Here is a 72089-nt window from a genome sequence, read left to right on the forward strand (position 1 = left end):
GTGCCCTAACCTGTTAGTTTATGGTTTACAAAATATTTAGATGGTAATTTTGATTGGGTCTTTGCTGGATTGGATTTTCGATCCCAAGGTAGCTAATGCGCCAGGAAACCTATTTACGCCTTGTTTTGGTGTTCGAAATCCACTTCCAGGTCGCAAGTTAGTCTCTTGATCAAGGTCCTATATGGCAGGATCGTTAATTCTTTGATTGTTGTGCTCCCATCGAGCTGACCGATTACCAATTTAGAATCCCTTGTCACCCTGATCTTCTTAGCACTGGAGTCTCTCGCCTTGATCAAAACAAGGACCAAGGCTTCGTATTCATCTATGTTACAGGAACATGGGAACTAGAATTTGAACGAATAGGTGAAGGAAGGGGAAATCCATCATATGGATGGCCAAACCATGCTGGATGGCTAGGCAAAATTTCAAAAATTTTCTTTTTACCATTCCGGGAATCGTATTCCCAGTTTTAGAAAAACTGCATTTTTCTAGGATTGTTCTTGCACCGAAACTAGACCAGATTTGAAACCAAAAGATAGGAAAAATATACTGAAGGGATGAGAGATCTATCATATGGATGGTCGAACCCTACAGGTAGGTTGGGCGAAATTTTAAAAATTTCTCTCTCTCCCATATGGCAATCACATTCACTGTTTTAGAAAACAATATTTTCAAGGATCAATCTTGAACCCTAAACCAGACCAGATCTGAAATCAAAAGGTAGGAGAGGGATATACCTGATACAGAGTAGTAGTAACTCCCAATGAAGGTGTTCACGCCCAAGGAGATCACCAAAGACTGCTCCCACTGAATATGACACAACGTAGGGTGGAGCAGAATCATCCGGGTGGTTCTTCAACAAAAACCTGATTCTTCACCAAGAATCTGATGGAGGGCAAGTGAGCACGACTTCGGATCAGTTTTTCTCCCAAAAACTGATATCAAGAACCTTTCTTGATCACTCCTACAGGTGGAGATCAAACTGCCAATGGCGGCAATAGAAGGAGAAGGCAAGAGCAGAAGATGGCGTCAGTTTAACTGTATGTTGTCTTCTCTCTTGTATCAGTAATCTGATGGATGAATTGGGGTTCACCCTCCTCCTCTATTTATAGCCTTAAAGAGAAGTTCTCATAATCTGATTAGGAGTTTCCTAATCCAAATCTTGTATTTGGATCTGGACTCTCTTTAAGAGATAAAGATAACACTTATCTTATCTGCAGATAAAGATCAGCCCTCCTAATCTAATTAGGAGTTTCCATATCTAAATCTCTATTTGGATCTGGACTCTCTGAGTGGATAGGGATAATCCCTTATCCTATCTGCTGATCTAAATCCCAGAACCGCCCCTCTTTAATTAATCATATTAAACCAGTTCGAATTGGGCTTTAGGCCCATTAAGTCCATGTGCTCACTTATCCTCCAAATTGCTGCCCAGTTGGATATCCTTGTATGGTGTGGGACTCAAACATTGATCTACACATCAACCACATGGGTTCCCCAGCCTCTGTTACAAGGCCTGGCCGAATTCACTGTAGGTAACAGTGAACCCCTAAGCCCATCACCATGGGCTCTTAACGAGACCAACATTTACATTAAATGGTCCTTGGGTGAAGCCACCTTAACCCAAGGACTGTGGGCAGATGCAAGATTAGCCCATCAGGTATTACCCTCAATGGTCTTACACTTGACCTCTCAGCCCATAATGATCAAACACTGCCCGACAAGAGAGGACCTCTCCCTCGGCTACAAAGAACAGTGTTGCACTCTCTACTCACATGGATCCCGTGAATTAAAACCTTTCAAAAACATTTTGAAACCATTATATATATATATTATATATATATATATATATATATATATGTATGTATATAAGTATGTATGTATATATCAATATAAATATATTTTGCAAAACAAATTTCAACGGTTGAAATCAACTGTCGACAGTTTTGGTTTTCATCAGAAAGAGTGCATCCCTGATCATTCACTTTGTCCGACAAAGGGGTTGATCCTGTCACTATGATCACCCACTCAGATGAATTCTCGGACTGTCCCAACATACCTAGGTTTTAACCCCTTCTAAGGATCTCACTGATTGGCATATCAAAGACAGCCCAATCCGACACCTAGTGCAGTATCATAATCAAGTCTAGGGGTCAGGTGTAACATTCCAGTTTTTCCCATCTATCTCTAAGGTCCAGGGCAATACTAGAATTGTGGTCCAGTTCAGGGTTTCAAGAAAACTCACACTACTTGTACCTCAGGTCTCACCCTGGCAGCTGAGACAAGCCACTCCAACCAACTTGGCAGCACATCAGTGTCAGCCTTGGCAGGATAAATCTCCCTAGATCTATCCAACAGCTATGAAAATTCTAAACTAACACGAGTCTCATATGTGTCCAGTTTAAGGGTATTACACGGAAACACACCATAATAACATGAATCAAATATGTACTTTATTCATTTACATTAAACGTCATAAGGTACATCATTCTGATTGGAGCTAAGGGCGTACTCTGTCTAGCATATACCTGATACATAATCCACAAATGTAGCTCCCAAAGTGGTAGTTCACACACAAAGAGAGTTCCAAAACCAGCTTCCACTAAAGATGGTGCAGTTTGAATTGAAGTTGGTTCAACAACATAGTTTTCAGCAAAACTATAATCCAACACCTTGGATCGATCAAGGGAGGTGAGCACATATTTTCTCTGTACTTTTCTTGCAAAAATCAGAGAGGGAACTGATCAGTCCAAGAAGTGGAGCATTTCATTTCCTCCCTATTTATAAACCTTAAGCAGCACCACTCCTAATCTGATTAAGAGGTTCCTAATCCAAATCTTTATTGGTAGAAAGATGGTTCAGCCCAGGGTTAGAATTTATTGGCACAGAGTACTATTGGGATAGGTGCCAGCTTGGAATTGATGCCAATTCACGGGCAGGCGTTGGTGCATAGAGTGTGGGTTGTTGCCATTTTGAATGTTTAAAGCTCTGCAATGGAAATCAGAAATCTGCATTGGGTCTGTCCGTACTTCTCTGATCTTTATTTGGATTTGGACTCTCTAAGTGGATAAGATTTATTGATGCGTATTGCTTACACTAGCAAGTACACTAGCCAATCAAGTAATAAAGTGATGAGTAGAGTATTGTTCCCACAAGGATTTATCCAACAATTACTGGTGATAAATCAGTCAATTGTTATCTGATAAATCGAATTATTAACCTAATCAAAATCTTAAATCCTAACTAGTAAACTATCCTAATCAGTTTGGATCAAACCACATTCATGCATAGAGAAGACAAGTTGTATGTGAACACTAACTGATTCAGTCCAACAATCAATTCACTAAGGTATTCAATTGAGTTGGAATTCAGCCATGGTTTGGTGAAACCCTAATGGCATGAGCAGCCTCTCTCGAGCACAACTCATCCTATCCATGGGTGACAATTCTTATATCTCTATCAAGAATTTAATCCACATGGATGCATTAAGAACAATAAATTCAAAGGGCATCAATTCAGATTTGAATGAACACCAACTGAATCACACAAATTATCTCTAAGATGTATTGAATTCGGTTCTTGATTAGCATATCAGATTACCTAAATTCTTTCTCAAGCAATTCAGACAATCCAAGAATCAAGAATAATTCGGCCAAGATTATTCTAGCAAATAAAACCCTAACCAAGAAACATCAAGAATGAATCCAATCAATCGAATAACCCTAGAGAACTAATTACATATCAAAAACATTATCAAACATGGTTCAAATTCTAGCAAGAAAGAGAAATTAATTGACAAAATTGCATGAAACCCTAGCTGAATTCGGTTACCAATTGTGTAGAACCAAAGAAGAAGACAACCTAGAATTTTTGCTTCAATCTTCGATTTTTGGATGTGATTCTCCTCCAATTCACATTCAGCAACCTTCTTCTTCCTCTAGATCTTCTCTTTTCTCCTTTCTCGCACCTCTCTTCTCTCCTTTCTCCTTTTGGGGGTTCGAACCCTTTTCTCCCCTTTCTCTTCTCCTTTTATACTTTTCTCTTCAGCCCTCTCAACTCTAAAAGGTCCGCCTTTAGGACCCCTTAGGCTGCAATTGGGCCTCCCACTTGGTGGGCTGAAAGGTCTCCCTTGGAGAGCTTCGACTGGGCTCTTTCCTTGGGTTCCCCCATGGAGTGTAGCATGGGTTGTTGCTTCTTTATGGGCCGAAAGTGCCCTCCTGATGATTCTCGATTGGTCTGTCTTCTAGATGGGTCGAATTGCTTCCATTTTGCCCTCTCAACATGGTTTCATGCTATCTTCCCCCTAATCTGGTCCACACTCTTGAATTCCTGAAATCATTCTCAATTAGGGTAAGAAATCATGAAAATTAAGCAAGTGGCTCACGTCCCTAAGTCATATGATTGCTTAAACTATCATGTGACCACTTGATTAATCTAATTAATTATGGGTTTTAGGCTCATTAAGCAAATGGCTCATGTCCCTAAGTAGTTGTTGGCTTATTTGGTTCACTTTGTATGGCGTGGGACCCCAACAATGACCCTACATAAGCCCATATGGGTTCGGCCCAGCCTCTATGAAAAAGCCTAGCCAAATTCACTGTTAAATAAAGTGAATCCCTGAGTCCATCAGTATGGGCTCTTAATGGGCCCAACATTTACATTAAATGATCCTTGAGTCCAGCCAATCAGCCATCCTATGAAGGCCCAATGACAATGGACTTAAGTAGGATACAGCCAATCTGATCCACACTACTTTTCTTATAAATTTGCAAACTTGAAAAACATAGCTCCATTACTGAAACTAGACCAGCATTCAAGTGTGAAGTAGATCATTAATGGAAAAGAGAGCTAGCTAGATCAGCAATAGAGTTTATTACACACTACTCTGAACTAAAATGAGCAGAAGTAAACATATCTAAACTTTACTATAAACAGGTCTGAAATCAGTGTTGAATTTAGGATCTTTAGGCTGCTCTTCAGGTTCTAACATTATAAAATCAGATCTGAAATCTTAGCTTTTGAGAATAGTCACTTACAAAAATTCCAAACCTAATATCAATAAGTAGGTCTAAAATATGTTGCAATTAGGTCTGAAATAAGTCTGATCCCAAGAGCTTAAGACTTCTCTTTCAATTCCCAACTTATATGTCTTGTATGCCTCAATTAATTGCAAAGACCTAAAATCAGATCTGCAAACATACCTACTAAGAACAGCCACCTTTGGATCTGAGTTTAGACTTGAAATTACAGTAGCCACTGATACTGAAATCAGTGGTCATTGTGAATTTTTATAGCAGCTGAAATCAAATACACAGTTGTTTATTCAATCATATACAGCAACTACCAGATGCTAGGTCAGTGGATCTAAAAAAAAATGCTACACTCAAGGATACATCAATTAGGGCTAGGATCAGATTTGTTATACTGTAGGGCTGATATAAGATCTGATCTGAAATCTTAAAATATATGAAGAGGACCTAAAATAAACTGTAACCAGACCTGAGTTAGGCTTGGTTTAAGGGTTTTAAGCTCTGCAATTGAAGTCCAAACCTGTATAGCTCATATATATCAAATAATTTCTAAGACCTGAAATCAGGTCTGCAATGTCTGATATTGTTAGCAGCTGCAATTCAGATATGATGTCAGCAGTTTTACAGAACAAAACTCAGTCCACAGATATTTCAGATCATACTCTGTATCAGATCTCATACCAGTCCATATCAATCCATATTAGTCCATATCAGTCCATATTTGTGTAGCTCATATATTAAGTAATTGTAGAAACCTGATGTGGCTCATTGTGACACAAGCAAGTGCAATAGCCGTTCAAGTAGTAAAGAGGTGAATAGAGTATCGTTCCCACGAGGATATATGAAACTCAGTCCACTAGGATCTGAATTCCAAGTCTCTCTCTCAAGCACTCTAGAAATTCCAAGCATTAAATCAAATCGGCCAATCTGAGAATTGAAGGTTTGAATCCTTTCTCAAGCAATTCAGATTTTACAAATCTCAGATCTGAGATTTCAGATCTGAGTTTGTGAGAGATAAAATCGGCCAATCTGATCTAGAATCCACACTCTATTCATGAAACAATAAGAAGAGATCTGGTCTACTCGAATGATAAAGAAATTTGATTACACAATCTGAAATTTTACAACATTGATTACAACAAGAAAGAATGAGGAAGAGAAAATTACATAGATAGAAGCTGAATTCGAATTCAAGAAAATAAAAACTAAGTAGAAATAGAACAAAGGATCTCTCAATCAAATTTTCCCCAAATTCGAACTCACCTTCTTCTCTTCTTCCTTGCTTGAATCTCTTCAGCCCTTCTCCTTCTTGCGCCTAGCTCCTTCTTCTCTCTTCTTCTCTTCAAGGAATTCGAACCCCAAGGGAATGGAGAGCCTTGAATTTGGGCAAATGAACACCTCTTCCCCCTCTAGAGACCTCCTTATATAGGCTTTCAAGGAAGCTCTAGCCTCTTCTTGAAGCTTCTAGAATTGGGTGCATTACACCCTTCTTGAACCTTCTAGAGTGCTCCCTCCTTCTCTTCAAGAATCCTCTAGAATTTGTCGCCCCTAGCTCCCTTTGGGCTGCTATTTGGGCCGCAACTTAGCTTAATTTTGAACATATTTTGGGTTGCACTCTAGGCTGTTCTTGAGCTGAAATGGGCCTTTTCTTTGCTGGGCTGAATTTTTCTTCTTGCTAGGCTCTTTCTTTGGGTTTTCCCAAAGAGTGTAGCTTGCACTACTAGGGTCGAATGATACTCCTTTGCTCTTATGGCTGGGTCAGGCTGAATTTGATTAAAATTGGGCTTTCTTTTCTTGCTTTTTGCCTTCCTTTTCTTGAGTTGGTTGCCCCTGAAATCTTTCTTGCAATCAATCTAAAATACGGTGAAATTCAATTAAATTGGCATAAAACTCCTTGCAAAAACCTCATAAATTATAGGTAAATTATTGTTAGACAGTTTTGTATGCCCTTAGCTTCAATCAGAATGATGTACTTTATGAGTTTATTGTAAATGAATAAAGATACATATTTGATTCATGTTCCCTTGGTATGTTTCTATGAAATACCCTTAAACTGGACACATAATGAGACTCGTGTTAGTTTAGAATGTTCACAGCCAGTGGGTCGGTCTGGGGAGACCTATCCTGACAAGGCTGACACTGTGGTGCTACCAAGTCGGTTGGGGTGGCCTGTCTCAGCTACCAGGGTGAGACCCTAGGCACATACAGTGTAAGATTACTTGAATCTTTGAACTGGACCAGTTTTCCAGTATTGAACTAGACCTTGGAGATTGATGGGCAAAACTGGAAAGTTACACCCGACCCCTAGACTCGATTATGATACTGCACTAGGTGTCGGATCGGGATGTCTTTGATGTACCAATCAGTGAGATCCTTAGCGGGGGTCAAAACCTGGGTATGTTGGGACAATCCGAGAATTCATCTGAGTGGGTGATCATAGTGACAGGATCAGCCCCTTTGTCGGACAAAGGTAATGATCGGGGATGCACTCTCACTGATGGAAACCAAGACTGCCGGCAACCGATTTCAACCGTTGAGATTTTGTTTTGCAAAGTATATTTTATATGAGATATAAAAGTATATATATATTATGGTTTCCAAAATGTTTGCAAAAGGTTTTAATTCCCGGGATCCATATAAGTGGAGAGTGCAACACTGTTCCTTGCAGCCGAGGGAGAGGTCCTCTCTTGTCGGGCAGTGTATGATCATTATGGGCTGAGAGGTTAAGTGTAAGACCATTGAGGATAATACCTGATGGGCTAATCTTGCATCTGCCCACAGTCCCTGGGTGTTACAAGGTGGTTTGGCCCAGGGACCACTTAGGGTAAGTGTTGGGCCCATAGAGCCCATTCGATGGGTTTCAGGGGGTGCATTGTCTTTAACAGTGTATTCGGCCAAACCTTGTAACAAAGGCTGGGCCAAACCCATGTGGCTGATGTGTAGATCAATGCTTGGGTCCCACGCCATACAAGGAAGCCCAACTGGGCAGCAGTTAGGAAGGTTAAGTGAGCACATAAGCTTAATGGGCCTAAACCCCATTTCGAACTGGGTTGTTTATTTAGTTAATAAAGGGGCGAATTCTGAAGTGGATCAGCTAATAGGATTGGGCTTAGACCCTATCCACTTAGAGAGTCCAAGATCTAAATGAGATTTAGATCTGGAAACCTCCTAATTAGATTAGGAGATGGCTGGTCTGATCTGCAGATAAGATAAGGATTATCCCTTATCACTTAAAGGGACTTCTAACCCAAATATGATTTGGATTAGCAACTCCTAATCTGATTAGGAGCTGATCCCTTTAAGATTACAAAAGAAGAAGGGGGCGGCAGCTTTTAGAAATACACAGACAACAGATTTCCTCTAGTGCAAAAAATCAAGAAGAGAGAATTCTGCTCCCTGCGAATACTCTCTTGCCGCCTCCCTGTTCTTGCTGCCCTGTTTGCCAGTTCGATCTCCAGTTGTGGGAGAAGTCAAGATTGGATCTTGACATCGGTTCTTTGAGAAAGGATTGAAAGGAAGCTATGCTCACGTACCATCTTGTTGATCCTTGCGAAGGACAAAGTTCTTAGAGAAGAACACTGCTGATTCTGCTCCACCTGTACTGCGCCATATTCAGTGGGAGCAGTCTTTGGTTCCTTCCTTGGGAGTGAACACCTTCATTGGGAGATACTACTTCTCCGTATCAGGTATAATTCTCTCCTGCTCCTTTTGGTTTAGATCTGATTCAGTTTAAGGTTCAAGAATGATCCTTGAAAATATGATTTTCTAAATAGGGAATGTGATTCCCAGTTGAAGGGAGAGAAAAATTTTTGAAATTCGCAATCTTTGGGCGTCCATGGGATGGATCTCTCATCCCTTCAATTATGTGCTCATTAAACATCCTATTGCCTCTGAATTCGATGTGATGCATATTTTGAATTCCCAGCCAATCTTTGGATGGTGACATGGTTGAGGCCTTAGCCAGAGTATTTTTCAACTGTTCAAAAACTCTCTGGTGCTCCTCTGTCCATTTGAACTCTACAGACTTTTTAACCAACTTCATTAATGGAGTTGTCGCATGTGCAAGACCGGGGATAAACCTCCTAAGGTATGAGACTTTCCCTAAAAAGGAATTCAACTAGGATTCATTACCTGGAGTCGGGAGGTCTAGGACTGCTTTTACTTTTCTTTTGTCTGGATGAATTCCAGTCTGGTCCACCTTGTATCCTAGAAACTTCCCTGACTGTACTCCAAATGCACACTTCAAGGGGTTTAGTCTCAGGTTGAAAGCTCTACACCGACTGAACACTTTTCTTAATATAGTAGGGTGATCTTCTTGTTTCTTCACCTTAACCACTATGTCGTCCACATAACACTCAATCTCCTTGTGCATCATGTCATGGAAGACATTTGTCATTGCCCTCTAATATGTGGCCCCAGCATTCTTCAAGCCGAAGGGCATCATCTTGTAATAGAAGTTCCCAATCAATGTTTTAAAGGCTGTATGGGGCGTGCCCGTGGGGTCCATGAAAATTTGATTGTACACACTGTAGGCGTCTAAGAAGGAGAAAAGCTGATTACCCATCGTTGAATCTATTAGGACCTCTATATTTAGCAAGGGAAATTCATCCTTGGAACAGGCTCTATTCAAGTCCCTAAAGTCGACACAACACCTGCAATGAGGCCGTAGGAGGTTAGTTTTAGGTTGTATCCTAAGTCTTCGATTAAAGGCTGTATGGGGCGTGCCCGTGGGGTCCATGAAAATTTGATTGTACACACTGTAGGCGTCTAAGAAGGAGAAAAGCTGATTACCCATCGTTGAATCTATTAGGACCTCTATATTTAGCAAGGGAAATTCATCCTTGGAACAGGCTCTATTCAAGTCCCTAAAGTCGACACAACACCTGCAATGAGGCCGTAGGAGGTTAGTTTTAGGTTGTATCCTAAGTCTTCGATTAAACAACTAAATGTAAGGCGCTAACCTAAGTTGTCCGTTTTTCTTCTTGATCGGCACTATGTTAGCTAGCCACTAGGGATGTGCTATGGGTTTGATGAACCCTACTTTTAGGAGTCGCTCAACTTCCTCTTTAATCTTCAATGCTATTTCTAGTTTAAAGACCCTCTATGGCTGCTTCACAAGTTTGAACTTTGGATCTATACATAAAGAGTGCCTAGTAAGGGCCAAGTCTAGGCTTGGCATCTGGTCGTACGACCAAGCGAAGACGTCTTGGAATTCTATGAAAATACACAAAGATCAGTCCATTCTTCAAAACATGTTTTAGTATCTTGCGATATGAAAAGGTTCTTACCTTTAAGTAATGCAATCAACTTCTCCTTTTCCTTGGGTTCTAGTTTGGCCAATATGTACAATGGCCTTTTCTCTGTTCCTTTTGCGGCCATATCTATCTCCTCTAAGGGTTCTTCCATCGTATCGATGAAATCTGTCATGCACTTTGGAGGTGCTTGAACTTCAACGCAATATTCTAAGGTCCCCTCCCTTTATTCCTGTCATTGTGAGTGTCGCTTAACATTTTTTTTTGTTTTCATCATTAATCATGAATTTAGTGCATTTCACTGTCATACCTCTAGTGTTTGTGATACTTTTTCAGATTGTGATGCATCATTTTGCAATGAAACTACAACAATGTCCTTTTGTGGGAATGGCTCGGTGAAGTAATTCTAGTCGAGGCATTACTTAAAGTTTTGTTAGGAGAAATTTACGATTGCCTTACTCATGTTATCTGAAGATAGCTTGTCCATAGAAAAGTATGTATATATGCTTTGGAAGCAACTTAATGACAACATTTGCGATAAAGTTACACATATCATGTTTTGGAATAGCATGAAGTAAATCATAACTTAGAATTACCGTAGACTCATACCTCAGGAATGACTTTCTTGGTTGTTGATGGTCCGCCGTCTTCACAATTTGCGACAAAGGTGTAGTAACTCTTCCCGTCATTAGCAGTCACCCATACACACCTAGTCCTCTTATTCTTTTCCATTGCCGCTGAAGGCTCACCTCGTGCACAAGGTCTGGTAGTTGCAACCCTTCTACGTTGGCTATCCTTGTTTCCCCTTCATATGCCAACTCCATGTAGTAGACAGTTGTATGCCCTTAGCTCCAATCAGAATGATGTACATTATGAATTTATTGTAAATGAATAAAGTACATATTTGATTCATGTTCCATGTAGTAGACACTTATGAGACTCGTGATAGTTTAGAATGTTCACAGTCGTTGGATAAGTCTGGGAAGATTTATCCTGCCAAGGCTGACACTGGTGTGCTACCAAATGTTGGGGTGGCCTGTCTCAGCCACCAGGGTGAGACCCAAGGCATATGCAGTGTAGGATTAATTGAATCTTTGAACCGGACCAAATTTTCAGTATTGCCCTGGACCTTGGAGATTGATGGGCAAAACTGGAAAGTTACACCTGACCCCTAGACTCGATTATGATACTACACTAGGTCTCAGATCGGGTTGTCTTCGATATGTCAATCAATGAGATCCTTAGCGGGGGTCAAAACCTGGGTATGTTGGAACAGTCTGAGAATTCATCTGAGTGGGTGATCATAGTGACAGGATCAGCCCCTTTGTCGGACAAAGGTAATGATCGAGGATGCACTCTCTCTGATGGAAACCAAGATTGTCGGCAGCCAATTTCAATCGTTGAGATTTGTTTTGCAAAATATATTTTATATGAGATATAAAAGTATATATATTATGGTTTCCAAACGTTTGCAAAAGGTTTTAATTCTCGGGATCCATGTGAGCAGAGAGTGCAGCACTGTTCCTTACAGCCGAGGGAGAGGTCCTCTCTTGTCGGGCAGTGTTTGATCATTATGGGCTGAGAGGTTAAGTGTAAGACCATTGAGGGTAATACCTGATGGGCTAATCTTGCATCTGCCCACAGTCCCTGGGTGTTACAAGGTTGCTTGGCCTAGGGACCACTTAGGGTAAGTGTCGGGCCCATAGAGCCCATGTAATGGGTTTCAGGGGGTGCACTGTCCATAACAGTGTATTCGGCCAGGCCTTGTAACAAAGGCTGGGCTGAACCCATGTGGCTGATGTATAGATCAATGTTTGGGTCCCATGCCATATAAGGAAGCCCAACTGGGCAGCAGTTAGGAAGGCTAAGTGAGCACACAACCTTATTGGGCCTAAAGCCCATTTCGAACTGGGCTGATTTGATCAGTTAAATAAGGGGCGAATTCTGAGATTGGATTAGCATATAGGATTGGGTCTTAACCCTATCCACTCAGAGAGTCCAGATCTAAATGAGATTCAGATCTGGAAACCTCCTAATGAGATTAGGAGAAGGCTGATCCAATCTACAAGTAAGATAAGGGTTCACCCTTATCACTTAAAGGGAATACTAATCCAAATATGATTTGGATCAACAACTCCTAATGGGATTAGGAGCTGATCCCTTTAAGCTTATAAACGGAGGAGGGGGTGGCAGCCTTTAGAAGACACATATTCACATCTTCTTCAGAGCTGAAATCACAGAAGAAAGAATCTAGCAACCTGCGAAATTATTTCTTGCCGCCTCCTTCCTGTCGCCACCTCACCTGCCAGTTCGATCTCCAGTTCAGTAGGAGAAATCAAGATTCGATCTTGATATCAGTTTCTTGTGAAGGGACTGATAGGAAGCTGTGCTCACGTGTCGTCCTGTTGATTCTTGCGAAGGATCAGGTTCTTGGGAAGAACACTGCTGACTCTGCTCCATCCTGCACATATTCATCTTTAGTGGGAGCAGTTTTTGGTTCCTTCCTTGGGCGTGAACACCTCCATTGGGAAATATTAGTTTTCTGTATCAGGTATATCCCTCTCCTTCTGCTTTGGTTCAGATCTGGTTCGATTCTTGGTTCAAGATTGATCATTGAAAAATATGATTTTTCTAAAATGGGGAATACGATTCCCAATAGGATGGAGAGAAAATTTTGAAATTTGCCCATTCTATTCCGCAAGATTCAGGCGTCCATACGATGGATATCTCATTCCTTCAATCGCAATATTCTAAGGTCCCCTCCGTTTATTCCTATTATTGTGAGTGTCGCTTAACATTTTTTTTTTGTTTTCATCATTAATCATGAATTTAGTGCATTTCACTGTCATACCTCTAGTGTTTGTGATACTTTTTCGGATTGTGATGCATCATTTTGCAATGAAACTACAGCAATGTCCTTTTGTGGGAATGGCTCGGTGAAGTAATTATAGTTGAAGCATTACTTAAAGTTTTGTTAGGAGAAATTTACGATTGCCTTACTCATGTTATCTGAAGATAGCTTGTCCATAGAAAAGTATGTATATATGCTTTGGAAGCAACTTAATGACAACATTTGCGATAAATTTACACATATCATGTTTTGGAATAGCATGAAGTAAACCATAACTTAGAATTACCGTATACTCATACCTTAGGAATGACTTTCTTGGCTGTCGATGGTCCACCGTCTTCACAATCTGCGACAATGGTGTAGTAACTCTTCCCGTCATTAGTAGTCACCCATACACACTTAGTCCTCTTAGTCTTTTCCATTGCCGCTGAAGGCTCACCTCGTGCACAAGGTCTGGTAGTTGCAACCCTTCTACCTTGGTTATCCTCGTTACCCTTCATCTACCAGCTCCATGTAGTAGATCGCATCTTGTAGGTGAGCCTCCGATCTATCGAAAGGGACTTTAGTGGCAGGGATTCTTATCACACATCCATTGTGCTTAGCCTTTATGCATTGGTGATATGTTGACAAGACCAAGGCTAGGCTGTGTATCAGAGGTCGTCCTAGGATGATGTGGTAGGAGGTCCTCCCTGAGATGACCTGGAACTCCTACACAATGGAAAATGGTCTGATCACTACTAGTAGTTTGATGGATCCTTCTGTGACGGACGCATTCCTATTAAAGTTGGTTACCTCCTTAGGTAAGACTTTGACTGTCTCCTATTGTATGTTCATTAGTTTCAATGTGTGGACAAAGATCAAGTTGACAAAACTCCCACGGTTGGCCATGGACTTTCTCATCTCAAAACCCCCCACCCTCGCTGAAACATACAAGGGTCGATTATGGTGGGGGTCCGTAGCCAACATGTATTCCAACGTGAATTCTACACTGGTTTGATTGGATTGGTAAGGTTCCAATGGTCTCCTAAAGACTTCCACTAGTGCTCTAATGGCTAGTTTCCTCGTCGAGGTGCTCACTCCTTGCTTGCTAAAGAAGTGTTGGAACTTCGAGCTTGTTCAAGTCTCTCTATCAGCATGTCAGGCTGATATTGGCCCGGTGCCCCTATTACGCTGATGCTTCCCCCTTGGACATGAGTTGGCAAGGGATCGGTTTCTACCTACGCGGGGTCCCTCTTCACGAACTTGTCTAGCTTTACCTTCTATATAAACAATCTCCTCAAAGAAAAGCAATCCATCAGGTCATGATGTGGCGAGTGGTGATAGTTGCACCACCTTCCGCCGTGCCTATCTTTCTCTAGGTCTACTCCTGCTAGTGGTGGCGACAGATTAATCACCCTATCTTCAACCAGCTTATTCATTATCATTATCACTTCCTCTTTTGTACAGGAAAAAGGAGGAAGGATCGGTAGGTCATTCCTTTTTCCTTGGGCATTGCTCTAATAATAGGACCCCTGCCTGGGCCCTTGGTTGTTGTAGGGCCTCCAATTGACTACATTGGCCTCATTTCTCCCATACTGTCCTAGTGTCGGTGAGGATTGGGTTGTGATATTTTTTACCGTGCCCGCTGTCCTCTCAGCGCACCTCCATAACTAACTGAATTCCACCTCTACGTTCTCAATGCCTATTCTATAGGCAAGCTGCATCCCTTTCACGCATTGCATGGTGAAGCCCTTATTCGTGGCATGCTCATCGAAGGTAGAGTGAATCAACTTCTGGAACCTCATGACATATGCCAAAAGGTCTTCCCCCAAATGCTGCTCCGTGCTCCTCAAGTCGGCCATCATCAACTTTCTTTCCAAAATGAACAATTTTGACAAGAACCTTTTGGCCAGTTCAACCCATGAGTCGATACTTCCAACAGTAAGGTTAACAAACCAAGTGTACATCAGGCTAGTCAAGGATTTTGAGAATTCATGAACTTTTAGATCCCCATTGAGAGCGAAGGATCCCAAGACATCTTCAAACTTGCTTATATGCTCTTGTGGGCTCCCCTTCTATCCGTCATACTGTGGCCATTGCTGTGGAGGGATGTAACCAGCTGGGTAACACTTGTACAAGATTTGATCGGACTATAGCTTCTATAGGACGACTAAATCATGTGCATGGTTACGGCTCTCTACTACTAGCCCCTAGACATATTCTCTCAACTCATCCCGGCTGTGTAGGGCTTCTTTTGCTGGATTTGCTTGGAGAGGAATTCTAGACTATTCGGTGATGCGCTGTTCCATTTGCACGGGCATGAGATTGGCCCTGATAAGCCGTTCTGGTGCAGCAAGGTTAGGGTTGGAGGCATGGTAGCTGGCGGAGACATTTGTGGGAGCGACGACCGAGGTGAAGGGAGACTGCTCGGTTTGGCCCATCTGTTGGAGGAGGAATTGCAGGGTGGCCCTCGTTTCGTTTTGCATTTGCTCGATGTGGTCAAACCGAGCCCCAAACTGAGCTTCAAATTCATAGACCTTGTTTAATAAGATCTCTATGTCGACTTGTTCCATCGCCTCCGCTTCATACTGGTTTCCAACCTCTGGGTTGGCATCTTCAGGGATGGTGTTGTTTTCCTCTAGAATCGGTGAAAGGTTGATTCTACGGGCGGCCATCCTCTATGATCAAGGAACGAACCAAAGATTCTAATGTAGGTAGGGTGTGGTTAGGCTATGTGGGAGTGGTCTCCTTAAAAGACAAAGGAAGGCCAAAATAGGGGATCAACCAGGGGGTTAGGGTGAAAGGGAATGGTGAGGCGTCTCAACAGGGAGTCCAATGATTGAGTGTATCAGAAATCGAATGAATCCTTTCACTACAAGGAGAGTTCTTATTTATAGGGAGGGATCTCGAGATCTCGAAAAGAAGGAAAAAAGAGTGATTGATTCCTATTAGGAAAAGGAACATTAAATTTGTTGTTAGTCGTTAGGGAGCACTACTAGGGTTTCACCATGTGTCTTATGAAATCTCTCAAGGTTGACTTACCTTTTACCCAAGGACTCTCATAATCCATGCATATTACTTCCTCTTGCACCCTATTTGGCCGACGTGGCACTAGTGACATTATCGTTTGGCGAACGCATCCTTACTAAACTTACGTGGCATATTACCATGTGCATAATTTAAAGTCGCACATTTGAATAATATTCAATTCCGACTCGTGGTGATTCACACTTCTGTAATGGTCTCGGGTTTGCCACAGGGCTGTGTATCTCCAAAGTTCATCGCAAAACTGTGTATCGTAGGTTTATTGCAAGGTTGTGCGCGTTCAAGGTTCATCGCAGAATCGAATTCATATAAAGTTCATCGTGGGTTTACCTAGAACTTATTTTAGGCCCGGGTTAAGCGTGAGTCCATCGCGAACATGCGATGAATCATGTGTTTATCGTAAACGTGCAATGCGCTACGAGTTCATCGCAGGTGACTAGTGAGCTAAAGACTAATTGTAGGCATCCATATGGTATCGATTTAGTGTCTTCTGGACTCTAAAGGACTGAGCGAGCATTATATACCTACAACAGCCATTGTTGGGGAAGAGTGTAGCCGATGGGATATGGTTTGTACAAGATTCGGTCATAGTAAGGTTTTTGTAGGACGACCGAAGCTTGAGCTTGGTTATGGCTCTCCACCACCAGCCCCTGAACATATTCTCTCAACTCGTTCCAGTTGAGTGGGACTTCTGTTACCGGCTCCACTTGGGGAAGGACTCTGGACTGTTCGGTGATGGGTTGCCCCGCTTGTGTAGGTACCGGATTAGCCCTGGTTGGCTGCTCTGACACGGTGGGATTAGGGTTGGAGGTGTGATGGCTAGCGGGGATGGTTGTGGAAGCAGCGGCTGGGGTGAAGGGAGATTGTTCGGTCTGGGCTGCCTGTTGGAGAAGGATCTGCAGGGCGGCCCTTGTCTCATTTTGTATCTGTTCGATTCTATCGAATCGGGCCTCAAACCGACTCTGGACTGTTCGGTGATGGGTTGCCCCGCTTGTGTAGGTACCGGATTAGCCTTGGTAGGCTGCTCTGACACGGTGGGATTAGGGTTGGAGGCGTGATGGCTAGCGGGGATGGTTGTGGGAGCAGCGGCTGGGGTGAAGGGAGATTGTTCGGTCTGGGCTGCTTGTTGGAGAAGGATCTGCAGGGCGGCCCTTGTCTCATTTTGTATTTGTTCGATTCTATCGAATCGGGCCTCAAACCGAGTCTCGAACTCGTACACCTTATTCGAGAGGATTTCAATGTCTGTCTGGTCGGCTTTTTCTGTCTCATACTGGTTTCGAACCTCTGTGTTGGTATCCTCCGGGATGTTGCTATGCCCTTCAAGGATTGGTGAAAGGTTGATTATGTGGGTGACCATCCTTCATGATCAATGACTAACCAGAGATTCTAATGTAGGTGGGTGGTATGGCTACGTATAGGGGTCTCTTTGAAGGACGAAGGAAGACCGGAGGCAGGTTGAAGAATCAGAGATTAGGGTAAACAAAACTAATGAGAGAATAGGGTAGGAAGATCAGGTGATTCTAATGATGATCTCGTCATGGGATGGACTCTCATTTATAAGGAGAGATCCCGAGGTCCTGAAAGGAAGGCGTTGAAAAAGTTTGATTCCTATTAGGAAAGGGAGTATTAGATCCGTTGTCAGTCATTAAGGAGCACCACTAGGGTTTCGCCATGTGTCTTATGAGATATCTCAAGGACTAACTTTCCTTTCGTCTGAGGATTCCCATAATCTACGTGTGCCACTTCCTTTCTTGACCTACTTAACCGGTGTGGCGTTGGTGACATCATTATCTGGCAGGGGCATTCCCACTAAGGCTACGTGGCTCCTTACCGCGCATGTGACTTATGTCGCATGGGCGATCGATGGTTAAGCCCGGTTTATGGTGATCTGTGGTTTTGCAGAGGGTCTTGGGTTCATTGTAAAACCATAGACGATTGAAGTTCATTGCATAACTCATGCACACCCGAGGTTTATCGCGAAACTTATGCACATCTGAGGTTTATTGAAAAATTGCACGTGTCCGAAGTTTATCGTAGAATCATGTGCGTCTAACCTTCATCACAAATTCACATTGGCCAAAGTTTGTCCCAACATGTGTCAAGTGCAAGTTCATCATGAACGCTTAATGAATTATAAGCTCATTGCAAACCACTGATGAGTGAGTTATGAACTCATCACGAGCGTCCATGTGATACTAATTTAGTATCTTCTAATGGTCTGAGTGAACACTATGTACCTACATTATTACTACTATTATTATTGTTATTATTATTATTATTATTATTATTATTATTTTAATTTTATTATTTTTTGGTATTATTATTATTATTATTTATTTTATACCGGTGGGATGAGGCTGTGAGGTGCTAAGTGAGGAGCAGATCCCGATTCCTAAGAGGCACCGTTCGACCCACGCCCACCCACCTTCCTCTCGTTGCCTTTCTGTCTCCTTACCCCAAAACCCCTCTTTATACCTACCTGTTTTTCCCTATTTTGGATCCCACCAAGAAACGTCTCAACAGAAACCCACCCGACAAAAACAGGTAGGCTCTTCCTCCTTTTTCTCCCTTTTTAATTCCCTCGCTTTGTTGTTTGATTTTAAAGTTATTTTCAGTTTGATTCCATCTTATTTTGCTTTGTTATTTGTTCCACTTTGGCGTTGTTTTAGAGGGAATCATTTCATCTCTTGTGATTCCCTGATTGCCCATTTCTTCAGAAACCCATTAGAATCCAATTATTCTTTCAAACCCTTTTGGGTCTATATTTTGGGAATTCTTAATTAAATTTGATTCTTTCAATTAATCAGTTGCAACTGACAATTCTGAACACATCTGGTGTTTTTGGTGTTGATTTATATTCATCTTTTGTTCTTTCCTTGTAACTTTTCCGACTGCTTCTGTCTTGCGATGGAAAACGGGGTTCAGGGGCGCAATATGTTGGTGAGATTTGAAGGATTATAGTACTTTCCCGAAATTTCTGGGTTTCTAAATGGTTAATGCGTCTGTTAATTACATTTCATGGACATTTCATAATCCAGTTGGGATTTAGAAACTGTTGGTTTTATAACAAATTTATAAGACAACATATTTTTTATTTTTTATTTTCTTGCATTTGCACTACGACCGCAAGTTTTTGATAACCTCTGCACAATCGATTTTTTTTTTCTCTGAGGCGATTTCATAGAAGTTTTTGACATGTTAATGTTTTTGTATGTTATTTAAAGCATTTTAATACCAGTTGTCAAAAGTTCTTCTTAATATGTTTTTAGTTGCCAACTGAAGCTCAAAAATATGAGGTTATGTAGAAGTAGTGTTTGACATACGTTAATGAGTTAAATTATGAACTTCGCTTTGGTTATGCAGGCACAGGCGCCTTCTTCCTCTTTCCCTGAATGTCTGGAGAGTCAGTGTAACAAGCAGAATATTGATCTGAGAAGGAAAGGAAGGATGCGTCGTTGGCTTTGTTGTACTTGTCACGTGGAGGAAACTTATCAATCAAATGAAACTGAGCTCCTGAAAAGCCCGAGGAATCATACCGATGGTAGGTTATTGGTCCATGAATAAACTCTCTTGGTCTGTTGCTTCTTATTTATTATTTTCAAAGTCAAACTTAAAGTAGTGTTATTTACTGAGTGGCCTAGAATCATCTTAATTTTTTTTGTTCGTTTGTTAAATGGGGAAAAAAACTCTGTTGTTTTCTGATTCAGTTAGGCTGCGTTTGTTTGCGGTGTAAATGTGGATCGGTGTAAAACTCCACTGCCGTCTGTATTTGTCGGCATTTGTTAGTGGTGTAAATAAGGATTGGTGCCACTATCGGTCTGTATTTGTTGGTGTTTGGATGGAGTGTAGTTTTACATCGTAAATCAATGTAAAACTCCACTCGTCGTAGAGTTTTACATCGATAATCAGTGTAAACACAACATTGAAAAAATTGATGTAATATTTACATTGATAATCACAATTTTCAAAGTACAACATTTCACAACTTTTAAACTGATCGGTGTTGAACTCCATCAATGTACTTTTACATCAATAGAGTTTTACACCACAAACAAATGTAGCCTTGCTTTTTTTGGTTCTTTTCTCAATTAATGTTATATACTGCCATAGACTGCAGCTGTTCCGTATCTATGTTAAAAGCTTTGTTTCCCCTTGGGCTTGTAGTTTATACATGGTAAATTTATTATGTTCAATTCTTTTTAGGCTTTTATGTACTGTCATCACATTTGGTTTATTACTTTATTTAAGTAATATTGCTTGTCAATTTTTATTCTACTTTTTCTTTTGAATATAATGGTAACATTCTTTATAATATAATTGATGATGCTTTATTCCCTTGTGATTTGGAATGGTATGTTTCCTGAAAATTGAGTTGGGACTGACCAGTGTTTTTAAAATGTTAAAAGAAGCTTTAGAAAATGGACCTGGCTGGTTAACTTGGCAGTCTCCTTCCTTTTGGTTCTTTGGAAGTTGGAACACATAAGATTAAAATCAATTATGAGAATCTGCCTAAGGCTCATCATTTAGCCCTTGTTTGTTTTCGGCAGTCATGGATGAATTGACTAACTAATCTTATTTAGGAGGAGGTTCAATTGTTTGCTGATAACATTAGTATCAATTGATGAAATTAAGGAATGATTAAATGAAAAAAAAATAGATTTATGGATAAATACCTTAGAAAGAAGAGGTTTTAAATAAATAGGACTAAAATAGAATATATAATGTATATATTTAATAAAAACGGTGTATAAATCAGGGTGCAATGCAATTAGGATTATACTCCATGAGATATCTCAATGCAATCTCTTTTGTTAAATCAGGGTACCTTGGTTTGGTAATCCATAACAAGAAATTGAGGACGAATGGACGATATTGCCTCTAGAGTTAGAGTGGAATGGGCGAAATGAAGAGGTGCATCCATATTACCTAATTACCTATGTGATGGGAGAACCACTTAGGCTACAAAAAATTTCATAAAATAGTACAAGGCCAGCAAATAAGTTAGCAAAATGTTAGACAGAAAAAAAAGTGCATCCACAATTTAAGTGGGCAAGAGTTTGATGTTACTAATCATTTAGTTGAAAAATTATGGAGGATGATGTTTTAGGCTTGAAAAGAAGGAGGTGTCTGTAACTTGAAGACGAGATCAGCTTGAATCCCTTATGGCTTATGTGTAAGGTATCCTAGTCTATGGTTGAAATGTGTTGAAGCAACTTTAGGAATTTCTTTGATTGTGGTTTGTTTTACTACTTGAGACAGTTAGGTTAGATCCTTGAGAATAAGTTTTTTCCCCAGCCCCGGGAGATGGGTGCAAACAAGTCAAAACTGAAATGTTTTGAACTTTGTGTATTTTTGTGAACTTAGATAGGAAGGGCATTTAAAAGAATGAGAATGGTAAAGTGTAATGTATTGTACTAAAACCAAAGCATGGTCCTCTGTTCAATGAGATGCTGCACATGTATAGCTTACTGGGGACTCCCAAAAAAGTCCACCCTCAAAAAAGAAGTATAATATTCTTAAGTACATTGCGTATAGAAATCCAATTCTTCAATTCCTCTACTACCACATTGATCACTGCCTTAGAAATTGACTTCTGTTCAAAGATTCTTCTATTTTTCTCATGTCATAAAGCCCATATAATTGCTACTGGAACAGTTGCTGAACAACTTTGCCTTTCCTGGACTACCCAAGACCTGCCAAGTTTCTAACAACTCTTTCACTGACCTGGGACAGCACCTGGAGCTTTAAAGCTATGAAGATTCCATACAGAAGCACTGAAACAGCAGTGAAGGAGCAGGTTATTTGAAGTCTCAACCTCTCTGTTACAAAGCACACAGGGCCCATCTGGGACATTGAAGTCTCAACCTCTCTTTCACTGACATTGAAGCAAACAGCAGTAAGGCATTTTTCTGAAGTTACCACCCAAAGAAAGAACTTTACTTTTGAAGGAGCAGCTGTCCCCAAATAGCTTTGCTTGGGAAATAATTTTCTGTCTTCCCCACCAGGCCTTTGTAGAAAGATTTCACTGTAAACTCCCCGTCCACTTCCAGAATCTAGAATATTGGTTTTGCAGGCTTAATTGCTGATTGTGGAGGACAGCAAGAAGCTCAGCCACCATACCCGCTTCCCAGTCATTAAAACTGCTTTTGAACAAGGGAGTCCATATAATCCTGTTTTCAGCTGCATTAAACAAAGCGGAGAGCATATGCTTTAATATTCCGTCCCCACACCATGGGTCCACATCCAGAAGTACGGCCTTCTCCCATCCCCAACCTTGAAATTAATTCCTTCACTGAACTTGTTGAAAAGTCTAGAGATCCCTTTTCAGATGCCACAACCATAAGACATTTGAGATTCCTCTGCATCCCACCCATTGCTTCCTAAAACATACTGTTCTGCTATAATTTTTCTACACAGATTATTGGGCTCCGTAGAGAACCTCCAAGACGCCTGCCCAGTAGAGCCACATTAAACTGCTTAACATTCCTTAATCCTTGCTCCCAAACTTCCTTGGGATATTGGTTTGCAAATCTGATCCCAGTTGACCAGATGATAATTGGCTGAATCTTTGCATTCCTTCCAAAATTTCTCATTTTCTGCTCAATTTTACATGCTACTTTAGAAGGAACTGAGAAAATTGACATGCAATTATGCTGGGAGACTAGCCAAGACACTCTCAATTACAGTAACCTTGCCTCCTTTAGAGAGGTAGTGTGCCTTTCAAGAAGCTAGCTTCGAATCCATTCTTTCTAGAATGGGGTTGCAAATGGATTTTGATGTGCACTTTGCACCAAGAGGCAGAGACCCAAATACTTGGCGGGAGGCTTCACACCTTACATCCCCAAACATAAGCCAATTCCTACATATTTGTGATATCCCCAATTGCCATCATTTCACTCTTGGACAGATTTAACTTTCAAATCCAAGACCACCTCAAACCAGTAGGGTAAGAATTTCAAATTGCTCACCTTCTCCAAGGATGCATTGCAGAAGTAGAGTGTATCATCTGCAAATTGCAGAAGAGCAATCTTTGTGCCATTTCTTCTAACCTCAAAACCTTCTATGCACAGCCTATTTCTGAATCTCTAGCTGCCATTTTACTAAAGCCTTCCATAACAATAAGGATAAGTAAAAGTGATAGTGGGTTGACCTGCCTTAGTCCTCTTGAATTCTTGAGTTGTCCTTTGGCTATCCCATTAATTAAGATAGAGGAGCTAGGGGTAGTGACACAAACCTTCATCCAACTCCTCACTTGGAACCAAAATTCATCTTTGTCAACATATAGTTTACAAAAGTTATTGAATTTTTTTGAGCTTATGCTAATTATGGTAAGTGATTTCTGTAATTACTGAAACGAGAATGCAGTCCGAGAACCATGTTGCAGTATCTGGGGCTGATGATGGAAAGACATTTGAAAGATTGGGGAAGTTGGAAGCTTGTCTGATTGGGAGATTTGTTGGAGCAGAACTAGAGGTTGAAAAGGTCTGGTGTTGGCAGAAATCGAATAGGGGAAGGAGAAGATTTTGGCTATTCGAAAGCTAGTCAGGGGACTTCTGTTGTTTATGTTTCAGAGCAGAGAGGCAGCTGAGTGGGTGTTGAAGGTGGAGAGTGAACAAAGAGGTTCTTTGACCTGTGGTTGAGCAGGTGGTTCCCAGTGGCAGGGGTGGTTAGCGGAATGATGGTTGAGGGGATGGAGAAGTTGAAAGGTTAGTTTGAGGAAGATGGGGGCAATTTGGTAAAGTCAACAATGGTTGTGTCACAAGAGGTAGAGAAGATAAAAGGATAGGAGGGGGAGAGTGGGGACAAAAGGGTTATAAGTGGTTGAGGTTCTTAAGGTGGTACAGAGGGCAACTAACAAGTGGAGGGAGAGCTCCTTGGGAAAGAGTTTGGGATGTTGAGCATGGGGGGTCGAGCCAGTTTATTTCTTGAAGATGGAAGCTCAGTCTCTATTGCAATTAGAAGTGGGGTCCACTCTTCTTTGAAAGGGGTTGGTGAAGAGCTTAAGTTTTCTAATGTTGATAGGAAATTATGTGGGGTCCACTATCCTAAGAAAAGGGACAAGAAACTAAGGGGTTGGAGCAGTTTTTTAAGAGTGAAAAAGGGGAGGGGAGCCTTTGGGAAAGTTTAGAAGAATTGGAGGGAGTCTGTGGTTTTGAAGATCGTTTGCTTGAAGGATGAGACTACTTGAGCTACTTTGAAGCCCATTGGAACTCTGATATTTGCAAGGTTCAGTCTACTTCAAGGGAAAAGAAGACAAGAGGTTGGAGACGAAAGGACTTATTGCTTCTGGTAGGTAGGTAAGTTAATTTCTTTTGGTTCTCAAGAGGGGAGGTTGGCTTTGCTTGATCTGGGTTGATTGGTTAGGAGAAGAAAGTGAGAGGGAAAGGAGGTATGCTTGGGGGAACAAGAGGAGGAAGTTGAAAGGAGGGAAGTAATGTGAAGGAAGGAAGGATAGGAGGAGAGATTTTTAAGAGGTGTGGAAACAAGAGTTTGGAAGAGAACTTACTAGTAGAGGCTGTGAGCGAAAAAGGAGAGAGAGATTTACTAGCACTTCATGAGGAGTTTCTGAAGTTGGAAATTCTTGTTGGTAGAGTTGAAACAGGACGAAGAAGGATTGCTGTGAACAAAGAAGGGGTTGATGATTCATTAGAGGTGTTGAAGAAAGTTAGAGACTCAGGTAAGGCCCATATATTTCATGTTTCTAAAGTCTTTTCATGATTACAGGATGGCCTGATTGGTGTTGGCCCTACAAACAGATTTAAGATAGTATACAAGAAGATAGGGGTGGAGTTCAAAGGTTTGGAGAAGAGGGTTGAAAAGGAATGGGTGGAGGGGTCAAACCACAAGTGTTAAAGGAGGGGAAGACGCAATGGTTATCTTCTGATGAGGAAGGAGTGGAGGTAGGATTAGGGTCAGAGGAAAAGATGGACGAAGGTGGTAAGGACTTGGATAAGAACATAACTGAGGTTCAGCCAATTAGTGTGAAGGAGAGGGGGGGGAGTGTCGATTGAAAAGTTGGCCAAAAGAGATGTTAGGGTTGGCAAGGACTTAGGTTTGTTTTTTTGGGGAGGAGAGGAGTTTTCTAGATGGGCTTTCGAAGCATTTGAAAGGAGTAAGAAGGAAGAGGGTTTGAAGAAGATCATAGCAGGAAGAGATGGAAAGGAGTGGGATGAGGAAGGGTACGGGCAGGATGATGTGTTTGAAGGAGATGATAAGCTGCTTATGGCTGGGAGGTTTCTTATGTTTTATCTATTTTAAATGATTTATATGTTTTATTTTACATATAAACTATATGTTAAAAATGAAAACAAATTTATTATTTTAAAAAGTAGAGTTATTATTTATATAAAAATACTAAACATATAAGTTTTCCCAACAAAATTAATAAAAATTGAAAATTATAATTATAAAACTGAAATAATGATTTATTTTCCCCAAAAAATTTAATAAAAACTGAGAATTATAAAAATATTTTATTTTATCTACCTTAAATGATTTATATGTTTATTTTACAATTATATGTAAAATAAAACAATTATATGTTAACAATGAAAACATATTTATTATTTAAAAAAAGAGTTATTATTTATATAAAAGTACATATCATCATATCAGGGTTGAAAATTTCGTTATTTGTTGGCTTGTATTAGCTGATACATATCATATTATCATATCGATGACCCACTAATACGCTAAATAAGGGGGTTTTTAGGATTTGACCTATTTTAGGGGGTAGAGGAGCCTAAAACCTACCCTTGACTTATTTTTGAAAAAAATAAAAAAAAAGATGGGCACAAGGTTCAAAGTACTGATACACCCCTTGCGCTGTATTGGGGTGTTTCGATACTTTCGACCTTGCTTCATATAACCTATTAAAGCATGCATTTCCCATTTGTTTATACTTTATTCACAAGCAATTCAGCTTTAGATTTAGTGTCATTAATGTATTCATGTGATTTGTATGAATTTCCTAGCGTATCCAAGTGTTTTGATATCTTATGTGCGTATACATGCATTTCCAAAATGTATCCATATCCATATCTGAACTGTTTCGATACAATACCTGATACCAATACTTAATCCTTGATAGGAAGTTGAAAAGTTGAGAGAAGAGGGAGGAGGAAGGAGAAGGTGAGGTGGCAAGCTTGAAAGTAATAGAGGGACATGTGGAGGGTACAAGATCAATTGGACGGGTGGGAGAACAGGTGTTAGGAGTGTGCGGAGGTAGAAGCTCATAAGTCAGAAGGGTAGGTGGAGGAGATAAAGTATAGGTGGCAGTGTTCAACTCTGAGAGTAAAGTATGGAGTGGGGCTAATCATTTTTAAGATACTAAGTAAGGAATACAAAAGAAGGAACTGTCACGAGAGGTTACAGGTTTTAAAGGGTATTTTTGGAAAAGCAAGGTTGGGGTTGGTAGGAATTTTGAAGGATGAATGGATTGGCGGTTAACGAGATATGAAGGTGGAAGAAAGATTGTAGCATTCAAGGGAGGAGAAATCAAAGAATCCGGGAATACTTACTTGCGTAAAGAAGTCTGGCAGCTGGTAGGAATGCAGGAGCTTGAAGAGGAAGTGGTCATTCATCCGCATAAGTCTAACCAAGGATGAGAAGATGTTTCAGTAATTCAGAACTGTTCACCACTTGTGTTCCAGATTCTGGAACCTCTGATTGACAATGGAAGAAGTGACCTGAGCAGTGAAGAAGTCATGGTTATGGAGCGAGGAAGAGATAACCAAGAGGCCTTTGTAGCGGCAAAGGGAAGAACGGTGAGCATCTTTCTGGTTTAAGAACTATGGAGATAGTTGCTCGATTGAACACTGAAGTGGGTTTGAATCTTTTAGTTCCTTCAGCGGTGGTGGAAGACACCAATAAGGGGAGGAGAGGGGAATCAGAGCAGAAGCAGAGGCAGGGGAATAGGTGGAAGAGAAAATTCCCAGAGGAATGTGTGGTGGAAGTTGAAAATGGAGGGGGGCGAGGTATGGGAGGAAGGAGAAGGGAGGGATGAGGATTTGGTTGAAGAGTGATGCGGTTGTTGGAAGAAAAGAGAGGATGGGTGGTGGAACTAGTTGAAAATGAAAATGAGACTTTATCTTGGAATGTTAGGGGTTTGAGAGAAGGAAGAAGAAAGGTTTTGGTAAGGAATGCGTCAAGGAAATTTTATTCAATTGTGGTGATGCTACAAGTTCTAAAAACAAAAAATTTAGAACTCAAAAGCACAATTTCAATACTACACTAGAACTTAGAACTCAGTACTCAGATGATATCTAGTGTAGAATTTTAATACTATACTAGAACTCCAACCTTCTCCTATAACAAAAATATTCTCAAGAAGCACAATTTCAATAGAGATTTGGACGATAGTCAGGAACTACCAACAAAAAAAAATTAAACATGTCAGAATTTCAAGCTTTAGAACACAGAAATGCCAACTCATTAACCCAATATGCAAGCTTCAGAATACAATGTCTTACCAAATGGATCTGCATAAATCCAGGTATATAAATGTAATTTAGGGAGGGTTCTGTTTTTGAAATCTGTGGCTGGTAGGTTTGGTATATATTGGTGCTTAACTCCATGAAATCTTAACCCTCCAAAAAAGGCCAAAAAACAATGAAGAAAAATGGGGAAAATAAAATGACTAGGTGGAGACTTCTGAGAATGCTCCAAGAAAACAAAGAGGAAAAATTAAACAAGGTGCAAAATAAGATAGATCTGAGAGGAAAACAGTGAGAAAAAAAGTAAAAGAAGAGCAATTAGAGATGAAAGAAAAACAAGTAGCTCGTTAGTCATTACCTCAAATTGAGCTGGAGTCTATGCCTGGGTTCAATGATGCTGGAGGGAGAATTGGAGAGAAAGAGGGAGAGTTGGTGAGTCAACGGTGGTGTTTGGGTTGATGGAGCGAGAGTTGAAGTCCGAAGAGGTGAGAAATCCTAAATGCCTTTAGAGGGTTTGAGCTTGAGAGTCTAGGGTTCTTATTTGAGAGTTTGGAAGTTTAGAGGGAGAGAGAGTTATGAATCAGGAGATTGTTTTGAGAGTTAAGAGTCAGAGGGGGTTATATATTAGGGTAAAAGACTTAACCTCCCTTTAAGTATGTGATAGATACACCCCCTCTAAACTTCTAGGTTTCAGTTCCTACCTATTGGTTTAATAGAGGAAGCTCTTGATCATCCAAAGAAAGACCATCAGATTTTTAAAACTGGAGAGAGGTAAATCGTTGCAAACTACTTCCCAATAACTCATCAGTTATGAAGTAATGGAGTTCCCAATACAAATGGGTTGGCAGGGGCAGGACCTACAAAAAAAATACAAATGGATTTACAGAAGGAAGAGAGTGAGAAGTAATGGAGTTCCCGATAATGAGCAGAGGGGGGAGAAGGTGCAAAACCAGTCACAGGCTCCCACGGAGCAGGAAAATTTTCCTGAGAACCAAGATGAGTGGTATTGATTCTGATACTAATGGAACCCAGCTGTCGCAGGAGACAGGAGAATGGTGGTGATGGAAAAGACTCAAGTGATGTGACTATCAAAAAATTAGTCGACAGAGAGGTAATGGTGGGGCAAGCTTGGGCCTGTTTTTCTAGGGTGGCAAGGAATTTGCCAGGAAGGCTTTTAAGAATTTTGAAAGAAGGAAAAGGGAAGAGAAAGAATTGTAGCTTTGGTTGTGTGTCGGGTGTTTTCCATTTTCAGGCTGGGTTGTATTTTGTGATCTTTCTCTAAGTATTGTTTGGGCTTTTCATGGGAGTTTTCTATGGTTGTTTTAGGCTTTTGTGGGTTTGGTGGGGTTGCTCAGTTAGCTTTGGTGATATCTTATCACCTATTGCTGTACTTTTTCCTTTTCTATCAATATTTTTTTTCTCTTGATTCTTCAAAAAAAAAAAAATCATCAGTTATGAAGTGGATTGGCACCACTTGGGGTGGTTCTCTTTTGTCTTGCAGAGACATCAATGCATCATGATCAATCTTTCTTTCGAAGCCATACTTATTGAAAATATCCTTTTGTTAAAGCTGCTAAAGTTGTTGTTTTACTTGCATATCTTGACTCGCAAGAAACATTCTTGGGTTTTTGCTGAAAACTAAAATCAGATATCACTCATATAATTGAGAAAAAAAGACAACACAAATACCATATGAGCTTGCTGAATCACGATTGTGGTTTCGGTGTTGGGTAGGGGCAAAATTAGGTTTTTATAAAATTTTACCTGCCCATGATTTCACTTGCAAATGGATTGTTAATGAAGGGGAGGTTTCTGTCTGATGACGTCACCCAATAAGAGAGGTTGTAGTCTATTTTCAAAAGAAACAGGGGGTTCCAATATTTACTGGAAATGTGAAGGGAGCTTTAAGTCTTTTGCCCTATATTTTATTATTATTATTATATATATTTTGGTTTACGGTTTGGTTTGATTTTTAAAAGTCAGAAATCGAATTGGAACTGTAAACTGAAATATGAAATTATTCCAAACTGAACCAAACTGTTTCTAAGTCCAGACTTGAGCCCCCACTTTCAGTTTGGTTTGGTTGGTAGTCTGGACTGTATAATGAACTTCCCCAACCACAATGTTCACCGAAAGGGGGAACACCAACTCATCGGATGCACTTCATGGAGTGTATTCCTTTGAGCTGTTTATCTCTAGGAAACCCTCACAGAGGTCTCAAATTCTTCGTGTGAGCCTGATATTATTTAGATACTATGGGAGCCCATAAATAATAATCTAGACAAATCCAAAGGATATATCATAGGATTTTTGTCACACCCCAGAGAATGCAGACCAAGGTTCCAAATGTAATAAAGCCCTTTTAAAGCTTTGGGATCTAGTGTTCAAGACTCTTTGTATGTCTTCTTTAGAAGGTAAGATGAACAACCATTTCTTCAAATTGATGCACCTCACCCCAACTCCTTGAGGGTGTACTAAACTTTGTTAACCCATTCTTGCAAACCCTCTACCCTTTCTTTCCAATTGAAGCACCCAAGCAAACACAATTGCAAGAGATGGGTTCTCTCTTCCACATTCTTAACGAAGTAAGATGAACAACCATTTCGCCAAATTGATGCACCTCACCCCAACTCCTTGAGGGCGTAACTAAACTTTGTTAGCCCATTCTTGCAAATCCTCCACCCTTTCTTTCCAATTGAAGCACCCAAGCAAACACAATTGCAAGAGATGGGTTCTCTCTTCCACATTCTTAACATTGACTTCTATGTGGAAAAGATTGAGATTGGCTTTGGTAAGTGCTTTGCCTCTGGATGACCACTCTCGTTGAAAGACCTCGATAACATTTCTACCGGTCTGTCTGTCCAATATTTTTTGGTTATATCACAATTTATCTATAATCTGTTGTATTGGTTTGTCTAATGAAGCTTCTTCTTCTTCTTCTTCTTCTTCTTCTTCTTCTTATATAGTTATATAGTTATAATTATAACTATATAATATAGTTATAATTATAGTTTAGTTGTGTTTAAAATTTTATAGTAATTAGCTATGTAGTTTAGTTGTATTGATATTGCTTTGGACCAAAGTATGACGGTGGTAATTTTCTATTGTGAGTTTTGTTTTCCTTAGTTCAAAAGCTTGGTGAATGACATTAGAATATTTTTTTGGTATTGTGCTTATGGCGAGTGATTTCCATAAACCCTAAAGTGATTCTAGGCCTTCCTTTAAGTGGTGTAAATCTCTCTCTCTCTCTCTCTCTCTCTCTCTCTCCCTAGTGGTAATTTTGTATTGTGAGTTTTGTTTTCCTTAGTTCAAAAGCTTGGTGAATGACATTAGAGTATTTTTTGGTATTGTGCTTATGGCGAGTGATTTCCATAAACCCTAAAGTGATTCTAGGCCTTCCTTTAAGTGGTGTAAATCTCTCTCTCCCTCTCTCCCTCTCTCCCTCTCTCCCTCCCTCTGTTTGTTTGTCTGTCTGTCTGTCTGTCTAAGTGTGTAATGGAGCAGAGCCTAGTTGAGTATTGGCTACTTGAGCTCAACTTGACTCAAAAAGTCGGAGCTCGAAACTTGTCTTGAGCTTGATCAAGTTTCAAGTTTCCTTCTTGAACTTGCATCAATACTAACGAGCTACTTGAGCTTGCTTGACTTGAGCTACTCTACCCTATCATTCCTTGGGAGGTCAATATGAAGAACATCTTTTCATGATGGAGATTTGGGTCTTGTTTCTTCCTTTTCTCCATGGTTTCCATGTATCTAATCTATTGAGCATTAGTGTTGTTTTCTAACCTTTTCCATTATGATATGGTATCTTCCCATTCTAGGTACCAATGACATTGTCTCAGGTACAATGTTCTAAAAATTGTAATTGTATTGTAAATTGTAGAGAAAGTTGAACCAAATTGAGTCGTGAATCATATGGTAAATCTTGAGATCATTTATGTTTTTTTACAAACTTATCCAAAAATTAAACATAGATATACTATCTATCTATCTATCTATCTATCTATATATGTATGTATGTATGTATCTATTTATTAGAGTTTTCTTGAGGTTAATGCATAATTGGAAGGTTTTGGCAATGCAGATTTTAAGCTCTTTAGTTTCTTTCATGTGGTTTGAAGGCATGGAGAATATCTAGATGGGCAGAAATATAGTAATTTCTTATGTTGAGAATTACCAAGAATTAGAAAGTTTGGAGTTTCAACATTTAGCTTAGGAATTTGAAATATTTATTTATGTATTGAACAGATCCTCCAACAGATAGAAACTCATGTTCTTAGTTGACATGTAAATTTAAATGGAAACTTTTAATTGTCAGATCTACAATGGGATGGTTGTTTTTACCTGGATTCCATATATTTTCCTAGTTGCTCAATTGAGATCATGTTTTATACTTGTATTCTTGTTACTATATGAAATCAATACTTGTATTGCATTTCAGGTAACCATAAAAGCTCAAAGGTGTCTGCTCCATCCAAGACTGAAGTGCAAAAAGCACCACCACCTATTGAGGTTCCTGCATTATCTTTGGATGATCTAAAAGAAAAGACTGACAATTTTGGATCAAAATCTTTGATTGGTGAAGGATCGTATGGTAGAGTATATTATGCAACTTTAAACAGTGGACAAACTGTGGCTGTAAAGAAACTTGATGTTTCATCTGAGCCTGAATCCAATGTTGATTTTCTGACACAGGTGCGTATGGATTTGTAGAGAACAACGTATGTTCTCTATTTCTTTAATGAACAAAATAAGTTTTGCCTTTATTTTTCCCATTTTTTCTTTTTCTATCATGTCTGACTATATTTATCATCCCAAATGTAGGTTTCAATGGTGTCAAGACTGAAGCATGACAATCTCATTGAGTTACTGGGTTACTGTGTGGAAGGGAATCAACGTGTTTTAGCGTATGAGTTTGCAACCATGGGTTCTTTACATGACATTCTGCATGGTACATGTTATCAGTCCTGTATTTAGTTAGATAAATAAAGGGAAAACCTTCTGGTATGATTCTAGAATGAGAAGTGATAGAGAAGAAGAGAAGAGGGAGACGAAGAGAATAGGGAAAACAGTCTCTCTCAAGAGACCCAAGTGCCGTCCCTATATGTTATATTCATAATAAGATGAAAAATTACAGTAATACCCCTGAAACTGTAATATGAGAACAAAGATAAAACAGAACTGAGAAAGAGAGGGAAAAAGACCAAAACAAGCTTACAAAGACACTATATTTTAACACTCCCCCTCAAGTTGGAGCATATATATCATACAGCTCCAACTTGTTACAAATGTATTTCACCCGAGCACCACTCAAGCCTTTGGTAAATAGGTTAGCTAGTTGATCTTTAGACTTCACATTTGGGGTAATACTTTCCCCACTAACCGCCTTCTCTCTTACAAAGTGACAATCCACCTCTATATGTTTAGTTCACTCATGATACATTGGATTAGAGGATATATGAATGGCTGCCTGGTTGTCACAAAATAGTTTAATGGGAGTTGTGACCGATATTCACTAACCGCCTTCTCTCTTACAAAGTGACAATCCACCTCTATATGTTTAGTTCACTCATGATACATTGGATTAGAGGATATATGAATGGCTGCTTGGTTGTCACAAAATAGTTTAGTGGGAGTTGTGACCGATATTCCCATTTCCTATAACAGTTGTTTCAACCACACCAACTTCCATGTAGTGTGGGGCCATGGCTCTGTACTCAGCCTCAACACTATTCCTAGCTACCACATTTTTCTTCTTGCTTTTCCAAGTAATCAAATTCCCTGCCAAAAACGTGCAGTAACCGGTTCATTTCCTGTTAGTAACTGACCCTACTCAATTAACATCTACGTGTATCCTACCAAGCAAAGTTCTCTCCCTTTCTTATACAACAACCCTTTACGTGGAGCACCCTTCAAATAGCGTAGAACTCTAACAATACATTCCCAATGGATTTAGTTGGCTCAATAATCCAACACTGAAGGAAATGTCTGGTCTTGTGATGGTTTAATAAATGAGTTTTCCAACTACTCCATTGTAACGTCTAGGATCAACTAGGGGCTCCCTCTCACTTTCAGACATCTTCACATTCGGATCTATAGGGGTATCCACTGGCTTTGCCCCTTTATAGACTAGTTTCTTCCGACAAGTCAAGCATACACTTTCTTTGTGAGAGAGAGATTCCCTACTATGACCGTACTACTTCTATGCCCTGAAAATATTTCAAGTGCCCCAAGTCTCTAGTCTGGAACTGACTTTGTAAGAACTATTTGAGCTTTTTAATGCCATACTCATCGCTTCCTTAATAATGATGTCATCAACATAGACTGCCAAAACAATCTTCCTAGAGGTAGTATCTCTATTGGACACTGAATGATCAACTATACATTGTGTCATTCCAAATTTCTGAACCACAGTACTGAATCTCCCAAACCAAGCCCTTGGAGATTTTTTCAACCCATAAATTGCTTTCTTCAACCGGCACACCTTTCATTCCTCCCTTGAGCAACATACCCTGGAGGTTGCTCCATATACACTTCCTCTTCTAGGTCATCGTGGAGGAATGCATTTTTAATATCCAATTGAAATAACGGCCAATCAACGTGTGTAACCAAAGAAATAAGTATACAAACTAAACCCATTTTAGCCACATGTGAAAAAGTATCAGTGTAATCAACTACATAGGTCTGTGTATATTGTTGTCTACTAATCGTGTTTTGTATCTCCCCACACTATCATCTACAAGATGTTTAGCAGTGCAAGGTCCCAAGTATGATTAAATTGAAGAGCATGAAATTTCTCATCCGTGGCCCTCTTCCATTCCGGAGAGAGGAGAGCATCATGAAGGGATCTAAGAACAAACACAGAGGAGAGAAGAGATACAAAATTCTAATAGGATGGAGATAAATGGGAAAATGAAACATAACGAGAGATAGGATGTTTAGTACAAGCATGCTTCCCTTTACAAAGCGCAATGGCTCTAAATGAGACGGATCCGTTGGCGGAGGAGACAATGATTGTTGAGGCTGAGAAGGTTGAAACACAATACCACCAGGATCGTGAGCATACACCTGATGGATCAGTGGTCACATTGACTCTTGAACAACAGGATCTATCACAGACACCTCCATTGGTAAGGGAAGAGCAGGTGGAGATAAGGGGTCAAGAGAAGTGGACTCTGTTGATGAGAAGAAAGGGACATTTTCAAAGGTCACATTAGGAAGAACAAAGGAGCGACGAAGAGGACTGTAGCACTTGTACCCTTTCTAGGTCTGAGAGTACCCCAAAAAGACACATTTAAGGGGACAAGCCATCTAACTTATCCAAACCCAGACCCAGGCGATGAACAAAACAAATACACCCAAAGACGTAGGGGGTAAAGAGAATAGTGATTGAGAAGGAAAGACAATAGAGAAGGGAGAGGAACCACGTAACATGGAAGATGGCATACAATTAATGAGAAAGCATGAAGAACATCACTCCAATATGTTTTTGGAACTAACATTTTAATCAAAAGTGCCCAAGTAGTGTCAAGTAAATGTCTATTATTCCGCTCAACTACTCTATTTTGTTGTGGAGTAGAGGAGTAGGATGATTGATGTATTATGCCATGAGATTCAAAGAACATACGAAATGGGAGTTGGAAATATTCTTTTGCATTAGCAGATTGAAAATATTTAATGGAGATACCAAATTGATTCTTATTTTCATCATAAAAGGAGAGAAATGTATCAAACACTTCAATGCGAGATTTAATTAAATAAATCCAAGTCATCCTTGAAAAATCATCAACAAAGGAAATAAAATATTTAAAACAATTGTAAGACTCAATTGGTCAAGGACCCCAAACATCTGGATGAACAAGTTCAAAAGGACTTGAGACTCTAGAAGATTCCCATGATGATGTTTACTTAGCTGACAAAATTCACATTGTAACTCACGAATAGACATGACATTTGGAACAAGGCTCTTGAGAGTTGGAAGAGAGGGATGACTCATTTGACAGTGCCACTGCAATGGTGTAATGGAAGAATGAAAAGCTGTTTGTGATGTGATCCACCACCATCTAAATAATACAATCCTCCAACTTCATGCCTGCTACCAATCATCTTTCTCGTCTTGAGATCCCGAAAAATGCAATAAGATGGAAAGAATGATATGGAGCAATTCAAGGATTTTGTCAACTTACTAACCGGCATAAGACTAAAGGGAAATTTAGGAACATATAGAACCAACGACAAAGAGAAATCAGAATATAAAGTAACGTCACGGCCTCACGGGTACCAGAAACAAGAGAGGTAGTACCATCAACAAGGTAATCGATTGGGTAGTAGAGGGAGGGGATAACGATACAAATAATTTTGAGGACCCAATCATGTGATCTGAGGCCCTAGAATCAATAATATATGGTGTAGAAGAGGAAACAAGACATGTTGTACTTGACTTTGCAAGAGTTGCAGTATTACCAGATGAAGAAGAAGAAGACAAACTGAGTTTTTCATACTCTTCACGAGTGATAGAAACCATTTCCTTCTCCTTCTCAGTCCCTAAAACAATATGGTCATCGCTTGTAGTATCACTATCTCCTACAACAACATAATTAGCCCAAGTAGATGGTGGGCCATGTAGAGGTCATAACAAAAGTTCACAATATGTCCTTCTCGTCCACAATAGCTACATTCTTTGATCATACCTTGACCACCAACACTGACACCATGACCTCTAAAATTCCCATCTCTACCACCACTGTGACCTCCTCTCATACCATGTTTACCACCTCTTGGATAGCTACTTATACTATGAGCCACCCCTACCGCCTTTGGTTGTATTTAGGGCAGACTTCTCTAATATTGAAGAACTATTTGTATGTGGACTTGTAACCATTCTTACTTTGGAAAAAAAACTTCTGATAGTGTAGGTGCATCACTGCTAGTGTTTTAAAAGCACAAGGCGCAAGGTGAGGTGCGTGCCTTTTTGAAGCAAGGCACAAAATTACAAAAAATGCTAAAAAATAAAAAAAAATGTTAGAAAATTAAAAAATGCAAAATTTCAAAAGTATTAAACATAATGTTAATATAAAATATAAACTTAAATTTTAAAATAAATGTTTTAAAAAACTTATTATCTAAAATTAAAATACACATGTAAAGCGTATTCAAATAAAAATTTAAAAATAAAAGCAAACATATAAAGCATTTTCAAGCATGTAAAATCCACAATCTCTTTTTTTTCCTCAATTGCATTACTTGAAGTAGCTAATGTGATGTAAAACATATTGCATTCTTAATTCTATGAGTTGTCTTTGTACCATGCCCCTCGAGGCAAGCCTGAACAAGTCCATGTTAGGGTCTTAAATTCTTACTTCTCACATAAAAATAGTGATTTTATAACTTTAATTGCCTTTTAAGAAGATATTTTATTGGAATGAATGATTGGACAACATTAGCAATCGGAGCTTCGGTGAGCGAGGAACCGGAGTGGAGTAGAACCCCCTATTTGCTAATGTTGTTCATTCATTCATTCCAATAAAATATCTTTAAGGTAATTAAAATTATAAAATCATTATTTTTTATGTGAGAAATAAGAATTTAAGACCCTAACATGGATTTGTTCGGGCTTGCCTTGAGGGGTGTGGGCGGAGCCCTTGGCCCAGCCGTTAGGCTAAAAAAAAAGCAAAAAACACAATATTTTAAAAAGGTGCACGCCTGGGCTGAGGTGCAAGGTGCATTAGGCGCCTTTTGAAAGGGTGTGTGCCTAGGACCTGGGCTAGGTGCATACCCTAAAATGCGCCTTGCCTATGGGCCTAGGCGTGCCTTTTAAATCATTGATCATTGCTACCTAAAATTTGGGCACACACTGATTCAAATTCAGACCTCAATCTAAAAAGAAAATGCACCACATCCAACTGATCTCTCTGGTGTTTCTACACTTTGAGATCAATCGGACGTAGACTCTTTAAGGAGGCATGGAGTACTCTTCCACACTCCTATGACCTTGCCGTAGCTGAAAATGTTCCTGATACAATTGATAGATTCTAGTTACATTGTCTGTCCTGAATACAACTGCTTAGCATGTTCCCAAATTTCTTTCGCAGTATCAGGTTCACACTGATATGAGGTTCCATACTGTTCCGAAGACATGTCATAATCTGCGCATTCTCCTGGATCCAATAATTATACCCTTCAGCTCCTGGGTCTGGTTTATTTTCTTTAATATGTTTAAACTTTTCTCTGGCTGTCAAATTTACCTCAACCTACTTCGCCCATGGTACATAGTTTGTACCATTGAGTTTGACTGATGTCATTTGTACAGCCATGAAATCAGGTTGTACTGTCACACTTGTTTTGGTTTCACTACTAGAATTTGTCATCAGTTATTTCTGCAACACTCTCCCAACACAAACACCTTTCAGACTTAACAACAGTACTCAACCAACTCAATTACAGGTTCAGAAACTTCAACAGCATAGCCACAACCCCTAAAACTGGAACATCAGCACAAGAACTTCTACGAGTCAACCAACCTCACGGTTCACAGAAAAAACACACCAAACACAAACAATGATCAACCGAACTTCACATTCACAGTCGCTCTTCGAACTGCCGAATAGAGGAAGTCTAAAACACTATCAAACAACCAACCAACCATGCAACTTGAGGCATGGAAGCCTTCTAACCTTCTGGGTAATCAGTCCTTTTAGGTTTACCCCCCTCCTTTCTTCTCTTATTAGTAGAAAACCTGAGCCGAACCAGTTCCAGGCGTCCTTTACTGATGAAGTCAGGAAACTCGATCAACCAGGCTCTGATACCATGTTATTAGTCCTGTATTTAGTTAGATAAATGAAGGGAAAACCTTCTGGTATGATTCTAGAATGAGAAGTGATAGAGAAGACAAAGAATAAAGAGGGAGACTAAGAGAATAGGGAAAACAGTCTCTCTCGACCCAACTGCCACCCCTATATGTTATATTCATAATAAGATGACAAATTACAGTAATACCCTGAAACTGTAATATGAGAACAAAGATAAAATGGAACTGAGAAGAGAGGGAAAAAGACCAAAATAACCCTATGAAGACACTATTTTAACAGTACCATATTCTGAGGGCGAGTTTATTCCTAATTGATTGAATAGAAAATTGAAAGCTTATTTTTATTTTCTTGATGTTACCTGGTTGAAAAATTTCTTTTTCATTACCATTAAAAAATTTCTTTGAAACTACAGGTAGAAAAGGAGTTCAAGGTGCACAGCCAGGTCCAGTGCTTGATTGGATGCAGCGAGTTAGAATTGCTGTTGGTGCAGCTAGGGGACTAGAGTATTTACATGAGAAAGTTCAACCCTCTATTATACACCGGGATATCAGATCAAGCAATGTGCTCCTATTTGAAGACTTCAAGGCCAAAATTGCTGACTTTAACCTTTCAAATCAGGCTCCTGATATGGCTGCTCGTCTTCATTCTACTCGAGTTTTGGGGACCTTTGGTTATCATGCACCAGAGTAATGCTGCTAAAATTTGTTTACCTTCATTTCATATTTTGCTAAACTTGGTGAATAAGTTGGCTATTTTTCATGGTCCAATTCCGTAGATTTCATGGTTATGTGTTTTTGCTTTTATGTTTGACACAATAAGACGGGTTCCCCTGTTAGTGCTATTGGGGTATGTTAATACAACATCACTTTGATGAAGAAACCACTGGATATTTTAGCTGATGCTTGCAACCTAAGTATCCCAAATTTAGTGGCTAGCAATTAACTGACCATGTTTAACCTATTATATGGCCTAAATCATAAATGCCTATTAGGTGAAATATGTGTTTTTTTTTTGAAATTTGCCTGTCTAAACAGTACCTGCTCTGTTGTAAGTTTTAGAAAAATGAAGATTCCATGTTCAAGAATCATGGTTCTGAGGAAAGAGTCCAAAATATAACTTAATGAAGAAATGTTTCTGTTACAAGTACTATATTTAACTTGATATGCAGTTATGTAGGGGCAATTGGTAGACTTTTGCTTTGAAGCAGAAAAATGTTTTTTTCTTTATAAAAGTAGTCAATCCTTTTTCATCCATTGGTATGAATTGTAGTAGTAGGGTTTACTTATTCTGTTTTTCTCCTTGTTAGGGAAAAGGTAAGCTTATTAGGAAGAACTTTTGTTCTGTGGGTAGGAAGGAGAAAGTGAAAATTTCTCGGTTTGTAAGACATCACATAGGTAGTAGACTATGTTTATGTAGCATAAAAGCTCCTTTGCAGAAAAAGCAGCTTTTGTTGTTTAGCTATCCTTTCTGTTTTCAGGAATGCCCTCCAGAAAGCAAGTCTGTTTGATATTGTCTATTTTGATTGTGGTAGGAAAAGCACAAAAGCTTGTTCTAATGACTCCTACCTTTCCCACTTCCAAACATAATTTTCCAACTGCATTGCTTTCTGAAGCTTGTCCTACCTTTAGGTTTCAGAATGGTCTGTGCTTGATATATTGTCTAGCTTTGGATGATGACTTGACTAGCTTTCAATTTTTATCATCTTAGTTTTTAGAAATGATTTATACTGTTCATCAAGACTTTGGGTCAGGGCCATTGCTTGGTGTATTAGTAAAATTTTGGGTTGACAAGCATGAGAACGTGAATTCAACTATAGTTGGCCACTTTGTGTGAAAAATACCAAAGTTTAAGTCCATATCCAGTCCACTCCTCCCTAGGCCCCAGATAGCTGGGACCAACATTGGGTAATGGCCTTTTTGTCAAGACTTTGGGTTGTGTAATTGATGAAAATTGGTAGTCCAATGTTTTTGGATTAGCCAGAAGATGATGGAAAAGTGCAGATCTTCTAGCTGTGTTATGTTAGGATTTCTTGGGGCCTTCTATTTGATACTCTTGATTGGTCAATGCAGTTTTGGCAAAGAGAAGATGGAGAATAGGTTTGTAGAAGTTGCAAGATGGAGGAAAGTGATGAAGATTGAAGCAAAAGATCCCATATTTGAAGAGAGAAGGATCAGAGGCCAGCAGAGTTTGAAGGTTAGGGAGGCAAAGAAAGCTACAATACTGTTGGAAGGTCTTGAAGTGATCGAATGGATGCAGAAGTTTTGTTTCAGAAGCAAGTTCTAAAGGTAAACAAATGAACTTTACGAGTTCAACCTTGATGGAAGAAAGAGTTATGAGTTGGAATGCAAAAAGAATGCAAAAGGATGCTACATAACTCTGCTGGAATTCTTTGGAGGAAGAAAGAAGCAGTTGGTTTGCTTCCCAGAAAGTAGAAGGGTAATGGATGGAAGGTAGTGGCAGAGGTACTGAGTGACTTTACTCAGCAGCTGAAAACAAAACAAGTAGAGGCTGTAGCAAAGGAAAAGAAAGGGGGTAAACAAAAGAGAGAGGAAAAACCCATTGATAGGAAATGGATGATTGCAGAAAAAGGAAAAAAAAGCAAACTGGTAACAACAGTAGAAAAAGAGGATTGGGGGAAGAAATTTGTGGTGGAAACTTCAGGTCCACCAAAGGATTGGAGAGGTATTGCTCAGGTGATACTCAAAGAATTAAACCTGCAAAAGCCGATGGTGATTACTCCTTATGAATCTTGTAAAGCCTTGATAGATCTGGGTGAAGACGAAGTAGAGATTTCAGCTTTAAGCATTCACTCAGGGGCTGGTATTGCCACAGTCTCGAAATGGTGTCCTCTCTCTAATACCAAATGTCTTGAGATTGAAGACAATGTAATAGTCAGATTGCTTGGGTTACCCTTTCAATCTCTGGAAGGAGGAAGTATTACAGTCAATAGCTGTAACCTGTGATGCAAAACTAGAAGGTGTTTTTGATTGTGATCTCCATTCAGTTGCCAGTGATGTTAGATGGTGTTAAACCCAGTGACATTCCAAGGAAGATAGAGGTTGTTTTAGGGGGTTTAGTACACCCCGTTTGGCTTGCTACCTCCATTGAAGCCCAGCTATGGAAGGAGGGAAGAAGGGAGGAAGATGAAGGGGCAGAACAGGCCTGGTTGCTTGGTTTGCAAGGCAGAATAGTCACTACAAAAGAGGCTAAGTCATCTGAGGTAACCAGGAAAAAAGAGAAAAAAGAGAATAATTTAACCACTTGGGGAAAGTCTGCATGGCAGAGTGGGTTGAGGGATGGCAGGTCCTATGTTCAGTCGGTGACAGGAGGATTAATTGGAGGCAGACTTGCGCCAGAAGTTTAAATTTCAAAAGAAATTGAACAAAGGTCAGCAAGGGTTCAGGTGTCAAGCCGGTCTTGTGAGCCAGTTCATTCTGGTCCATTGAACCAAGGCCAGTCACATGTTTTAAGTAAACACGTGACTGGTAAAGAGGTTGGGGGGCTGGGCCCAGGTCCATCAATAAGTAATGGGTCTATTCTTGTGAATGGGCCTGCTGTGTTAAATAGTGTGGGCCCAGGCTTTAAAGAGCCACGCGCCAGAAGAAGCACTCTCAATTTCCCCCATTACCTAAGGAATTGGGGTTTACCGCAGCTATTATAGAGGAGAGGCAGGGGACACCAGTTCTTAAATTTGCTCCCAGTTCGCTAGAGCGGCACGACACTGATAGAGGAACAGGACTTACCTTTGTCACTGATCACAGAGTCATCAACCAGGGGGCAACATCTAAAGGCAGACATCTAAACCCACATCAACACAGTCATCTCTTTTGGAAGGATTAGCCACGACCTTGCCCCTTCGTGTTGCTCCTCAAGAGTCATTGACCTCTTTCCACAACCATTCAGGTAATATTGTCAATTTGTTTTCTGGTACTGATGTGGGTTTCCTGCCTGGAACAGGTACTTTTGCAGCTCAACTTGATGCAGCAGCCATGGATGGAAAGTACTTGGGGACAAGGAGGGCAAAGAACAAGAGGAAGTGGGAAGGGTAAGAGAATCACAAGAAGAGGAGTTAGAGAAAATCTAGGATCGGATTTGTATGTTTTTGGAGGAGTATAATGAGAAAAGAGGAAGAGGTAGGGAAGTATGAGGTTCAAGAAGGTTTAGTAAAAACAGGGGTTCAAAGAAGGAATGGTTCAGGGGTGAAATGTAATCGGTTGCCTGGATGGTTTCCAGGCCAAATGGTCTGGCTGTCTGAGTCAAAGATGGTTTGGGAACCATGAGTGTATATAATTTAATTGGATTTGGATTGTTATTAGATTGAAGTGCAGTAATAATTGGGCTTCGTTTGCTCCATATGATTCCAATTATATAAAAATCCCACTGGAATCTGAATAATGGAGTTAGAGTTGAATTGAGTTACAGATTTACAGACTCCATTGACAGCCCTGTAGCATACGTACAATTGTAGTTTTCGAGGTGGCAAGTTGAAGTTGGGCAACAGGGGGCGACTTGTCACCTTGTCACCTAGGTGTTGATTTTTTAAAATAAAAAAATATAAATCCTAGGGTAGTTTCCTATGCTTCATACTAATAAGCATTAATCTTTAAGCAATAATTACAATGGTCCTCATGAAACAACCATGAACCTCATTAAAACATAGAAAATCAACTTATTTATGAGAAGAAGAAAGAGATGAAAACACAGAAAATATAGGCGCTATCACTTGTCCTTATCATAGGAGGACAAGAATAAGAAAGAAGAAGTTTTATCTGTGCTTTTATCTGTCAATTGGATAAAATCTTCAAGCTCTTCCTTTCTTATTGGTTCAGGTTTTGAGGTCTTAAAGTGTTCAAGATTGTCACTAACTTGTGTGTCAATTGAACCCAAACAAATAAAAAATAATAAAAGAAACTAGTATAATAAACCCACAAAATGAATAATTTATTGTAATACTATTAATATCATAAAATAAAAAAATATAAAGCTACTATGTGGTGTCTTATAGATAAATATGTAATTGTTGGGTCTATTTATGTGTGCTGACAGGATTGTTCTGATTCCATAATGGAAATGGAAGTTCAGACTCATAGATGTAAGTGTCTGTTATAAAAAATATCATGTGGTGTCCTATTATCCTGATCCAATAATGGAAACGGAAGTTCAGACTCAATTTATATCACAATTTACAAATATGGCCTCCTACTAGAAAATTTTACCTAGTCTCCTTGAGATTATATCTTCCTTTATTGTAAAATGAGTAAGCTTTTATTCTGCCATGTCTTTCTTGAAAAACTAGATCGAAAAGATGCTGGTTGATGATGTTGGAGGTCGCATCTCTCCATGAGACTTGTACAGTTGTACCTGATTTTATCCACTTTCTAATAAAATTACTTCATTTTATCAACACCCCCCCCATCTTGTATCATCTATCCTGTTTATGGGTTTCACAAGTAGCTCCTTTGGAGATCTATCTTTGGTTCTAATGATAGTATAATCGGTTAAATGGTCCCTGGAAGCAACTTGCCACAACACCAAGTAGTGGTGTTAAGTAGGCAAGGGTTCCCACATCCTTCTAGGTGGGGGTGGGTAAAGAAGCTAATGGATATGGCACTAAACAAAAGAATGGTTAAACAGGATTCATGTTTAAACTGACCCGTCATTTTCAGAGAATGCTCTAACTTGAGCACAAAATATACACATCAGGATCCATGATCAAGAAAGTTTGGCGAAAGTTTTAGTGCCGGCTACCAACCTGATGTAACCCTCCTTTATCTGGGCTTGGGACTGATTATGGAAGACAAGCTTATACTGGCGGTATTTCTCAGTCTTCTAATCTGCCTTTTAATTTAAAAGGCTGCCAAAATTTGGCCCCAGTTATCTGGAGTCTTGGGAGGTGGACTAGATAAAAGACCTAACCTCTGGTATTTTGTGTGTTGAGTCTCAAACATGCAATTTTCATTCTTGGCTGCTTGAGCTTTTACCATCACACTAAGCAGTGGCCTCTGGTCTATCTCTTAATTTCTTTAATATAAGACCTAACCTCTGGTATTTTGTGTGTTGAGTCTCAAACATGCAATTCTCATTCTTGGCTGCTTGAGCTTTTACCATCACACTAAGCAGTGGCCTCCTCTGGTCTATCTCTTAATTTCTTTAATATAAATTGCTTTTGTTTATTATTCATAAAAATTACTTTTGCTTATTTAGAAAACCTTTGCTGATGACAAGATGTGCAAACCCTGATTCCTAATGCAGATATGCAATGACGGGTCAGTTGACACAGAAGAGTGATGTATATAGCTTTGGTGTCGTCCTTCTGGAACTTCTTACTGGTAGAAAACCTGTTGATCATACAATGCCTCGTGGGCAGCAATCTCTTGTCACCTGGGTGAGTACTCTAATTTTGTCAAAACATTACTATGCATGAATAAAATATTTTTGAAATTAGAACCATTTAATGTTGAACTGAGTAGAACTTTTTTGACCAGGCAACTCCAAGATTAAGTGAGGACAAGGTTAAACAATGTGTGGATCCAAAGTTAAAGGGTGAATATCCTCCAAAAGGGGTTGCTAAGGTCTCTCTCTCTCTCTCTCATAGTTTGTATTTCTGACATGTACAGAAACTACTACAATATTGTTGTAACCAATAGGTAGACGTTGGTAGACTTTAAAATCAACTAATCAAAATCTCTGGAATAATTCCATTGCATAGCTAATGACAGATATACAGGGAATTCCGTGCCACCAAGGATCTCCTTTTAAAAGTGTCAATTAATCTGTTTCAATGTCTTTTTACCTCATTCCAGTGGATAGAATTTTCATGTCCAATTATATATTTGACCAATTGACCCCAAGGCATCGAGTTTCGTAAACTGTGTACCACCATTGAGTTGGAGAAGAAACTTATTTGTTAACTCTGGGATTTGGTCATTAAATGATATGGTCCACATTAGAGATATGAAATCGAGGAGTATCTTCTTGCTTCCAATTGTTGAGCGGAGATTGTGGAGTGTTTGTGACATCATTCCTTCCAAAATGAACACATTTAGAGTAGTGTTTTTTGACAACCTTGGTTTTATTTTTGAAAACAGAAGTAACTGCCACATCAGCAAAAACAATATAATTTTACTAGTGTGGCAGTTTTGTTTTCAAAACAAAATCAATCATGTTGTCGAACACCTCCTTAGTCATTTAAAACTGCACGTGTACTCTTGGTTGGATGTTTAATGTCATCCCACTGGCTGTGATGCCCCTTGGAATGTGCAACATAATGATCTTCCACACGTGAAGCGTTGATAGAAGCTGGCAAGGCATGCATTTATGTATGATTTAAGTACTATTAGGAGTCTTAACAATTCGAAATAACTGACAGGTGATGGTTATTTTTGTTGATCCAGCTTGCTGCTGTGGCAGCCTTGTGTGTGCAGTATGAGGCAGAGTTCCGACCAAACATGAGTATAGTCGTCAAGGCTCTCCAGCCACTTCTCACACAAAAGTCTCCTGCACCAGCACCAGCACCAGCACCAGCACCTGAGAATTAAGATTCAGTGAAGCTGGCCACGGGTTGTTTTCTATTGCGCATGTGGAAATTCTGCGTCTTGTGTCATTGTGTAGTGTGGTTTCGTTATTCTCGGGCCTATTAGCCAAGGTTGCCTTTATATGTATTACTAATACTATTATTTTATTTATTTGCTCGAAGATGAATGGGTAAGATCGGGTGGGTTCTTGCAGATTGCCAATATGTTTGGTTGCCAGCCTGTATGGGAGGGTTGTCAATATTCTTCTTTCTGTTTTTCTCTGCTTTATGTGATTGGTTCGTCACGATTGATGACTATGTGGGCTAACCACTTTACCTGCTTAGCGCTTAATATATGAGCCTCTCATCAAGGTTCAAAGTATCGACACGTCGGGACCCCTCTGATTTGCCCCTACAGTGGGTGTATTGGAGGTCTGACCGGTTCAGGGGGTAGAGAAGCCCTAAACCAGTCCCCCCTGAACCGGTTGTGAAAAAAATAAAAAAAAACAATAAAAATGAGTATCTATTCGCCCGATACGCCCCTACCGGTGTATCAATATTTTGAACCTTGTCTCATATGCACTTCAGCACTTGGATATAATGTATCAATCAAGAGTAAAAAATGTTATATAGAATTTTACAAATTATTACACGCATAAAAGCCATTAATATGTTTTTATATATTTTAATTAAATTATTAATTAATAGTTGTAAAAATATAAATTAATTTAAAGTAAAATTAGATGCATGAGAATATAGAAGACTTATTCTTATTTTTATAAATTAATAAAAAGTTAAAAATCAAATTTGATATAAATATTGCAAATGGATTTGATATATCATTATTTGATTAGTATTTTTAAAATATTGATTTTAATGATCTATTCTTAATTGGATAAATTACAATTGTCACTATATTTTGATCGTATTATGGTAATGATACTTTGTTCCTTGAACTTTCATTTTTGACAAATACCAACCTTGAGCTTTTAGATTCTCACGCTTTGCTGCTGTTGGCATTGCCCGTGGAGAAAATAACGTGAACATGAATTAGGAGTGTGACTTGCACATTTGTTATTCTTCTCCAAAATTTCAAGATCCTCGACCATTATTGATTCAGAAATTCAAATTTTAGCACACTAGAAACGAGATCAAATCAGCTCCTACAAGATTGCCCCCCACAACGTTCCACAGCACATCCCTGCCGTGTATTGGGAACATCTCCCAATGGTAATACCAGAAATGATGATGTCATCATCGGGAGATGTTTCTAATACACAGTGGGGGGGCTGATTTGAACTCACTAGAAACATGTGTAATGTGTTTAGAACTTAAAGTTGCAAATTCAAGTGAAATGTGTTTAGGGTTTGAATTTAGCTTGAACCTTTATGAAGAATAGTTTAGATTCAAAATTAATCTCAATTGGAAAGTTTTAGACTTCCCCACTCTTTGAACAGGGGGGATTTGGGGCCTTGAATGGGTAAAAGAAGAAAAGAAAAAGCATAGAGAAGCTCTCTTAGGGGTGGGTGGTAGTCTACTTAGTTGGAGTTTTGGAGAAAGAATTTCTCCAAGTGTAAAGGGACGGACGTATATATCGCAATCATACCATCACGGAATCACCACGGTCACCATAATGATTATATTATCACAGGATAACCATGGTCATGCTATTGCAAATAATCTATCATAGGATAATCGCGGTCACACAATGAATGCTAATCATGATCATCATCCTCATATATAATAAACCACGGTCCTCGACCAAGGCAAAGCTGTGATATAAAAGTAAAGCCTACAAAAGATAGAGATGTTGTACATGCATGTGAGATCTACAGAAATGCCCTACACACAACACGTAAGATTGTACAGGAAGTGGTAATTGTAGTCTGCACAGGCTAATAACTGGTCCCCACCCTATGATCTGGCGCCTCTCCATCGAATTAACCTAGGCATTTGAGCCAATAACCACCTTAGGAATATCTTGGAATCCTCATTCCATTCACTTATAAGCCCTTCTCCCCTTTTATAAATAGAGTTCATTTTTATGGGAAAAGGGATCAATCTTCTGCCCCATGTTTTCTTGACCGAACCATAATCTTTAGTCTCCTCAACTTCAGAGCTAAGAATCTCCAGTTGAAGTTTTGTCTTGAGAAGAAGATGCCGCCAAGAAAAGTAGTGGTTAAAGAATAGATTTAGCAACAACCTCTGCTGGACGAGACACTATTGGAGTCACCTGTCTAACAATTTCTAAGGTTTAAGTGTTTGGTTATTTGTAATCATGATTGCCCAGGCTCTACTGTGTCAACTGAAACATGATAAGTCAACTAATTGTGAAAGAGAAGACTGAGAGAGATAGTCAATTATCCCAAAAGGCATAGTTGACTACTTGTAACAATCAGGGCATAAAAATGCTTTGTTTAAGAGAAGTAGTCAACTATCCAAAAATGCATAGTTGATTAACTTGGATAGACAGAGTTTAAGTTGATATCAATAGGAGGAACTAGTTGATGGGAGAAAAAAAAGATTCCTTCATCTAGTAAACAACTATAAAAAATTTAGTAGTCGACTACTTGAAAGAAATTTGACCATTTAAAAGCTTAAATAACTATTGCTATCTTTGGTAAGCTTTCTAGCATGTTGAAGAAAATTTGAATTATTTTTAAGAATGGAAAAATCCCTTTAATGGATATAAACGGTCGCTTGCTCTCAAATCCTCTATAAATAGAGATGTTTAGCTTGATTCAAACCAAGCAATAGAAAAACAACTTGTGCTATCATTGCAAGTAGTGTATAGTTGTTTTTAGAGAGGCAAGTTAGCAAGATTCATTTGTTGAAGAGATACTTGAGCTTCAATAGTTTTAAAGGTGAGAAAAGCTAAGAAGCCTTTGAGCTTGTATAATATCACCCATCTATCAAGAGATAAATTCATGCAACTGAATAGGTTTGAATTGTATATTGCTATATCTACCTATTTAGAGGTCTCTTGTTGTAACCTGCCTTATGCTATATTTGTATTATCTTGAGATAAGGTAGGTGTTATAGTTTGAAAATTATCAAGGTCTTATTGGTCCTAGCTGGTTCGGTCACACCCCAATAACCATATTTGATAAAAACTCAGTGAAAGCCTATGTATGAGTTTAACCAATTGACTATCTAGTTTAATTAGAAAACCTATGTACTAGTTCATGAAACCGCTTGGGTCGTTAAGTAATTGAAATTTTAAAACGTGTTTGACAAGACTTGAACCCATGACATTTTATTTTCATATATTGCTTAACTACTACTAGTCCACCTCTTTACTTATGTTAATTATTAACTCTTTATGGTATATATTACTTTATTACACATATTCAAAAAAATTGTAAATTATGAGACTTGAGTCAATTATGTTAAAAATTAAGGAACTTAGCATTCACCCACCATATTTAAGTATACTAAAACCTGTAGAATATATTATATAATATTCATATGACCCGTAGTATATACATATATGCCATGTCATTGTGGTTTGTCCTCTAGTTCAACCCAGTGAAGGGATGAGATATCCATCATATGGATGGCCGAACCTTGTAGGAAGGTTGGGAAAAATTTCAAAAATTTCTTTACTCCCATTCGGGAATCGTATTCCCAATTTAGAAAACTGCACTTTCAAGGTTCGTTCTTGGAACCAAACCGGACCAAATCTGAAACCAAGATTAGGGAGAGGTATACCTGATATGGAGTCCACACAAAAATGCTCCTCCCAACGCAGTTGTTCATGCCCAAAGAGTGTACCGAATCCTCCCTCCACTGAAAATGACACAGCTTAGGATGAGGCAGGATCATCAGGTAGTTTTTCACCAAGAACTTGTGATTCTTCATCAATAATCGAATGGGGTAGTGAGCACAAGTTCAGAATTGTTTCTTCTAGCAAGAAACCATATTAAGATCCAATATTGATTAGTTCCAAGAAATAGAGATCGAATAGGGTAGGGCGGCAAGAGTAAGGAAAGAAAGAACTAAAGGCAGAAACAGTCAAACTGTGTTTTCTTCTGTTGTTGTCTTGTTTTTCAGATCCGCCCTGCTCTCTATATATAACCTTAAAGAGATGATCTCCTAATCTGATTAGGAGTTTCTTGATCCAAATCTTTATTTGGATCAGAACTCTTAAATGATAAGGATAATAGCTTATCTTATCTATAGATCAAGATTAGCTACTCCTAATCTAATTAGAAGTTTCCTGATCCAAATCTCTATTTAGATCTGGACTCTTTAAGTGGATAAGAGTTATCCGCTTATCCTTATCTGCTGATCCATACCAATATTCACCCCTATTTAATTAACCCAATTAACCTAATTCGAAATGGGCTTTAGGCCCATTAAACTTTTAGGCTCACTTCCTTTTAATGCTAGCTAGCTTGGTTCTCTTTGTATGGTGTGGGACCCTATCATTGATCTACACATCAGCCATATGGGTTTAGCCTAGCCTCTGTTACAAGGCCTGGCCGAACTCACTATTAAATACAGTGAGCCCCTGAGTCCATCACTATGGGCTCTTAACGGGCCCAACATTTACACTAAATGGTCATTAGGTCCAGCCAACTTATGAAGGCCCAAGGACTGTGAAAAAATGCAAGATTAGCCTATTAGGTATAACCTTCAATGCTCTTACACTTAACCTCTCAGCCCTTAATGATTAAACACTACCCGACAAGCTGCAAGGTACAGTGTTGCACTCTCCACTCACATGGATCCCGAGATTTAAAACCTTTTGCAAATAATTTGAAAACATAATATATAAGTATATCTCTATATAAATATATTTTGCAAAACCAAATTTCAAACACATTTGAAATCCACTACTGACAGTTTAGGTTTCCATAAGAGAGTGTTCATTTCCCCGATCATTCACTTTGTCCAACAAAGGAGCTGATCCTATCACTATGATCACCCACTCAGGTGAATTCTCGGACTGTCCCAACATAACCAAGTTTTGACCCCCTCTAAGGATCTCATTGATTGCACATCAAAGACAACCCAATCCGACACCATGTGCAGTACCATAATCAAGTCTAGGGGTCAGGTATAACATTCTAGTTTTGCCCATCTGTTTTCAAGGTCAAAGGCAACACTGGAATTTGGTCCAGTTCAGGGATTCAAGAAAACCCACACTACATGTACCTCAGGTCTCACCCTAGCAGCTGATGTTAGACAATTTTGTATGCCCTTAGCTTCAATCAGAATGATGTGCATTATGAGTTTATTGTAAATGAATAAAAGTACATATTTGATTCATGTTCCCTTGGTATGTTTCTGTGTAATACCCTTAAACTAGACACTTATAGAGACTCGTGTTAGTTTAGAATGTTCACAGCCAGTGGGTCCGTCTGGCGAGACCTATCCTAATAAGGCTGACACTGATGTGCCACCAAGTCGGTTGGGGTGGCCTGTCTCAGCTGCCAGGGTAAGACCCTAGGCACATGCAGTGTAGGATTGATTGAATCTTTAAACCGGACCAGATTTCCAGTATTGCCCTGGACCTTGGAGATTGATGGACAAAACTAGAAAGTTACACCCGACCCCTAGACTCGATTATGATACTGCACTAGGTGTCGGATTAGGCTGTCTTTGATGTACCAATCAGTAAGATCCTTAGCGGGGGTCAAAACCTGGGTATGTTGGGACAGTCTGAGAATTCATCTGAGTGGGTGATCATAGTGACAGGATTAGTCCCTTTGTCGGACAAAGGTAATGATCGGGGATGCACTCTCTCTGATGGAAACCAAGACTTCCGGCAGCCGATTTCAATCGTTGAGATTTGTTTTGCAAAATATATTTTATATGAGATATAAAAGTATATATATATATTATGGTTTCTAAAATGTTTGCAAAAGGTTTTAATTCCTGTGATCCATATAAGCAGAGAGTACAACACTGTTCCTTGCAGCCGAGGGAGAGGTCCTCTCTTGTCGGGCAGTGTTTGATCATTATGGGTTGAGAGGTTGAGTGTAAGACCATTGAGGATAATACCTGATGGGCTAATCTTGCATCTGCCCACAGTCCTTGGGTGTTACAAGGTGGCTTGGCCCAGGGACCACTTAAAGTAAGTGTTGGGCACATAGAGCCCATTTGATGGGTTTCAGGGGGTGCATTTGTTAGACAGTTTTGTATGCCCTTAGCTTCAATCCGATTTGATGTACTTTTGTTATTTAGTGTAAATAAATAGAGTGCATGTTTGATTCATGTTGTTTGGTATGATTCTGTGTAAGACCCTAAAACTGGACACTTATAGAGACTCGTGTTAGTTTTAAATGTTCACAGCCATTGGATAAGTCTGGGGAGATTTATCCTGCCAAGGCTGATATTGGTGTGCCACCAAGTGTTGGGATGGCCTGTCTCGGCCACCAGGGTAAGACCCAAGGCACATGCAGTATGGGATTACTCGAATCCTTGAACCGGACCAGATTTCCAGTATTGCCCTGGACCTTGGAGATAGATGGGCAAAACTGGAAAGTTACACCTAACCCCTAGACTCGATTATGACACTTCACTAGGTGTCGGATCAGGCTGTCTTTGATATACCAATCAGTGAGATCCTTAGATGGGGATCAAAACCTAGGGTATGTTGGGACAGTCTGAGAATTCATCTGAGTGGGTGATCATAGTGACAGGATCAGCCCCTTTGTCGGACAAAGGGTAATGATCGAGAATGCACTCTCTCTGATGGAAACCAAACTGCCGACAGTTGATTTCAATCGTTGGAATTTTGTTTTGCAAAATTAATATATATATATATGTATATGTACAGTTTCGAAATGTTTGCAAATGGTTTTAATTCCCGGGATCCATGTGAGTGGAGAGTGCGGCACTATTCCTTGCAGCCGAGGGAGAGGTCCTCTCTTGTCGGGCAGTGCTTGATCATTATGGGCTGAGAGGTTATGTGTAAGACCATTTAGGATAATACCTGATGGGCTAATCTTGCACCTGCCCATAGTCCCTGGGTTTTTATAAGATGGCTTGGCCCAGGGACCACTTAATGTAAGTGTTGGGCCCATAGGGTCCAAGTGATGGGCTCAGGGGTTTATTGAGTTTTTCAGTGAATTCGGCTGGGCCTTGTAATAAAGGCTGGGCCGAACCCATGTGGCTGGTGTGTAGATCAATGCTTGGGTACCACGCCATACAAAGAAGCCCAACTGGGCAGTAGATTGGAAACCAGTTAAGCACTGAACACTTAATGGGCCAAAAGCCCATTTCGAGCTGGGCTAATATGATCAGCCATCTATGGTGCGGATCTGAGATTAATCTTAGCAAAAGGATTGGGCCTTTTAACCTTATCCACTCTGGGAGACCAAATTCAAATCAGATTTGAATCTGGTAACCTCCTGATAAGAACAGGAGTAATCTAACTTAATCTGCAGATAGGATTAAGATAATCCCCTATCCAAATAGTGATTTGGATTGGGATAACTCCTAATTAGGAGTTTTCTTAATCAAGAAGAAAGGAAGAGAAACCTAAGAGAAAGATATCAGATTCGAGCAAGGGGTTTTTGAGAAAGGAAGAAAGGTTCCTGCAAAAAAGAGATTAGATCTCATTCATACTCTAGAGAGAAGAGAAGCAATTCAGCTATCTTCGTCCTTGGAGTTCTCCTCCAACCGCCGCCGCCTTTGCTTCTTACAAGATTCGATCTTTGTAGAAGAAAGAAGTCAAGAAACCAGTTCTTGACATCAGTCTTGCAGAAAAGATTGAAAAAGATTCGGTGTTCAGAGTTTTCAGAGGATTCTAGCGAAGGATCCAGTGTGTAGGACGCACTCTGCTGGTTCCGTTCCACCCACAGCTGTGTCATCTTCAGCAGGAGCGGATCTTGGTTTCTTCTTTGGGCGTGAACACCAACTTTGGGAGATACTGTTTCTCCGGATCAGGTATATTCCTCCCTTTTGCTTTTTGGTTCAGATCTGGTTCGATTATGGTCCAAGTATGATCATTGAATATTGTATTCTAAATTTAGGGAATATGATTCCTAGTTGGAAGAAGGTAGGAAAATTTTTGAAATTCGCCCACCCATTCCGCAACCTTCTTGGCGTCCATAAGATGGATCCTACCATTCTTTCAGCATTGTCCATATCAGTGTATTCGGCCAGGCCTTATACAAAGGCTGGGCCGAACCCATGTGGCTGATGTGTAGATCAATGCTTGGGTCCCACGCCATACAAGGAAGCCCAACTGAGCAGTAGTTAGGAAGGCTAAGTGAGCACATAACCTAAGTGGGCCTTAAACCCACTTTGAACTGGGATAATTTAATGAGTTAAATATGGGGCAAATTCTAAGATGGATTAGCAGATAGGATAGGGTCTTAACCCTATCCACTCAGAGAGTCCAGATCTGAATGTGATTCAAATCTAGAAACCTCCTAATGAGATTAGGAGAAGGCTAATCTAATCTGCAGATAAGATAAGGGTTTATCCTTATCACCTAAAGGGATGTCTGAACCAAATCAGATTTGGATCAGCAATTCCTAATTGGATTAGGAGCTGATCCTTTAGGGTTACAAGAGAAGGAAGGTGTGGCAACCTTTAGTAGAGACATACTCACATCCTCTTTAGAGCTGAAATCACAAACAGAAAGAATTAAGCAACTCTGCAGAATTCTTTCTTGCCGCCTCCTTCTTCTTGCTGCTTACCTTGCCAGTTTGATTTCCAGTTGTGGGAGAAGTCAAGATTTGATCTTGATATCAGTTCTTTGTGAAAGGACTGATAGGAAATTGTGCTCACGTGCCATCCTGCTGTTTCTTGCGAAGGACTAGGTTCTTGGAGAAGAACACTGCTGATTCTGCTCCATCCTGCACTGCGCCATCTTCAGTGGGAGCAATCTTTGGATCATTCCTTGGGCGTGAACACTTCCATTGGGAGATATTACTTCTCTGTATCAGGTATAATTCTCTCCTACTAGTTTTGTTCAGATCTGTTTCAGTTTATGGTTCAAGATTGATCCTTGAAAATATGATTTTCTAAATAGGGAATGCGATTCCCAATTGAAGGGAGAGAAAAATTTTTGAAATTCGCCCTCTTTATTCCTTAAGATTTGGGTGTCCATACGATGGATCTCCCATCCCTCAGTGGTATCAGAGCCATGGTTCAAATCTTGAACCAATTTGTTTCAGATCTGAAACTGCGCAAATGGGTAGAAGGCATTCTACCCGATTTGCGCAGATAAGGGTTTTGGGAAATTTGTTCCCAAAATTTATGGGCGAATAATCTGAAATTAAATTTTATATAAATCTGATTATTTTTTAGAATTGTTCTTTACGATTTTCTTGATTTATGGGCTATTCGTACAAGAGGAGATCGAATTCTGGATTTGCGCAGGGAACCTGCGATTTTGTAGTTTATTGATTATTTTATTACATTTAGTCTGTAAAATAATTTTTTTTTTTATTTTTAGACTAAATGTATAGGTATTCGATCTGATGTAATTATTAATAGAAATTAGGATTTCTATTTATGTTATTTTGGATCGAAGATGGCGGCGCAGAGAAGGAGATCTCGCAGAGAAGTAGATTTCGTAGATGAGAGAATCACTATCTGCGATTTGCAGTTTGTGAAACTGCAACCTGTGATCTAACCTCTGTTTTGCAGGAAGGATTGTGCAAACATCCCTGTTAGACCGGTTATTGCTTTTCTTTTATCAGTATTTAATTTCAGACTATTTTCTTGAATTAAAGATTTGATTAAAGATCAAACCCTAGACCCATTCGAACAAAGAATGGTTCAAATTGTTTGGACCGAATCTAGGGTTCAATCAAGGCTGAAAGTCAGCTCTAATTTTCCCACTAATGGGCCTGAGGATTGATAATTAATTAAATAGTTAATTCGGCCCAACCTGTAAAAGCCTAGTTTTAAATAGTTAAAACTGCTAAAAGTCCACTTAACACATAAAGCTATAAGGGCCGAACCAATCAACCCTAATTTAGCCCATATACCTAAATAATATTAATGGTTAATATTATGGATTTAAAATGGGCTTCAAATGGGTTTTACAGATAATTAATTGATTGGATCAATTTATCCTTGCATGTGATGTATGGATGTGTGATGTGCTACGTACATGGACCATAAGTGCTTGGCCCATGCTCAATCGACAGTGGCTCTTGCGCACACCATGGCTGAATGCACATCATTGCCATGGTGTTCCTTTTGGTCATTGGATGACCTCCCTCAGTGGTGGTCCCCACACCTCATGGAGAGGTTACGTGCGGGACCCAAGCCGATTTGGGCCCACCGAAATCTGACTTTATGAAAGTCAGTGAGAGCCACTTGGGTTTGACCTAGATCAAACTAGGGCGTAATTGGTTGTTCCCTCCAGCTAATATGAGTGCATGTGATAGGGAGATTCATATGATGAACTTTCTAAAGGCCTTCCATCATTAGCATGAGGATGGGTCCTTCAGTAATGAGGAAACGCACCAGAAAATGGGCTATCCATTTGCTGTTGGGCTTATCTGAGTGTTTCATAAGATGATAGGGGCGTCATAGACCGATGTGGGAGGGCTTCACCAGAAAATAGGAACTCTCTCACGGTACCTTGGCGTTCACGAATATGATGGGTAAGCACTCACTGGACGGAAAGGTTAACCTGAAAACGGCTCTGAACCTTGTCTGACAGAGGCCAAAGGGAAAACTCATATGATGAGTGGATATGATCCTTAACAGAAAGGTGGTGTGGTTATGCAGCTGAAACAGTTGGCTCCATGCACCCTATGTGATTTCCCACATTTCCAGAGACAACTCGCAGTTTCCGTCACTAAGAAAGGAGGGAAATCTCAGAGATGAATAAATGGGAATGGAACGTAGATTAAAATCCATATCTATGTAATGAACATGAATCAAATTAGGTTGTGGATTGATGTTTGCTCTTTTATCAGAAAATGGCAAACGGACAATTTGCAAAGATGCTTGATGACAACAAGCTGAAGGGCCCAAACTATGCCGACTGGTACAGGAACCTTATGTTGGTCCTAACCTCTGAGAAATTGGATAAGGTAACCAAGAATCCTGCCCCGGATCATCCGGGAGATAGGGCTTTTGAGGCCCGGAGAAGAGAATACCAAGAATGGGAGGAGAAAAACTCCCTTGCCCGCTACTATATCATTGCCTCCTTGGACAACCCAATTCAGTGGTAGTTCGATCAGATCAAACTTGCTAAGGGCGTATTGGACAATCTCAAGACAATGTAGGAAGAGCAGAATCATTCGATCAGATCAAACTTGCAAAGGGCCGAAGAATTGATTAAAAAGGATGAGCCCATTGCCATGCTTGTTGAAACTGGCAAATCGGGCAAGAAAAGGAAGGCAAAGAGAAAGCCCTAGAAGAAAGCTGCCAAACCCAAGAAGTAGAGGAAGGACAAGGCATCAGATGCCTCTCACTTCTGCATGAAGACCGGCCATTAAAAAAGGAACTGTCCTACCTACCTGGATTCCAAGAAAGGTAATCTCGAAACTTGTGTTATAGAAACCAACTTATTGGTAGCTTCTGTGTCCTGGTGTATTGACTCCGGGGCTTCAACTCATGCGTGTAACTCACTGTAGGGGTTCAAGGTAAGCAGAAGGCTGAGTGAAGAAGAAGTTACGCTCTACTTGGGGACTACTACAACTGTTGCAGCCGCGGCCATAGGAATCGTGGAGTTAATATTTAGAGAAGGAGTTATTGTACTGAAAGATTGTCTTTATGTACAAAATTTAAGGAGAAATTTGATTTCTGTCTCAAAACTGTGTGCAGATGGTTATTCTGTCTTCTTTAGTAATACGATTACTATTAAAAGAAATAACAGATTCAACGCAAATGGGGAACTGGAGAACGGTCTCTATGTTCTACATCCTTCTCTAGAAACTAACATAACCGAAACTATGTCGGCTTAAATCCCCAAGAAAAGAGTACGTGATTCAGTTAACCCCATGTGCCTGTGGCATTACCGACATGGCCATATTGGTGTTGACCGAATCACAAGGTTGGTAAAGGATGGTCCTTTGGATTTTCTAACTGTAGAAGATCTTCCAACTTGTGAGCCTTGCCTACGAGGCAAGATGATGAAACGGCCATTTAACGGTAAGCCTGAAAGATGTACAGGCACACTTAACCTTATACATACTGATGTATGTGGTCCCCTGAGTGTTAGGACGCGGAAGCAACACGTGTATTTCATCACCTTCACCGATGATTTCTCATGATATGGTTACGTGTACCTAATGAGACACAAGTCTAAATCCTTTGAAAAGTTCAAAGAGTTCAGACAAGAGGTTGAGAAATAGTTAGGGAGAGAAATTAAAGCCCTTTGATCAGATCGAGGTGGCGAGTATCTCTCTGACGAATTCAGGGACTACTTAAAGGACAATGGGATAGTATCACAATTAGCTCCTCCTGCTACACCACAACTTAATGGTGTTTCAGAGAGGAGGAATAGGACCTTATTGGATATGGTCCGGTCACTTCTCATACACTCAGAGTTACCCACATCCTTTTGGGGTTATGCATTAGAGACTGCGATTTACGTGCTGAATCGGGTTCCAACCAAATCGGTTCCGAACACTTCATATGAACATTGGACCGGAAAGAAACCAAGTGTCAGACACTTGAAGATTTGGGGTTGTCCAGCACACGTTAAAAGAATGAGTGTAGACAAGTTGGAATCGAAGACCAGCCGTTGCCTTTTTGTAGGCTACCCAAAAGGCTCTGTGGGTTACCTATTCTATGACCCAAGTGAGAAGAAGGTGTTCTGCAGCCAAAATGCACAATTCTTGGAAACCGATTACATCCTGGACACCCATCGTCAGGAAGTAGTTCTTGATGAGGAGAGCTCAGGAGCAGTGGGAGATGTCCCACAAGTTCCATGTAGTGACCAACCTAGAAGATCCACTTGGGTATCCAGACCACCGGTTCGTTATGGTTACGACTAGGATAATAACCTGGTGGAAACCTTGACTAGTGAGGAGGATCCCGTGACTTACGCGGAAGCTATGTTGGACATAGATTCCCAGAAGTGGGTGGAGGCCATTAGAGTTGAGATGGATTCAATGGAGACCAATGAAGTCTGGACTCTAGTAGATCTGCCCTCCGGGGTAAAAGCAATCGGTTGCAAATGGATTTAAAAGAGGAAGAAGGGCTCCAATTATAGGGTTGAGACCTTCAAAGCTCGTTTGGTAGCGAAAGGGTACACTCAGAAAGAGGGCGTTGATTACGAGGAAACCTTTTCGCTTGTGGCCATGCTTAAATCCATTAGGATCCTGCTAGCTGTAGCAGCATACCATGATTATGAGATTTGGCAGATGGATGTCAAAACTGGATTCCTGAATGGAGATCTTACTGAAAATATCTACATGCAGCAGCCGCAAGGCTTCATTGCTGCTGGTCAGGAACACATGGTATGTAAACTAAATAGATCCATTTATGGACTTAAGCAAGCTTCTAGGAGTTGGAGCACCCGTTTTGACTCTGCTGTCAAATCGTTTGACTTCAAGCAAAATCCAGATGAACCCTGTGTTTACAGAAAGTACAGTGGAGATAAGGTTACCTTCTTAGTTTTGTATGTAGATGACATTCTACTCATTGGGTATGATGTAGGAATGTTAACTACGGTGAAAGTATGGCTTTCACAGCAATTCTCCATGAAAGATCTTGGAGAAACTTCCTATATATTGTGTCTTCGACTCTATAGAGATAGATCAAAGCGGATAATAGGATTATCCCAATCTACTTACATTGACAAAATTGTCAAAAGATACAACATGGAGAACTCTAAGAAAGGAACTATTCTTTTCAGACACGGAGTTACTCTCTCCAAGAAGATGTCTCCCAAGACCTCTGAGGAGATTGAGGGCATGAAAGACGTTCCTATGCCTCTGTCGTAGGGAGCATCATGTATGCCATGCTGTGCACTCGTCCTGACATTGCTCAGGCAGTGAGTGTAGTAAGTAGATTCCAGGCCAACCCAGGGCAGGAGCACTGGACTGCTGTGAAAAAGATACTCAAGTACATCCAAAGGACAAAAGAGTTTTGTCTAGTATTCGATGGTAGCTCACTACAGATCCAAGGATATACAGATGCCGATTTCTAGTCGGATCCAGATGATAGAAATTCAACATCTGGATATGTTTTCATGATAAAATGGTTTGTTGTTTCCTGAATGTCAGCAAACAAAGGTCCTAAGTAGCAAATTAACAGTTCACAACCCAAGCCGAACACATAGCCGTAAGTGAGGCTGCCTTATGAATGAAGGTGTTCATTCTAGAATTTAGAATTCCGCACATCACCCATTCCACTGTTGTGTGACAGCACTGGACCTACGGGAGGATGATGTTCAGAGGTAGCATCAGCGGAGAATGTGGCAGACCCATTGACTAAGCCACTGACACAGAAAGTGTATGAGAAACACGTGGAAAGCATGGGACTCCGGCTTGTACCTGATTGGACCTAAGTGCAAGTGGGAGCTGTTAGATAGTTTTGTATGCCCTTAGTGTCAATATTTAGAAGGTAGCGTCAGAGGAAGATATAGCAGACCGATGGACGAAGCCACTCTCACAGAAAGTGTTTGAGAAACACGTGGAAAGCATGGGACTGCGGCTTTTACCTGATTGGACCTAAGTGAAGGTGGGAGCAGTTAGACAGTTTTGTATGCCCTTAACTTTAATCAGAATGATGTACATTATGAGCTTATTGTAAATGAATAAAAGTACATATTTGATTCAAGTTCCCTTGTTAAGTTTCTGTGTAATACCCTTAAACTGGACACTTAACGAGACTCGTGTTAGTTTAGAATGTTCACAGCAAGTGGGTCGGTCTGGGGAGACCTATCATGATAAGGCTGACACTGATTTGCCACTAAGTCGGTTGGGGTGGCCTATCTCAGCTGCCAGGGTGAGACCCTAGGCACATGCAGTGTAGGATTAATTGAATCTTTGAACCAGACCAGATTTCCAATATTTCCCTGGACCTTGGAGATTAATGGGCAAAACTGGAAAATTACACCCGACCCCTAGACTCGATTATGAAACTGCACTAGGTGTTGGATTGGGATGTCTTTGATGTACCAATCAGTGAGATCCTTAGCGGGGGTCAAAACCTGGGTATGTTGGGAAAGCCTGAGAATTCATCTGAGTGGGTGATCATAGTGACAGGATCAGCCCCTTTGTCGGACAAAGGTAATGATCGGGGATGCACTCTCTCTAATGGAAACCAAGACTGCCAACAACCGATTTCAATCGTTGAGATTTGTTTTGCAAAAGATATTTCATATGAGATTTAAAAGTATATATATTATGGTTTCTAAAATGTTTGCAAAAGGTTTTATATCCCGGGATCCATATAAATAGAGAGTGCAACACTGTTCCTTGCAGCCGAGGGAGAGGTCGCCTCTTGTCGGGCAGTGTTTGATCATTATGGGCTGAGAGGTTGAGTGTAAGACCATTGAGGATAATACCTGATGGGATAAGCTTACATCTGCCCACAGTCCCTGAGTGTTACAAGGTGGCTTGGCCCAGGGACCACTTAGGGTAAGTGTTGGGTACATAGAGCCCATTTGATGGGTTTCAGGGGGGCACTGTCCATAATAGTGTATTTGGCCTGGCCTTGTAACAAAGGCTGGGCCGAACCCATGTGGCAGATGTGTAGATCAATGCTTGGGTCCCACGCCATATAAGGAAGCCCAACTGGGTAGCAGATAGGATGGTTAAGTGAGCACATAACCTAAATGGGCCTTAAGCCCATTTCGAACTGGGCTAATTTAATGAGTTAAATATGGGGCAAATTCTGAGATGGATTAGCAAATAGGATAGGGTCTTAACCCTATCCACTCAGAGAGTCCAGATATGAATGTGATTCAGATCTAGAAACCTCCTAATGAGATTAGGAGAAGGCTAATCTAATCAGCAGATAAGATAAGGGTTTATCCTTATCACCTAAAGGGATGTCTGATCCAAATTAGATTTGGATCAGCAAGTCCTAATTGGATTAGGAGCTGATCATTTAGGGTTACAAGAGAAGGAAGGGGTGGCAGCCTTTAGTAGAGACATACCCACATCCTCTTTAGAGCTGAAATCACAGAAGAAAGAATTAAGCAACCCTACAGAATTCTTTTTTGCCGCCTCATTCTTCTTGCCGCTTACCTTGCCAGTTCGATCTTTAGTATTGGGAGAAATCAAGATTACAAGTCGGTGGTAGCTCACTACAGATCCATGGGTATACTGATGCCGATTTCCAGTTGGATCTAGATGATAGAAAGTCTACATCTAGATATGTGTTCTCGGTAGGATTGTGTGCCTTTTGCTGGAAAACCAGCAAACAGGGGACCACTGCAGACTCCTTGACCGAGGCCGAGTACATTGCCGCAAGCGAGGCTGCCAAGGAAGCCGTGTGGATGAAGAAGTTCGTTCACGAGTTGGGAGTAATTCCGTCCCGCACATCACCCATCCCGTTGTTGTGTGACAACAATGGAGCCATTGCTCAGGCTAAGGAGCCATGAGCCCACTCGAAGTCGAAGCACATCGAGAAAAAGTACCACGTACTGCGGGAGATTGTTGGCAGAGGGGACGTCCTTATTTAGAAGGTAGCGTTAGCGGAAAATGTAGCAGACCCATTGAAGCTACTATCACAGAAAGTGTTTGAGAAACACGTGGAAAGCATGGGACTCCGGCTTGTACCTGATTGGCCCTAAGTGCAAGTGGGAGCTGTTAGACAGTTTTGTATGCCTTTAGCTTCATTCAGAATGATGTACATTATGAGTTTAATGTAAATGAATAAAAGTACATATTTGATTCATGTTCCCTTGCTAAGGGGCCACGAGCCCATTTGAAGTCGAAGCACATTGAGAAAGAGTACCACGTACTGCGGGAGTATTGGTGGTAGAGGGGACGTCCTGATTTAGAAGGTAGCATCAACGGAAAATGTAGCAGACCCATTGACGAAGCCACTATCACTAAAAGTGTTTGAGAAACACGTGGAAAGCATGGGTCTCCGGCATGTACCTGATTGGACCTAAGTGCAAGTGGGAGCTGTTAGACAGTTTTGTATGCCCTTAGTTTCATTCAGAATGATGTACATTATGAGTTTAATGTAAATGAATAAAAGTACATATTTGATTCATGTTCCCTTGCTAAGGAGCCACGAGACCATTCGAAGTCGAAGCACATCGAGAAAAGGTACCACGTACAGCGGGGGATTGGTGGTAGAGGGGACGTCCTGATTTAGAAGGTATCGTCAGCGGAAAATGTTGCAGACCCATGGACGAAGCCACTATCACAGAAAGTGTTTGAGAAACACGTGGAAAGCATGGGACTCTGGCTTTTACCTGATTGGACCTAAGTGCAAGTGGGAGCTGTTAGACAGTTTTGTATGCCCTTAGCATCAATCAGAATGATGTACATTATGAGCTTATTGTAAATGAATAAAAGTACATATTTGGTTCATGTTCCGTTGTTATGTTTCTGTGTAATACCCTTAAACTGGACACTTAATGAGACTCGTGTTAGTTTAGAATGTTCACAGCTAGTGGGTCGGTCTGGGGAGACCTATCCTGATATGGCTGACCCTGATGTGCCACCAAGTCGGTTGCAGTGGCCTATCTCAGCTGCCAGGGTGAGACCCTAGTCACATGTAGTGTAGGATTAATTGAATCTTTGAACAGGACCAGATTTCCAATATTGCCCTGAACTTTTGAGATTAATGGGCAAAACTGGAAAGTTACACCCGATCCCTAGACTCGATTATGATACTGCACTAGGTGTCAGATTGGGATGTTTTTGATGTACTAATCAGTGAGATCCTTAGCGGGGGTCAAAACCTGGGTATGTTGAGACCGTCTGAGAATTCATCTGAGTGGGTGATCATAGTGACAGGATCAGGCCCTTTGTTGGACAAAGGTAATGATCGGGGATGCTCTCTCTCTAATGGAAACCAAGACTGCCGGCAGCTGATTTCAATCGTTGAGATTTGTTTTGCAAAAGATATTTTATATGAGATTTAAAATTATATATATTATGGTTTCTAAAATGTTTGCAAAAGGTTTTATATCCCGCGATCCATATAAACAGAGAGTGCAACACTGTTCCTTGAGCCGAGGGAGAGGTCCTCTCTTGTCGGGCAGTGTTTAATCATTATGGGCTGAGAGGTTGAGTGTAAGACCATTGAGGATAATACCTGATGGGCTAATCTGGCATCTGCCCACAGTCCCTGGGTGTTACTAGGTAGATTGGCCCAAGGAACACTTAGGGTAAGTGTTGGGCACATAGAGCCCATTTGATGGGTTTCAGGGGGGGCATTGTCCATAATAGTGTATTCGGGCAGGCCTTGTAACAAAAGCTGGGCCAAACCCATGTGGCTGATGTGTAGATCAATGCTTGGGTCCCACGCCATATAAGGAAGCCCAACTGGGTAGCTGTTAGGAAGGTTAAGTGAGCACATAACTTAAATGGGCCTTAAGCCCATTTCGAACTGAGCTAATTTAATGTGTTAAATATGGGGAAAATTCTAAGATGGATTAGCAGATAGGATAGGGTCTTAACCCTATCCACTCAGAGAGTCTAGATCTGAATGTTATTCAGATCTAGAAACCTCCTAATGAGATTAGGAGAAGGCAAATCTAATCTGCAGATAAGTTAAGGGTTTATCCTTATCACCTAAAGGGATGTTTGATCCAAATCAGATTTGGATCAGCAAGTCCTAATTGGATTAGGAGCTGATCATTTAGGGTTACAAGAGAAGGAAGGGGTGGCAGCCTTTAGTAGAGACATACCCACATCCTCTTTAGAGCTGAAATCACAGAAGATAGAATTAAGCAACTCTGCAGAAATCTTTTTTGCCGCCTCCTTCTTCTTGCTGCTTACCTTACCAGTTCGATCTTTAGTATTGAGAGAAGTCAAGATTTCCAGCCGATGGTAGCTCACTACAGATCCATGGGTATTCTGATGCCGATTTCCAGTCGGATCTAGATGATAGAAAGTCTACATTTGGATATGTGTTCAAGATAGGATCGTGTGCTGTTTGCTGGAAAAGCAGCAAACAGGGGACCACTACGGACTCCTTGACTGAGGCCGAGTACATTTCCGCAAGTGAGGCTGCCAAGGAAGCCATGTTGATGAAGAAGTTCGTTCATGAGTTGGGAGTAGTTCCGTCCAGCACATCACCCATCCCGTTGTTGTGTGACAACAATGGAGCCATTGCTTAGGCTAAGGAGCCCTAAGCCCAATCGAAGTCGAAGCACATCGAGAAAAAGTACCACGTACTGCGGGAGATTGTTGGTAGAGGGGACGTCCTTATTTAGAAGGTACCGTCAGAGGAAAATGTAGTGGACCAATTGACGAAGCCACTATCAAAGAAAGTGTTTGAGAAACACGGGGAAAGCATGGGACTCCGGCTTGTACCTGATTGGCCCTAAGTGCAAGTGGGAGCTGTTAGACAGTTTTGTATGCCCTTAGCTTCATTCAGAATGATGTACATTATGAGTTTAATGTAAATGAATAAAAGTACATATTTGATTCATGTTCCCTTGCTAAAGAGCCACGAGCCCATTTGAAGTTGAAGCACATCAAGAAAGAGTACCACGTACTGCGGGAGATTGGTGGCAGAGGGGACGTCCTGATTTTGAAGGTAGCGTCAATGGAAAAAGTAGCAGACCCATTGACGAAGCCACTATCACAGATAGTGTTTGAGAAACACGTGGAAAGCATGGGTCTCCGGCTTGTACCTGATTGGACCTAAGTGCAAGTGGGAGCTGTTAGACAGTTTTGTATGCCCTATACTTCATTCAGAATGATGTACATTATGAGTTTAACTTAAATGAATAAAAGTACATATTTGATTCATGTTCCCTTGCTAAGGAGCCATGAGACCACTCGAAGTCGAAGCACATCGAGAAAGAGTACCACGTACTGCGGGAGATTGGTGGTAGAGGGGACATCCAGATTTAGGAGGTATCGTCAGCGGAAAATCTAGCAGACCCATGGACGAAGCCACTATCACAAAAAGTGTTTGAGAAACACGTGGAAAGCATGGGACTCTGGCTTTTACCTGATTGGACCTAAGTGCAAGTGGGAGCTGTTAGACAGTTTTGTATGCCCTTAGCTTCAATCAGAATGATGTACATTATGAGCTTATTGTAAATGAATAAAAGTACATATTTGATTCATGTACCCTTGTTATGTTTCTGTGTAATACCCTTAAACTGGACACTTCATGAGACTCGTGTTAGATTAGAATGTTCACAGATAGTAGGTCGGACTGGGGAGACTTATCATGATAAGGCTAACACTGATGTGCCACCAAGTCGGTTGGGGTGGCCTATCTCAGCTGCTAGGGTGAGACCCTAGGCACATGTTGTGTAGGATTAATTGAATCTTTGAACCGGACCAGATTTCCAATATTGCCCTGGACCTTGGAGATTTAAGGGCAAAACTGGAAAGTTACACCTGACCCATAGACTCGATTATGATATTGCACTTGGTGTCGGATTGGGATGCTTTTGATGTACCAATCAGTGAGATCCTTAGCGAGGGTCAAAACCTGGGTATGTTGGGACAGTATGATTATAGTGACAGGATCAGCCCCTTTGTCGGACAAAGGTAATGATCGGGGATGCACTCTCTCTAATGGAAACCAAGACTGCCAGCAGCCGATTTCAATCGTTGAGATTTGTTTTGCGAAAGATATTTTATATGAGATTTAAAAGTATATATATTATGATTTCTAAAATGTTTGCAAAAGGTTTTATATCCCGGGATCCATATAAATAGAGAGTGCAATACTGTTCTTTGCAGCCGAGGGAGAGGTCCCCTTTTGTCAGGCAGTGTTTGATCATTATGGGCTGAGAGGTTGAGTGTAAGACCATTGAGGATAATATCTGATGGGCTAATCTTGCATCTGCCCACGGCCCCTGGGTGTTACAAGGTGGCTTGGCCCAGGGACCACTTAGGGTAAGTGTTGGGCACATAGAGCCCATTTGATGGGTTTCAAGGGGGGCACTGTCCATAATAGTGTATTCGGCCAGGCCTTGTAACAAAGGCTGGGCTACATTTTCTGCTGACGCTACCTTCTAAATCTGGACGTCCCCTCTACCACCAATCTCCCGCAGTACGTGGTACTCTTTCTCGATGTGCTTCGACTTCGAGTGGGCTCGTGTCCCCTTAGCAAGGGAACATGAATCAAATATGTACTTTTATTCATTTACATTAAACTCATAATGTACATCATTCTGAATGAAGCTAAGGGCATACAAAACTGTCTAACAGCTCCCATTTGCACTTAGGTCCAATCAGGTACAAGCCGGAGTCCCATGCTTTCCATGTGTTTCATGAACACTTTCTGTGATAGTGGCTTCGTCAATGGGTCTGCTACATTTTCCGCTGACGCTACCTTTTGAATCAGGACGTCCCCTCTACCAACAATCTCCCGCAGAACGTGGTACTTTTTCTCGATGTGCTTCGATTTCGTGTGGTCTCATGGCTCCTTAGCCTGAGCAATGGCTCCATTGTTGTCACAAAACAACGGGATGGGTGATGTGCTGGACGGAACTACTCCCAACTCGTGAATGAACTTCTTCATCCACACAGCTTCCTTGGCTGCCTCGCTTGCAGCAATGTACTCGGTCTCCGTCAAAGAGTCTGCAGTGGTCCCCTGTTTGCTGCTTTTCCAGCAAATAGCTCACGATCCTATCGTGAACACATATCCAGATGTAGACTTTCTATCATCCAGATCCGACAGGAAATCGGCATCAGTATACCCATGGATCTGTAGTGAGGTACTATCGATTGGAAATCTTGACTTCTCCCAATACTGGAGATCGATCTGGCAAGGTAAGCGGCAAGAAAAAGGAGGCGGCAAGAAAGAACTCTGCTGGGTTGCTTAATTCTATCTTCTGTGATTTTAGTTCTAAAGAGGATGTGGGTATGTCTCTACTAAAGGCTGCCACCCCTTCCTTCTCTTGTAACCCTAAATGATCAGCTCCTTATCTTATCTGCAGATTAGATTAGCCTTCTCCTAATCTCATTAGGAGGTTTCTAGATCTGAATCACATTCAGATCTGGATTCTCTGAGTGGATAGTGTTAAGACCCTAGGATAGTGGCTTCGTCAATGGGTCCACTACATTTTCCTCTGACGGTACCTTCTAAATAAGGACGTCCCCTCTACCAACAATCTCCCGCAGTACGTGGTACTTTTTCTCGATGTGCTTCGACTTCGAGTGGGCTCAGGGCTCCTTTGCCTGAGCAATGGCTCCATTGTTGTCACACAACAACGGGATGGGTGATGTGCTGGACGGAACTACTCCCAACTCATGAACGAACTTCTTCATCAACACGGCTTCCTTGGCAGCCTCACTTGCGGAAATGTACTCGGCCTCAGTCAAGGAGTCCGCAGTGGTCCCCTGTTTGCTGCTTTTCCAGCAAACAGCACACGATCCTATCTTGAACACATATCCAGATGTAGACTTTCTAAAATCCAGATCCGACTGGAAATCGGCATCAGTATACCCAGGGATCTGTAGTGAGCTTCCATCGACTGGAAATCCTGACTTCTCCCAATACTGGAGGTTGAATTGACAAGGTAAGCGGCAAGAAGAAGGAGGCGACAAGAAAGAATTCTGTAGGGTTGATTAATTCTATCTTCTGTGATTTCAGCTCTAAAGAGGATGTGGGTATGTCTCTACTAAAAGCTGCCACCCCTTCCTTCTCTTGTAACCCTAAATTATCTCCTCCTAAACCAATTAGGACTTGCAGATCCAAATCTGATTTGGATCAGACATCCCTTTAGAAGATACGGATAAACCCTTATTTTATCTGCAGATTAGATTTGCCTTCTCCTAATCTCATTAGGAGGTTTCTAGATCTGAATCACATTCAGTACTAGACTCTCTGAGAAGATAGGGTTAAGACCTTATGCTATCTGCTAATCCATCTCAGAATTCGCCCCATATTTAACTCATTAAATTAGCCCAGTTTGATATGGCCTTAAGGACCATTTAGGTTATGTGCTCACTTAACCTTCCTAACTGCTACCCAGTTGGGCTTCCTTATATGGTGTGGGACACAAGCATTGATCTACACATCAGCCACAGACCCATGGACGAAGCCACTATCACAGAAAGTGTTTTAGAAACACGTGGAAAGCATGGGACTCCGGCTTTTACCTGATTGGACCTAAGTGCAAGTGGGAGCTGTTAGACTGTTTTGTATGCCCTTAGCTTCAATTAGAATGATGTACATTATGAGCTTACTGTAAATGAATAAAAGTACATATTTGATTCATGTTCCCTTGTTATGTTTCTGTGTAATACCCTTAAACTGGACACTTAATGAGACTCGTGTTAGTTTAGAATGTTCACAGCTAGTGGGTCGGTTTGGGGAGACCTATCCTGATAAGGCTGACACTAATGTGCCACCAAGTCGGTTGGAGTGGCCTATCTCAACCGCCAGGGTGACACCCTAGGCACATGCAGTGTAGGATTAATTGAATCTTTGAACCGGACCAGATTTCCAATATTGCCCTGGACCTTGGAGATTAATGGGCAAAACTGGAAAGTTACACCCGATCCCTAGACTCGATTATGTGCACTAGGTGTCGGATTGGGATGTATTTGATATATCAATCAGTAAGATCCTTAGCGGGGGTCAAAACCTGGGTATGTTGGGACAGTCTGAGAATTCATCTAAGTGGGTGATGATAGTGACAGGATCAGCCCCTTTGTCGGACAAAGGTATTGATCGGGGATTCACTCTCTTTAATGGAAACCAAGACTGCCGGCAGCCGATTTCAATCGTTGAGATTTGTTTTGCAAAAGATATTTTATATGAGATTTGAAAGTATATATATTTTGGTTTCTAAAATGTTTGCAAAAGGTTTTATATCCCGGGATCCATATAAATAAAGAGTGCAACACTGTTCTTTGCAGCCGAGGGAGAGGTCCCCTCTTGTCGGGCAGTGTTTGATCATTATGGGCTGAGAGGTTGAGTGTAAGACCATTGAGGATAATACCTGATGGGCTAATCTTCAATCTTCCCACAGTCCCTGTGTGTTACAAGGTGGTTTGGCCCAGGGACCACTTAGGGTAAATGTTGGGCACATAGAGCCCATTTGATGGGTTTCAGTGGGGGCACTGTCCACTTAGGGTAAATGTAGATCAATGCTTGGGTTCCACGCCGTATAAGGAAGCCCAACTGGGTAGCAGTTAGGAAGGTTAAGTGAGCACATAACCAAAATGGGCCTTAAGCCCATTTCGAACTGGGCTAATTTAATCAGTTAAGTATGGGGCGAATTCTGAGATGGATTAGCAGATAGGCTAGGGTCTTAACCCTATCCACTCAGAGAGTCCAGATCTGAATGTGATTCGGATCTAGAAACCTCCTAATGAGATTAGGAGAAGGCTAATCTAATCTGTAGATAAGATAAGGGTTTATCCTTATCACCTAAAGGGATGTCTGATCCAAATCAGATTTGGATCAGCAAGTCCTAATTGGATTAGGAGAAGATCATTTAGGGTTACAAGAGATGGAAGGGGTGGCAGCCTTTAGTAGAGACATACCCACATCCTCTTTAGAGCTGAAATCACAGAAGAAAGAATTAAGCAACCCTGCAGAATTCTTTCTTGCCGCCTCCTTCTTGCCGCTTACCTTGCCAGTTCGATCTCTAGTATTGGGAGAAGTCCAGATTTCCAGTCGATAGTAGCTCACTACAGATCCATGGATATACTGATGTCGATTTTCGGTCGGATCTGGATGATAGAAAGTCTACGTCTGGATATGTGTTCATGATAGGATCGTGTGCTATTTGCTGGAAAAGCAGCGAACAGGGGACCACTGCAGACTCCTTGACGGAGGCCGAGTACATTGCTGCAAGCGAGGCTGCCAAGGAAGCCGTGTGGATGAAGAAGTTCGTTCACGAGTTGGGAGAAGTTCCGTCCCACACATCACCCATCCCGTTGTTGTGTGACAACGATGGAGCCATTGCTCAGGCTAAGGAGCCATGAGCCCACTCGAAGTCGAAGCACATCGAGAAAAAGTACCACGTACTGCGACAGATTGTTGGTAAAGGGGATGTCCTGATTCAGATGGTAGTGTCAGTGGAAAATGAAGCAGACCCATTGACGAAGCCACTATCACAGAAAGTTTTTGAGAAACACGTGGAAAGCATGGGACTCCGGCTTGTACCTGATTGGACCTATGTGCAAGTGGGAGCTGTTAGACATTTTTGTATGCCCTTAGCTTCATTCAGAATGATGTACATTATGAGTTTAATGTAAATGAATCAAAGTACATATTTGATTCATGTTCCCTTGCTAAGGGGCCTCGAGCCTACTCGAAGTCGAAGCACATCGAGAAAGAGTACGACGTAAGGCGGGAGATTGGTGGTAGAGGGGATGTCCTGATTTAGAAGGTAGCGTCAGCGGAAAATGTAGCAGACCCATGGACGAAGCCACTATCATAGAAAGTGTTTGAGAAATATGTGGAAAGCATGGGACTCCGGCTTTTACCTGATAGGACCTAAGTGCAAGAGAGAGCTGTTAGACAGTTTTGTATGCCCTTAGCTTTAATCAGAATGATGTACATTATGAGCTTATTGTAAATGAATAAAAGTACATATTTGATTCATGTTCCCTTGTTATGTTTCTGTGTAATTGCCTTAATTGGACACTTAATGAGACTTGTGTTAGTTTAGAATGTTCACAGCTAGTGGGTCGGTTTGGGGAGACCTATTCTGATAAGGCTGACACTGATGTGCTACCATGTCGGTTGGGGTGGCCTATCTCAGCTGCTAGGGTGAGACCCTAGGCATATGCAGTGTAGGATTAATTGAATCTTTGAATCGGATCAGATTTCCAATATTGCCCTGGACCTTGGAGATTAATGGGCAAAATTGGATAGTTTCACCCGTCCCCTAGACTCGATTATGATACTGCACTAGGTGTTGGATTGGGATGTCTTTGATGTACCATTCAGTGAGATCCTTAGTGGGGGTCAAAACCTGGGTATGTTGGGACAGTCTGAGAATTCATCTGAGTGGGTGATCAAAACCAAGACTGCCGGCAGCCAATTTCAATCATTGAGATTTGTTTTGCAAAAGATATTATATATGAGATTTAAAAGTATATATAATATGGTTTCTAAAATGTTTGCAAAAGGTTTTAAATCCCGCGATCCATATAAATAGAGAGTGCAACACGTTTCCTTG

General features: G+C 40.6%; 1 protein-coding gene across 2 annotated transcripts; it reads left to right on the forward strand.

The window, feature by feature from the left end:
- Window positions 1–18567: 18567 nt before the first annotated feature.
- Window positions 18568–46228, forward strand: LOC104589714 (protein CYTOSOLIC ABA RECEPTOR KINASE 5-like). 2 transcript variants are annotated; one of them, XM_010248123.3, is made up of 8 exons: window positions 18568–18701; window positions 19521–19698; window positions 32031–32284; window positions 32414–32540; window positions 38810–39083; window positions 44650–44782; window positions 44883–44969; window positions 45792–46228. In XM_010248123.3, the coding sequence occupies exons 2-8, from the start codon at window positions 19605–19607 to the stop codon at window positions 45933–45935; spliced, it is 1113 nt and encodes a 370-aa protein (XP_010246425.1). In that variant the 5' UTR covers window positions 18568–18701; window positions 19521–19604; the 3' UTR covers window positions 45936–46228. The 2 variants fall into 2 exon arrangements, with proteins under 2 accessions (XP_010246425.1, XP_088756132.1); XM_088900006.1 differs by lacking the exon at window positions 18568–18701 and adding an exon at window positions 19083–19097.
- The last annotated feature ends 25861 nt before the right edge of the window (window positions 46229–72089 follow it).

Source organism: Nelumbo nucifera, chromosome 3, assembly GCF_055504915.1.
Source record: "Nelumbo nucifera cultivar China Antique chromosome 3, China Antique-T2T, whole genome shotgun sequence".
Lineage (NCBI taxonomy): Eukaryota > Viridiplantae > Streptophyta > Magnoliopsida > Proteales > Nelumbonaceae > Nelumbo > Nelumbo nucifera.

Coding starts and splice junctions, on each gene's coding strand:
- LOC104589714 (XM_088900006.1), top strand. Junction 32,285..32,413: donor ATGTTGATTTTCTGACACAG/GTGCGTATGGAT, acceptor TCCCAAATGTAG/GTTTCAATGGTGTCAAGACT. Junction 39,084..44,649: donor TTTGGTTATCATGCACCAGA/GTAATGCTGCTA, acceptor TTCCTAATGCAG/ATATGCAATGACGGGTCAGT.